Source organism: Aquarana catesbeiana, linkage group LG08, assembly GCF_042186555.1.
Source record: "Aquarana catesbeiana isolate 2022-GZ linkage group LG08, ASM4218655v1, whole genome shotgun sequence".
In the NCBI taxonomy this organism is placed as follows: Eukaryota; Metazoa; Chordata; class Amphibia; order Anura; family Ranidae; genus Aquarana; species Aquarana catesbeiana.
In genome coordinates this window covers 156,174,237-156,246,325 of record NC_133331.1, presented here as the reverse complement: position 1 = coordinate 156,246,325, position 72,089 = coordinate 156,174,237, and positions in this window count along the sequence as shown.

Below are 72,089 nucleotides of genomic sequence, written 5' to 3'. Positions count from 1 at the left end.
GATACTGAAACAAAAGAAAAGCAAATTCTCAGTGCAAAAGGGCTAGTATCATACTAGCACATATGTGGTAACTCAGCAAATACTTATTAAAAGAAAAATCTCAGTGCAAAAGGGCTAGCATCATACTAGCACATATGTGGTAACTCAGCAAATACTTATTGATGACTCCAAGTAAATAAATAAATGGTGAACAGTCCCACCACCTTGTAGTACAAAGTGCTCAAACAATGAGTCATCAGTTCCAGAAAGGCAAAATGAAAAAATTATACAAAATATAACAGTATAATGAAATGTAATAAAGTGCGATCTCATGGGCCCTAAATCCGAATAGAATGAGGAAACAAAATTACCTAAAACATATAAAAAGCTGTAAAATGAGTGACAAATACAGTGTGGGTACAAAAAAAAAAAATGAAGCAAATAAAAATATATAAATCAAAAAAAGTCCATGTTCATGAGGGCTAGTATCATACTAGCACATAAAAAATATTGTAAATACTGAAACAAAAAAAAAAGAAATCTCAGTGCAAAAGGGCTAGTATCATACTAGCACATATGTGGTAACTCAGCAAATTCTTATTAGTGACTCCAAGTAAATAAATAAATGGTGAACAGTCCCACCACCTTGTAATACAAAGTGCTCAAACAACGAGTCATTAGTTCCAAAAAAGGCAAGTCCACAAGCCACAGGAAAGGGAAACAAAGTCTTCAGTGGGGACACCTCTGTGCTAGCAAGCAGCTCACCTTACTGCTGCAAGACAACAGCTTGTAATCCAATAACAGATCGCCAGCAGGCAAGGGTCCCATCCAGTAGTTCAGGCGATTCGGGTGGTGGGTGTGCAGGATGGTATATAAAAAACATAAGCAGACAGTATATAGTATAACTCTGTGGCGGCCAGAGTGGAAAAAGGGACAGGACACAGAAGGGGGATGCACTCACTTTTGTAAAATGAGTGTGGGCGTCAATGCAACAAACGCCGAGTTCGTATACCTCAAAAGGGTGTCTTCACCCTAGCTGGACTAACCACTAGTGTTTTTTTTTTTTTATAATTTTGCTGACTTTTGTATTCTCGTTTTTACTGTATACTGAGCAGGACTGTTCATGGAAGTACATCCAGCCTCCAGAGAAGAGTAGTAAGACTTACTTGGCCTCACAGGACAAGTCCGTATATAGTGACCTGTGCTTCCACAGTAGGAGTATTGATTTGGCCGTGTTGTAATTTCTCCTAAGTGGGCAATGGAGAGCGCAGAAGCCCAATTTGCATGGTTTTAACTTCATGTGAAGAGTTAGGCAAGAAAGATATTGTGACTGGAACTTTTGACAGCACCCAAGTGGGACAAAAACTGGTGGATCATTCTGATCAGCTTTCACGTAACCTTGTAGGGTATGAAGAGTAGATTCAGCTGTGGCGGCTGTGACAACTGAGCCATGGAGTCAAAGAATGTGGTCAGTGTGTTCAACACGGGACTACGTTGTTCCAGTAACTGGTGAGCCCAGGATTGCTGTTCCTCAAGTAGTAGAGAGATCACGAACCTCACTTTTGTTGTTTGAAATGAAATTGTTCTTGGTTGTAATGCAAAATAAAGGCATTCTTGAAGACCCCATATTTACTCCATGTCCCAAAACATTCTAGAGTAGGGACTCAGGGTTACCAGGGAACATTACAATGGTATTTACTTGTGAAACAATGTGACGTCCCTGATTTAGTTGTGGATTGAGCCCCAGAGATCAGGTGCAGGGCATGCTGTAGTGAGAGTCTAAACTCAGTTTTCCAACTGACAATACCCATCCTGGTGATTCTTGACGGCTTGAGTCAATGCAGCGATCTGTTGACATAACATCTTCAAAGGAGCAGCACCTCTTTCGGCCTCAGACATAGCTGAGTGGTACTGTCATGTAATTGGTTGAGACTGAGTTGATGATAGGGCTGCCCTTACACCTCTTGTCCTGTTTGCCCTGAGGATGATGACAAGTTATAACAGGGCACAGAGTGGCATGGGTGCCTGTAGGAGATATGGTTTGGAGTATCCTGGTAGTAGATGCAAATTTAAGTAAGCAAGCTGGCAGCAGGCAGATGTAGGATATTGGATACGTACTCAGACAGGCAGAAGATGGCACAACCTGGCAGCAGGAGTACAAACTAAGAAACCAGGAGCGGAATCAGAGCCAGGCCAGGGTCAATATCAAAAGAGCAAAGGAGGTACCAGAACAGCAGGCAGGAAGCAGGGTTGAGTCACAAGTTGAGTCAGCAACAGGTGTCCAGAAACAAGCAAGTTCAAGCTCCTACATGTAAAAATCATAATTTTTTTGCTAGAAAATTACTCAGAACCCCTAAACATTATATATGTTTTTTAGCAGAGACACTAGGGAATAAAATGGCAGTCATACAACTTTTTATGTCACACGGTGTTTGCGCAGCAATTTTTTGAAAGAAAAATTTTTTTTGGAAAAAAAAAACTATTTCATGGATTAAAAAAACAAAACACTAAAGTTTGCCCAATTTTTTTGTAGATTGTAAAAGATGGTATTAGTAAATAGTTACCTAACATGTCACGCGTTAAAACTGTGCACAGGGGCGTGGTCGAGACCGACATGTGAGAGGACGCACTTCTCACAGCTCCAGCCTGATCCGTCCATTGATCCTTCCCCGGCATCCCTGATCCTGCTCTCTTCCGGACCTACCACCGGCCCTCTGCAGACGGGGGAAGACCCGCCGAGGCCCATTGGAGATGGCGAGACCGGACTCCCAAGATGGCGCCACCGCGGCGGCGGCCATGGCACAGCACATGCCGCAAACGGCCGATAAACCCAGAGAAGGAAGCAGCAGAAAAACACAGAAGCCAACGGGTAAGGAGCAGTATAGAGACATGCTATACTATACCCAAAAACTACAGGGCCCTGTGGCTAATGAAGCGGGGGGGGGTGGCAAATAGAGGGAATATAGGCCAGTTTACACAGGCAAACTGGAGCCTTAAAATGGACTGCACTCCCAGCCATTCCATGGAAGATGCAGCCCATCCTCTTTCTCCCCCCCTCGGAGGATACTTCAGAGACTCTGGAGCAGCCCACGTTAGCTGAAATATTGAAGTCCATTCATATGTTCACAGCTACAGTTAATGACATGAAGGAGAAGTTTGGGGACCTAAGAGAAGAGATGTCATTTCTCAGACAAGACCTTCAAAAGGTTAGAGAAAGAGCGACAGCAGTTGAGAGCAGAGTGTGTGACATAGAGGAAAAGCTACCTCCACTTGCACGAGAAGCTAGAGCAGCACACCACATGGCCCAAGACACATACAACAGAGCAGAGGACACAGAAAATCACTTACGCAGAAACATTGTGCGCATTGTTGGTCTCCCCGAGAAATCTGAGGGCAAAGACCCCACTATATTTGTGGAAAACTGGCTTGTTGAGATTTTTGGCTGGGAAACATTTCCTCCCCCACAGGGAGCCCCTCCCAGATCAATGCTGGCCAAACTACCGCATTACCGCAAGAGAGAAGCAATATTACATTGAGCATGAGAGCGGGCTAATGTTAAGTTTAATGGAGTCAGAGTATCATTTTATCCTGACTTCTCTGCTGAGGTACACAGAAGTAGAGCAAAATTCGGGGATGTGAAGAAACGCCTGAGGGCCCTGCAACTACCATACGCAATGCTCTACCCAGCGAAACTACATGTGGCTGGATCACAATGAACAGGCCTTGCGCCACCATCGTGCGGATGCAGAAGGCGACTGACCCTGATACCACATTAGCGACAAAATGCATGATCATCTGCCTGGCGGTTACACTTTTCATGTTGGTGAGATGTTGTTCTAACCCCTTTTTTGCCTCTTTTGCCTCTTTCACACCCCTACATCCTATCCGGCTCCTCTTCCTTTACCTGTTTGCCAGGGGACGCTACATATCTAAAAATGCTAGAAAAAACTGTGACTTTTCTTTCCACTACCCCGTATAACTCTTGGTTTCATTTGAAATGCACAATCAGTTTGCCTACTATTAGGCTATGTTGCAGCAAAAGGATTTGCCCTGTTGGCAATTCTATTATGGATGACTTTACTTTTTAGTTCTCCACTGGCATTTACCAAAGTAAGAGCTTTAAGCCGGTCATGGAAAAACCAAATCACAACTGCACTAATGTTTGTTGGCACCGTTGTGCCTTGTTGTTGCTTACAACTTGATCTATCCTACAGTCCAGGAAACTTCTCTTTATTGACCACCTGTCACCCTGATGGCACAGGAGTCCTTCATTACCCCATTTACCTTGCCCCTCGTGGACACTTCCAAATAAGGACGCTTAAAAGCCCCACCCAGATACGGATTTTGCCCTCAAAATGAACTCCCCCCTTAAACGTACAATGATATTCTCATGTCTGAAAAAGTTTTATCCTGCTGTCTTGTGTTTACAGGAAATGCATCTGACATCCGAAACTAAAAGTTGCTTGAAATATTCATGGATAGGTTGGGTGTACCACTCCACTCATACCTCGTTTTCTCAGGGTGTGAGTGTGATGGTGCACAGGTCCCTGGATTACCAGGAATATGCTATCAAAATAGACCCCGAAGGAAGATTTGTGTTTATGTTTTGTCATATTGGCATTCTGAAATGTGTTTTGGCTTGTGTCTACATACCTCCCCCATTTGGCGCCCGGGTACTTCGGCTCCTCCTGGAATTTAAGGGGGGAAAGTTGGACTTCCCAATGCTGCTTGTGGGGGACTTCAATAGCCGGCTGGACCCGGATCTGGACAAACATCCGGTCCCGGGAGCACATGTTCCCCATAGGGCAACTCCTCTGGCTAGATTGCTACAGGAGGTGGGTTGGTTGGACATATGGAGACACCGAAAGCCTACAGCTAAACAGTTTTCCTGCTTCTTGAAAACTCATGTGTCATTATCTATCATAGACCTGGCAGTGGGAAACTCAGCAATGCTCCCCTCGGTTTCAGATATTTGCTACAAATCTCAATGTGTATCTGACCATTCTTATATGGTGATAAACCTTATTGTAACTCAGCTATCTACACTCACAAAAGCACCTTGGAGATTTAACACCTTTTGGCTTCAGCTATTTGCTTCCCCCGAGGAACTAGAGGGGAGCGTCCAGAAGTTTTTCACTTACCAGCCAGACTCAGTGTCCGTCCTCACTGAATGGGAGGCATTTAAAAATCATCTTAGAAGACTACTTAGTAATGAGGTTACCAAGGTTAAAAAACATTCTGAAGCCCTTAGGGAGGCATTGGAACTACAGGTCCACTCCCTGGAGGCAAAATATGTGCAGGATCCCACTGACTCCGCTAAGGGAGCTTGGCAGTTGGCTCAATCAGCGTACGACCACCTGCTGGCCTCCTCAACTGACAAAAAGAGGTTCTTTTCCAAGACAGCTTTTTTTGAAGAGGGGGAGACGACAGGCCGCCTCCTAGCTAGAATAGTTAACTCCAAACAGAAGTCTCCAGTTATCGGAACCATAAAGACTGCTGGGGGGCGGATGGTACATTCCCCAGATCTGATACTAAAAACGCTGGCAGACTTTTACAAAACACTATACCGTCCGACCTCAAAGTTTAGTTCTGGGGAATTGTCTAGTTATCTGGATGAGATTGCTTTCCTGACTCTCTTAACCTCTCAGAGAGAGGGTTTGGACTCTCCATTAACTTTGGAAGAGTTACAGGCAGCAGTGGCAGAGTTATCCAATTGTAAAGCTTCAGGGGGGACGGCATCCCCATGGAGATTTACAAGCACTACTCAGAGATATTATTACCCAAGTTGCTAGGTGTTTAGGGATGCAAGGGAGCAAAATGTCCTCCCACCCTCCATGTCTAAGGCCTATATTGTACTAATTTTAAAACCAGGCAAAGACACAGTGGACCCGGCCTCATATAGACCAATTTCGCTACTACAATCAGATATAAAAATACTGGCAAAGGTACTAGCTCTCAGGCTAAACAAGGCAATTACTACAATCATACATCCTGACCAGGCGGGATTTATGCCCAACAAATCCACGGCAATAAACCTTAGGAGACTTTTTCTTAACATACAATCCCATGCTGACAATACGGGTAGGAGGGCTCACTTGATGCTATGAAAGCATTTGACAGTGTGGAATGGCCTTATCTCTGGGAGGTAATGAAGCGCTTCGGCTTTGGTGAAATGTACATCTCTTGGGTGCTGTATCATTGCCCCCATGCGATCATTAGAGAGACATGTAGAATGTTGCTACCTTTTGCTTTAGGCCGGGGCACGCGGCAGGGGTGCCCTTTGTAGCCCCTGCTGTTTGCCCTGGCTATAGAACCATTGGCGATCCGGATCAGAGATCACAAGGATATCACTGGCTTCTGCTATGGAGATAGACAGGGTGATGCTCTATGCTGACGATACAATGATTCTACTGGGCGATATGGACAATGGGCAATCCCTGAGTAAGACGATGGATACGGTGGTACGTTTTGAGTTCTCAGGCTTAAAAATAAACTGGACCAAATCAGCCCTAATGCCAATAGATGATGTACAACTGCAACACGGAGATCAAGTGGGAGATATCCCTATAGCCACTTCCTTTAGATACCTAGGGATACAGGTGACGCCGAAAATCAGGGAATATAGTTAACTAAATATTTCCCCGCTATTGGTCAGATTTCGCTCACGAGTTAAGACTTGGAATGCTCTATGTATGTCGGTTGCGGGCATGGTGAATCTAGTTAAAATGATTCTTATGCCACAACTGCTATACATGTTACACAATTCCCCAGTAGTGATTCCACTAAAGACCTTTAGGATAGTGAATACTATATTTCGTGAGCTAATATGGAAAAACCGACCCCCTAGGATAAAACTAGAACATCTTCAGCGTCCTAAGGATAAAGGTGGTCTTGCATTGCTGAATCCATGGCTGTACTATTTGGCATCGCAACTGCAACACCTGATAGGTACCATGGTCCCAGAGGGAGACCTAACAGACAGAACCCTCAATGCCTCGGAAAACATTATGCTCCACACGGTAGGTGGAACATCCATTCCAACTGCCCTTGAGGCATTAGCTTTCGGAAAACCTGGTAAATTACTGCCCTTTGACACTCTAAAGGAGACATACATGCTGCCAGCACATGTGCACTTTTATTATATGCAACTCAGACATGCATTTATAGCCCAAATTAAAAGCCTCTGAGTGACACGTGGACTCGACACCCCTCCTCTTTCAGCTTAAGACAGCAGAGACCTCTAAAAGATTAATTTCCCGGAGTTATGGCACACTACTACATAAGTACCTTACAAAACACCCCCTGACAGTTAAAAGAAAATGGGAAATGTATGTAGGACCTCTGGACGAGGATCAGTGAGAAGAGGCCCTACAGTCAGTGTCCATATGCTCCCTGAACGCGACACCAAGGTTGATACAACTATACACACTCCTGAGAGTATACTATATGCCTCACAGATTGCATAGCATGGGACTGCTACCCTCACCTTTGTGTACTAGATGTAAAAGGGATCACTGGGACTTGATGCGTATACTATGGCATTGCCCCAAACTGCATGTATATACATTAGGGGGGACAAACACTCTAAATGCAGGGTTCCAGGTATCAGTCCCATTAGGCTCTAAACAATGCATTTTGAACTTGCTTGACGAACTGGAGTGGAATCCCCATATCAGAGAAGCCCTCACCAGGGCCCTTTTTATGGCTCGCAAGATGATATTGTTGCATTGGAAGTCTGAATCTCCCCTACAGTTAAAGAATGGATTACTGCACTAGGCAATGTACTAAGAATGGAAAAAATTATATACCAGCATAGGGGATGCTGAAAAAAAATTGAAAAACTATGGGAGCCATGGCTGGGAACCCCAGGGCATGCTCCGGATGACTTAGTCATGGACAGACTTTTGAGTCTTAATACGGGCTAAATACCTTATACATTCTGAACTACCACTAGATTAACCACTAGGCGTCCGCGCTATAGCCGAAAGACGGCTACAGTGCGGACTCCAATTGCCGGGAGGGCGTCCCTGGATGTCCTCCTGTTTACTTCCCCGTTGCGCGCTCCCGCGGGCGCGCATCGGGGAAGTTTTGTGCTGGCCGTGTCCCTCGGACACAGCCAGTCACAGATCGCCATAAACGGCCAATGACAGCGGCCGTTTACAGTGCGATCGCTCTGCCAATGAGAGAGGATCTCATATGTAAACATATGAGATCCTCTCTCATCGCCGGCTCTCCCTCCTCACACAGAGACAGCGTGTGAGGAGGGAGTGCGAACCGCTGCGGCGGTAAGTAAACAGAAAAAAAAAAACGAAAAAAAAAGTGTCAGCACTGTTATCTGTCCTGTCATCTGCCCCTGCCACCTGTCCTGTCATCTGTCCTGCCATCTGCCCCTGCCATCTGTCCTGTCATCTGTCCTGCCATCTGCCCCTGCCATCTGTCCTGCCATCTGCCCCTGCCATCTGTCCCTGCCATCTGTCCTGCCATCTGCCCCTGCCATCTGCCCCTGCCATCTGTCCTGCCATCTGTCCCTGCCATCTGTCCCTGCCATCTGTCCTGCCATCTGCCCCTGCCATCTGTCCCTGCCATCTGTCCTGCCATCTGCCCCTGCCATCTGTCCCTGCCATCTGTCCTGCCATCTGTCCCTGCTGTCATGTCCCTGCCATCTGTCCCCAGTGCTATCTGTCCCCACTGCCATCTGTCCCCAGTGCCACATATAAGTGCCATCTGTCATGAGTGCCACATAGTGCCATATGTCATCAGTGTCACGTGCCATCTGTCATCAGTATCACGTGTCATCAGTGCTACGTATCAGTGCCATCTGTCATCAGTGTCATCAGTGCCACGTATCAGTGCCATCTGTCATAAGTGTCATCAGTGCCACGTATTAGTGCCATCTGTCATCAGTGCCGCGTATTAGTGCCATTTGTCATCAGTGCCACGTATTAGTGCCATCTTTCATCAGTGCCACGTGTCATCAGTGCCACATATTAGTGCCATCTGTCATCAGTGCCATTTGTCATCAGCGCCACGTGTCATCAGTGCCACATATTAGTGCCATCTGTCATCAGTGCTACGTATTAGTGCCATCTGTCAGTGCCATGTATTAGTGCCATCTGTCATCAGTGCCACATATTAGTGCCATCTGTCATCAGTGCCATGTATTAGTGCCATCTGTCATCAGTGCCACATCAGTGTCAGTGCCACGTATCAGTGCCATCTGTCATCAGTGCCACGTATCAGTGCCATTTGTCATCAGTGTCACGTCAGTGTCACATGTCACTGTCCTGGTTCTCCAGGGCCTTCAAAAGTGTAATAGGTAGTCAACAAATTAGATGTGTAATTTATGCTCCTAGAACACGTGATGTGACTCCCTGCATGTTGGGCCTCTGTATGTGGCCAGGCTGTGAAAAAGTCCCACACATGTGGTATCGTAATACTCAGGAGGAGTAGCAGAATGTATTTTGGGGTGTCATTTGTGGTATATACATGCCATGGGAGAGAAATAACCTATTACAATGACAATTTTGTGGGGAAAAAAAAAAAAAAATCTTAATTTTGCAAAGAATTGTGGGAAAAAATGACAACATCAAAAACCTCCCCATGCATCTAACTAAATACCTTGGAATGTCTACTTTCAAAAAAGGGGTCATTTGGGGAGTATTTGTACTTTCCTGACTTGTTCGGGTCGCAAGAAATGAGATAGGCCGTCAGTACTTCAGGTGTGATCAATTTTTTATGATTTGCACCATAACTTGTAGACTCTCTAACTTTCACAAAGACCAAATAATATCCACTAATTTTGGTTATTTTTACCAAAGATATGTAGCATTATAAATTGTGGCCAAAATTTATGAAGAAAAATTACTAATTTGCAAAAGTTTATCACAGAAACAAAGAAAAATTCGTTTTTTTCAAAATTTTTGGTCTTTTTTCATTTATAGCGCAAAAAATAAAAAACCCAGAGGTGATCAAATACCACCAAAATAAAGCTCTATTTGTATGAAAAAAAGGACAAAAAATTCATTAGGGTACAGTATTGTATGACTGAGTAATTGTCATTCAAAGTGTGAGAGCGCTGAAAGCTGAAAATTGGTCTGGTCACGAGGGGGGTTTAAGTGCCCAGTTGTCAAGTGGTTAAGATGGGTGGGGTGAGCTTCCATAAACATTGGGCAGGGAGCGCTGTGGAACCTGACCAAGAATGCATAATGTTTGGTGATGAGGACTATATATTGAAATGTAAAAGGTACTGTACTTGTTTTATAAGGTTATGTAAACATTTGTTATGTGTGCTTTAACTGAAGTTCTTTGGACTGTATGTATTTATTTCTAAATAAATAACTTATTTTTGGATAAAAAAAACAAAACTGTGCACACTCGTGGAATGGCGCCAAACTTCGGTACTTAAAAATCTCCATAGGCAACGCTTTAAATTTTTTTACAGGTTATCTGTGTAGAGTTACAGAATTGGTCTTTGAATAGAATTGTTGCACTCGTTCTAATGTTCGCAGCGATACCTAACATGTGTGGTTTACATATGTGGGTGCGACATACGTATGCGTTCGCTTCTGCATGCGAGCACGCGGGGATGGGGGCGCTTTAATTAATTTTTTTTTTTAATGTTCATTTTATTTCAATTTTTATTTTTACACTCCATTTTTTTTATCACTTTTATTCCTATTACAAGGAATGTAAACACCCTTTGTAATAGGAATAGGGCATTAGAGGTCCCCTTTATGGAGAGATGTGGCGTCTTTAGGACCCCACATCTCTCCTCTAGGCTGGAAAGCCTGAGATCCAAAAAAAACAAAAAACGACTCAGCTTTCTCTGAAGGTCATAGAGACTGATGGGGACCATCTGGTCCACGGTATTCTCTATGGTGAACTTTCCGCCGCAGGTGGATTCCTTCTCCAGCTCGCCGATTGCACGGCCGAGCCAGTAGAAGCACCAGAGGTTGGCAGGAGGGGGGGACATCCCCTCCCACCGCCTGTAAAACAATCATGTGGCTAAACAGCCGCAATGATTGTTCTTACAGTGCAGGAAATCGCAGATGGAAAAAAATTATACAGTCAGGTCCATAAATATTGGGGCATCGAAACAATTCTAATCTTTTTGGCTCTATACACCACCATAATGGATTTGAAATTAAATGAACAAGATGTGCTTTAACTGCAGACTTTCAGCTTTAATTTGAGGGTATTTACATCCAAATCAGGTGAAAGGTGTAGGAATTACAACAGTTTGTATATGTGCCTCCCACTTTTTAAGGGACCAAAAGTAATGGGACAATTGGCTGCTCAGCTGTTCCATGGCCAGGCCATGTGTTATTCCCTCATTATCCCATTTACAAGGAGCAGATAAAAGGTCCAGAGTTCATTTCAAGTGTGCTATTTGCATTTGGAATCTGTTGCTGTCTACTCTCAATATGAGATCCAAAGAGCTGTCAATATCAGTGAAGAAAGCCAAACTTTAGGCTGGAAAAACAAAACAAACCCATCAGAGAGATAGAAAAAACATTAGGTGTGGCCAAATCAACTGTTTGGAACATCCTGAAAAAGAAATAACGCACCGGTGAGCTCAGTAATACCAAAAGACCCAGAAGACTAGAGAAAACAACTGTGGTGGATGATCGAAGACCCTGGTGAAGAAAACCACCTTCACAACAGTTGGCCAGATCAATAACACTCTCTAGGAGGTAGGTGTATGTGTGTCAAAGTCAACAATCAAGAGAAGACTTCACCAAAGTGAATACAGAGGGTTCACCACAAGATGTAAACCATTGGTGAGCCTCAAAAACAGGAAGGCCAGATTAGAGTTTGCCAAACAACATCTAAAAAAGCCTTCACAGTTCTGGAACAACATCCTATGGACAGATGAGTCCAAGATCAAGTTGTACCAGAGTGATGGGAAGAGAAGAGTATGGAGAAGGAAAGGAACTGCTCATGATCCAAAGCATACCACCTCATCAGTGAAGTATGGTGGTGGTAGTGTCATGGCGTGGGCATGTATGGCTGCCAATGGAACTGGTTCTCTTGTATTTATTGATGATGTGACTGCTGCCAAAAGCAGCAGGATGAATTCTGAAGTGTTTCGGGCAATATTATCTGCTCATATTCCGCAAAATGCTTCAGAGCTCATTGGACAGCGCTTTATAGTGCAGATGGACAATGACCCGAAGCATACTGCGAAAGCAACCAAAGAACTTTTTAAGGGAAAGAAGTGGAATGTTATGCAATGGCCAAGTCAATCACCTGACCTGAATCCGATTGAAAATTTCACTTGCTGAAGACTAAACTGAAGGGAAAATGCCCCAAGAACAAGCAGGAACTGAAGACAGTTGCAGTAGAGGCCTGGCAGAGCATCACCAGGGATGAAACCCAGCGCCTGGTGATGTCTAAGCATTCCAGACTTCAGGCTGTAATTGACTGCAAAGGATTTGCAACCAAGTATTAAAAAGTGAAAGTTTGATGGATGATTGTTAATCTGTCCCATTACTTTTGTACTTTTGATCCCTTAAAAAGTGGGAGGCACATATACAAACTGTTGTAATTCCTACATCGTTCACCTGATTTGGATGTAATTACCCTCAAATTAAAGCTGAAAGTCTGCAGTTAAAGCACATCTTGTTGGTTTTATTTCAAATCCATTGTGGTGGTGTACAGAGCCAAAAAGATTAGAATTGTGTCGATGTCCCAATATGTATGGACCTTACTGTATCTGAATGATCCCACTCAAAGCCCAGGATGTCATATGATGTACTGTGGGCAAGAAGTGGTTAAATAAGCCAGTGGGCACCAAAGTCCATCAAACATGCATGCTCTTGTAGATGTGATCAGGGCTTTATTTCTTTGCACAGTTCTATGGACTGTTCTGCGTGCACATACGTATTCCTTTGAGTGCGCAATCAAGCATTGGCTTGAGAATGGGCTTGAACCAAGTTTTCCTGGCAGCTTTGAAGGATTAGTATATGTATTGTGACAGTATGGTCCTATGTCATGGTGTACGTGGCCCAGGATTTTCAACTAGGCAGATTGAGGGGCTTTAGAGGAGTTGCTTATATAGAAGGAAACTGGATTTTCAGTTTCCTCATTGCTTAGAAAAATCCATTTTGGGACCTGGAGCCTGGAGATTTCCTAGATAACTGGGTGGGATGAAATCTCCAGTCCAGACTTTTGGAAACCACCAGAACATTGATTGGTCAGGTATGCGCTGGGCTATTAGTAGTGACCTGACCATGGTTCTGGGCTCCACGCACCCGAGGACTCCAGGTGTGCAAGGGAGAAGCCAGAGGGGTGCATGTCTGCACTGGAAGAGACAGAGACCCAGGCCTGAGGGTCAGAGCAGCAAGGTGCTGCTAGCTATACAAAGAGTGTTGGTGAGAAAATGGTCTGTGGGAGACAGACAAGGGCCTAAATTGAAAGGCTACAGCGGCAATGTTGCATGTGTAAGCCAGGAGGCTGAATCTACCTTTATTTTATTTATTGATGGTGAAAACACCCTGCAAGGGAAACCCTTTGATTTTGTTTTCTGGAACTTTGAACTTTCTTTAATAAAAGTGGGCCAAAAAGCCCACAAGCCAACAAGACAATTTCTGGCATGGACTCTACTCACTGCTCACTGATGAGCTCTACATTAAAGCTAAACAACCCCCAAACATTACAATATGAATGAACCAGCCTGTAGATTGAGTAGATGTTCTTTGAGGTCTCAGCTGCGGCTGTGGCCTTCACCATAAGGGTTTGGGTCTGGAGAAGGATTGTCTCCCTCACTGGACCATGTCCAGAGGAAGCTGGAAGATGTGCAACTGTCCTGGGGACTTGTGGGTATTGACCCTGAATTGTGATCCCTGGCTTACTGTGTGCTTTTGGGGTGTAAGTGTCAGAAGTAGCTGTGGACTGAGATAGCTCTCATAAGTTCTCAGAATACTGGCAGTTCCCCTGTACTCAGCAGAATCCCAAAGTGAGAGTCCATAGAAGAGTGTTCTCTGTTACTGTAAACAAAGGTACATGTTGGGCTAAAATTCCAATAGACACATTTTAAAGTTTTGTGGAAAACTTTTCCAAAAATTGGAGGGTGTTAAAACTGAAAAGGGAGAACAACTCCATATTAACCCATGGTCTTTGAATATAATCTCCAAACAAGCTCCTACAGATGTGATAATCAGGTGCAACCTTTTGGCCATATAGTGTGCGTGTGTTTTGTTTCATTTATATAGCATGTTAACCATAGCTAAGTTGCGATGCTCAGTCTTGTATCTTTGACTTCAAGGCCCCCTTTTATTATGTAAAAGGCATCACGCACATCGCAGGGCTTGGAAGCTATATGTAGCACCCTCTTGCTGCAGGTTGTTAAGCCAGTCCCCACTCCGAGGCCTACAGTAAACGTTTTCTGTGATAATGGGTGTGAGACCCCCACAACCATCCCGCTGGTTCACTACATTTCACAGGTTCCTCAATAAAGTTGGACTTGAGGCCATGTTGAGTATCACATGTTATATACTTGTGAGTGGTCTCTCATGTCTAGTTCACTGGGAGTCCTGCTGAACACCTGAGGCCTATGAGGCATGGAGGCCAGGTGCATGCACCCAAGGTAACCTTCTTTCCACCATCAAGTAGGTGGATCCCCTTTACTAGGTCACTACCCATTCCTGACCTGAACCTGTTGTATCACCCACACTCCCCAAGTATTGGTTGTATTAGTGATTTCTCTGGAAGAATACCTGACCAGTTCAGCACTTATGAGAGCAGCCCAAAACATTACCTTTCCACTGTGTATAGACGCCTGCTAAGCCAAGATTGGTTTACCCATGCTGATAGTCTTCACCAAACACATCATGGGACACTGTTAGCCTAAAATGTTTACTAGATGCTTTTTGCATAATCTAGTACATAAATATGCAGTCAATGGTTTTCAGAGGCTTTTTTCCCAAAAATTTAGTAAAGTGCAACATATCAGAGTACAACAGAGTTCAACTATAACTTGTCCAATTGTCCAGCCTACTCTCATACGCTAGTAGTTCTCCATTGTACCCTCATCTGAAAGCCTGGTGCAGTCAGTTTTTTCCCTGATCTCAATGAGTGTACCATTCTCTATAATTTGCCTTCTCCAGCTCTCATACTTTCCCATTGCCACTACACCCCTACCATGTCTCCGTTAAATATCCTGTTCCTATCTCACCTGAAAAACAAGGGCTGCACCTCTAAAAGCTAACGGGGGACTCTACCCTGCTATACTGTATACAGGCAAACCAATATATGCAGGCTGTGACTCTGAATCAGCAAAAAAATGGTTAGTGTAAACTGTTATTTACATATCAACCACTGCCTACCTGCTTCCGTCCATCATCATTTGGAAAAATTGTTGTCAGATATACTTTATGTGTTCCATAAAAAATGGGGAGAAGTAGTACATTGCAAACTCTGCTGTTAGGAAAAGTGAGATCTGAATTAAAAGTGTATAGTTAGTTCCGTTTAACATATTTTTCTTAAATATGTTGGAAAGCGATCACTAACTTCTCAGTAAAATGAGTTTCCAGCCAGGTAGATTGAGAACCTTCCACTTCATTAACTCCTATTACATTAATTACCGCCTGCCACCTCCTCAGTGTGAGGATACTCATTTACAACCAGTATGAAACTCATCCGAAGTTGCAGCTTCAATTAATTTTCACCTTAGCCTGGAACTAATTTGAACAGAAAACAAGTTCACTATGGACCACATTAAGCCACAATCATTACTGGTTATTGTTGTATCAGGTGTTTTTTTCCTGAAAGGAACAATAAAGGACAGGTTTAGAGAAAATGTATTTCTTTCTGCGAAGGAAAAAACGAAGATGTAGACCTGCTTTCAGCCTCTAATATGGCCGTCAGGCATGTAATGTAGTGAAGAAAAGATGGCCTGTATTCTATTTGTGATATTTAAATGTGGTGTGTGCTTAATGTAGTGTTCAAAGGAATGTTTAAGCCTCTGATGTGGATGATGTTTAGTACAGTACTCAAGGAAAGGTCTACTGCCGTATTTCACCAAGATTGTTCTGTGAACAGTACAAAAGGAGAAATTGCTGTGGCGTATCTGGGGATATTCAGTGCAATGGATACTGCAATATCAACAGCGATTTATTTAGTGCAGCATTTTCTAAAACTGATAGCTCCAGAATGGGTGAGGGCGTAAAGAACCAACTTTTTCTTTCAGGCTGGAAATCATGAATAATAAAAGAAAAAGCTATTGTTTATTGAAGCATTAAATACAGAAATGTAGGCATTCAGATATATGTGCACCACACCATTCTAATAATATGAGCTTTTTAGCTTAGAGGCAGGCAGTAAAATGATTTCTCAAGGCAGGCTTTCTTGATGCTTACATGTGTTTTACATGCCCTGAGTGAGAACCTATGTGTATGGTTATGTAGACTGATGTCTTGTCTGGGTTATTTGCTTTTTTTTTTAAGGTGCTGCAAGGAACAATGAAGATATGTAAAAGCGAAGTATACCAAAGTGACCATTTGAATTAACTATTGAATTTAGAGCAGTCAGAAAAGTCAAGGTAATTTTTAAATGTTAGCAATGGGTTAATCTGCTTAGCCCATATTAATTTACCCTGCTAAATAAAGCCAATAGTACTTTAATGTATTCTAAGAAATATAGCTTTGGCTGGTAGTAACAAGGAATTTGACAGACAGGAATTTGACAGATGCAAGTGTTTTTTTTTTAATTGGGTATTAAAGTGAACTAGTGCTTTGCTTATGCAGACCAAAGCAACAGGTGAAATGTAATATCCGTCCCAAAAGACTACATATGTTCCTTCCTTATTTATATATCCTAGTTGCAATCTGGGAACACCCAATAAGAGGATAATATGCGACCAGTCTAAACTATGTGGCATGTTCACCAATGCCAGGAGCCTGGCGGACAAGATGGGTGAACTAGAGATACTGTTGTACGAGGAGGATTTGGATTTTGTGGGAATTTCAGAGACCTGGTTCAACAGCTCTCATAATTGGCTGGCAACCATTCAAGGGTATACCCTTTATTGCAGGAATAGAGAGGGTAAAAAAGGGGGGAGGGGTATGCCTATATATCAAGAATAATGTTCAAGTGAATGTGAGAGATGACATCACTAAGGGGGCTTGGGAGGAGGTGGAATCCTTATGGGTAGAGCTCCAAAGGGATGAAGCTAAGGGAAAAATATTACTGGGAGTATGCTATAGGCCCCCTAACCTGAGGGAGGAAGGGGAGATGGATCTCCTATCACAAGTTGGATTAGCAGCAAGGATTGGAAGTGTTATCATAATAGGGATTTTAATTATCCAGACATAGACTGGGCGGAGGGAACCACGCATTCGTCTAAGACTCGCCAGTTGCTAATTGTCTTGCAGGACAATTTCATGGTTCAGATGGTAGACGCACCAACTAGAAAGAAAAAAATTTAAAAAAAAGAGAGAAAGCGTTACTGGATCTACTGATTACTAACAATACAGACCTGATCACGGATGTGGAAATACGGGGCAATTTAGGAAACAGCGATCACAGGTCAATTGGCTTCAGTATAAATCACACAAATAGGAAACATAAGGGTAATACAAAGACACTAAATTTCAAAAGAGCCAACTTCCCTAAGCTACGAACCTTGTTAGAAGGCATGAATTGGGATAAAACCTTAGGAACAAAGAACACAGAGGAGAGATAGGTTTGCTTTAAGAGCATATTAAATAAGGGCATTAGCCAATGCATCCCATTGGATAATAAATTTAAAAGCGCAAACAAAAGTCCTGGATGGCTTAACACCAATGTAAAAATGCATATAAAAGCAAAGGAGAAGGCCTTCAAAAAATAGAAGGCTGAGGGATCATCATCAGCATTCAGACTTTATAAAGAATGCAACAAGAAATGTAAGGGTGCAATTAGGGCGGCTAAGATAGAACACGAAAGACACATAGCGGAGGAGAGAAAAAAAATCCCAAGAAATTCTTTAAGTATGTAAACAGTAAAAAAGGCAGGACAGACCATATTGGCCCCATAATAAATGAGGAAGGATGGGGAGATGGTGAAGGTATTGAATTTATTCTTCTCCTCAGTCTTCACGAGGGAATCGGGGGCTTCAGTAACCAAAACTGCAGTGTTTATCCTTATGACACATCACAGGAAGCACCTCCATGGTTAACAGAGGACAGAATTCAAATTAGACTTGGGAAACGTAACATTAATAAATCACCGGGACCAGATGGCTTGCATCCGAGGGTACTCAGTCAAATAATTGACAGACCATTGTGCCTAATTTTTACTGAGAGTCTACTGACTGTAATGGTAACAGGTGATTAGAGAAAAGCCAATGTAGCACCAATATTTAGAAAGGGCCCAAAATACATCCCTGGGAATTACAGACCAGTTAGCCTAACATCAATAGTATGCAAGCTCTTGGAGGGGATGATAAGGAACTATATACAATATTTTAGTAATGAAAACGGTATTATTAGCAATATTCAGCATGGATTCATGAAGAATCGTTCTTGCCAAACCAATCTATTAACCTTCTATGAGGAGGTGAGTTGCTATCTAGATAAAGGAAGGCCCGTAGACGTGGTGTATCTGGATTTTGCAAAAGCATTTGACACAGTTCCCCATAAACGTTTACTGTACAAAATAAGGTCTGTTGGCATGGACCATAGGGTGAGTACATGGATTGAAAACTGGCTACAAGGGCGAGTTCAGAGGGTGGTGATAAATGGGGAGTACTCAGAATGGTCAGAGGTGGGTAGTGGGGTCCCCCCAGGGTTCTGTGCTGGGACCAATCCTATTTATTTTGTTCATAAACGACCTGGAGGATGGGGTAAATAGTTCAATCTCTGAATTTGCGGATGATACTAAGCTAAGCAGGGTAATAACTTCTCCGCAGGATGTGGAAACCTTGCAAAAAGATCTGAACAAATTAATGGGGTGGGCAACTACTGTACATGGCAAGTGAGGTTTAATGTAGAAAAATTTAAAATAATGCATTTGGGTGGCAAAAATATGAATGCAATCTATACACTGGGGGGAGAACCTCTGGGGGAATCTAGGATGGAAAAGGACCTGGGGATCCTAGTAGATGATAGGCTCAGCAATGGCATGCAATGCCAAGCTGCTGCTAACAAAGCAAACAGAATACTGGCATGCATTAAAAAGGGCATAAAACAATAATTTTCCCGCTCTACAAGACTCTGGTCTGGCTGCACCTGGAGTATGCTGTCCAGTTCTGGGCACCAGTCCTCAGGAAGGATGTACTGGAAATGGAGCGAGTACAAAGAAGGGCAACTAATCTAATAAAGGGTCTGGAGGATATTAGTTATGAGGAAAGGTTGCGAGCACTGAACTTATTCTCTCTGAAGATGAGACGCTTGAGAGGGGATATGATTTCAATTCATAAGTTCCGTACTGGTGACCCCACAAAAGGGATAAAACGGAAGGGAGTTTAACAAGACATGTGGCCACTCATTAAAATGAGAAGAAAAGAGGTTTAACCTTCAAGTAGAGGGTTCTTTACTGTAAGAGCGGCAAGGATGTGGAATTCTCTTCCACAGGCGGTGGTCTCAGCGGGGAGCATCGATAGCTTCAAAAAACTAATTAGATAAGCACCTGAATGACTGCAACATACAGGGATATACAATGTAATACTGACATTTAATCACACACATAGGTTGGACTTGATGGACTTGTGTCTTTTTTTAACCTCACCTACTATGTAACTATGTAACTATGTAAACATTGGTATGAAAGGGTTAGGCAGGCCATAGACGGTGCAAATTTCTTCCCTGCAACCACGGGCGGGTGGACGGGGGAAGCTTTCTCATCTGGTAGAAGACAGTTATTATTGCTAGCAGCTATAGCAGCTGCTAGCAATAATTGCAAGTGAATCGATCAATCAGCTTGGTACATTCAGCCTGCCCACACACGGTTCGAACCCCACAGGTTCCTGCTGAACCAGCTGAGATTCGAACCGTCTATGGCCAGCCTAAGAGACTCGCTTTACTTCCTCCCATGTGATAATTCTGTTGCTTGATGATAGGGATGAGTTTTGGGTTTGCTTCTACTATTGGTTTACATCAAATCCCTGGGATGTATGGAGTTCATAAATAGCCAATCTTTGACCAAGAAGGAAAATAATAATAATAATTCAGTTTATAGCTTTTGCTCTGCTCAGCTAAGTCAAAACAGCCAATAATTTGAAGAAATCGATAATGCAGTCTGCTTTCTTTAAAAGGGTGGGCTCACGACAGCCATATTGTCAGTGTCAGACATTCTATCTAATAGGAGATACTTTTTGTTTGCATGTTTATAAAGTTTTTTTTAATTTTGTCATTGGTGCATGTTCTGCATAACAGTGCCTGGCTTCCCATGCCTTTTGTTGGACAATAGTTTGCTTATTGGCCCTTCACTGGTGTTTAATATGAAATTTGGGAACTTTAACCAGTCTCTGCCCACCCACAAAAGTTTTACTGCAGCCGGGTGGCAGCTACAGGCCAAATCACATATCTGTACGTCGCCCACCACATGCGTACTGGCATGCCCAGGGCCACTGTGATCACGGTAACTGGCTGCTTTGAGCAGCCAGATGTGACATGATCGCTATGCGATCACATGATCTCAGTGTCAACACAACTGTTATACATGGGCTTCATTCATAACAGTTATGCTTAGTATTGTGATGCTGTGATTGGCCCACAGCTATCACATGGCACCTGGGCCAATCACAGCACCCTGTATCATGTGATTAGCTGTAGCCAATCACAGATCACTAGTAATCACAGCTGTTATGAATGAAACCCTTTTATGACAGTTCAAAGCATTGCTGTTACAGTGATAATGACTGTAACAGCAATCAGAGTGTAAAAAATTCTCAATCGCCCTACTAAGGTGATACTGAATTACTCTGATGAAAGTATGTAAAGAAAAAAGGTAAAAAAAAAAAAAAAATGTAAAATGTTGAAAAATGTAATTAAAAATATTTGTTTGTTTATTTATTTTTAACCACTTCAATACTGGGGTATAGTCATATGAGGTCCGCAGATGGGATCTCCCATCCTGGGCGGGCGTCATATGACGTCCTCGGCTTCTCGCCGCTCCTGCGGGCCCCCAGTGGCCCGCAGCGTGGCGATCATGGATGAGCTGTGTCCCTCGGACACAGCCCATGACAGACCCGTGTAAAGAGCCAGTAAAAAATGTGTCCAATCACAGCCGGTCACATGTCGGCGCTCGTGCACGCCCCTAGGGCGCATGCAGAGTGGCGATCGGGAACGAGGCTTGTCACCCTAACACAACCCAACCCCGATAGCAGTAAAGAGCCAATTAAATTGGCTCTTTACCACGTGACCGGCTGTGTGCAATCACAGCCAGTCACAGAATGTCAACAAACTGTGGTAATGAGATGTTACCGGGTTCTCCTCCTCGTGTGTGAGAAGGAGATTGCGGTAACATCTCGTTACCGCTTAGTGTACACCAACCACACTGATTACCCCCCCAATAAAGAGGACCTGTCATCACCCATCAAAGTACCTGTCACCAGCCATCAAAGTACCTGTCATCACCCATCAAAGTACCTGTCACCAGCCATCAAAGTATCTGCCACCACCCATTAAAGTACCCGAGTACCTGTCACAGCCCATCTGGGTACCCGAGTAACTGAGTACCTGTCAGTCCATCTGAGTACCCGAGTTCCTGAGTACCTGTCACAGTCTATCTGAATACCCAAGTATCTGTCACAGTTTGTCTGAGTACCTGAGTACCTGTCACAGTTCATCTGAGTACCCAAGTACCTGAGTACCTGTCAGAGTCCATCTGAGTACCCGAGTACCTGAGTATCTGTCACAGCCCATCTGAGTACCCGAATACCTGAGTACCTGTCACAGTCCATCTGAGTACCCGAGAACCTGAGTACCTGTCACAGTTCATCTGAGTACCTGTCACAGTTCATCTGAGTACCCGAGTACCTGAGTACCTGTCACAGTTCATCTGAGTACCCGAGTACCTGGGTACCTGTCACAGTTCATCTGAGTACCCGAGCACCTGTCACAGTTCATCTGAGTACATGAGTACCTGAGTACCTGTCACAGTCTATCCGAGTACCCGAGTACCTGGGTACCTGTCACAGTTCATCTGAGTACCCGAGTACCTGAGTACCTATCACAGTCCATCTGAGTACCCGAGTACCTGAGTACCTGTCACAGTCCATCTGAGTATCCGAGTACCTAAGTCCCTGTTACAGTTCGTCTGAGTACCTGAGTACCTGTCACAGTCCATCTGAGTACCTGTCACAGCCCATCTGAATACCCGAGTACCTGAGTACCTGTCACAGTTCATCTGAGTACCCAAGTACCTGAGTACCTGTCATAGTCCATCTGGGTATCTGAGTACCTGTCACAGCCCATCTGAGTACCCAAATACCTGAGTACCTGTCACAGCCCATCTGAATACCCGAGTACCTGAGTACCTGTCACAGTTCATCTGAGTACCCAAGTACCTGAGTACCTGTCATAGTCCATCTGGGTATCTGAGTACCTGTCACAGCCCATCTGAGTACCCAAATACCTGAGTACCTGTCACAGTTCATCTGAGTACCCGAGTACCTGTCACAGTCCATCTGAGTACCTGTCACAGTTTATCTGAGTACCCGAGGACATGAGTATCTGTCACAGTTCATCTGAGTACCCGAGTACCTGGGTGCCTGTCACAGTTCATCTGAGTACCCAAGTACCTGTCACAGTTCATCTGAGTACATGAGTACCTGAGTACTTGTCACAGTCTATCCGGGTACCTGGGTACCTGTCACAGTTCATCTGAGTACCCGAGTACCTGTCACAGTTCATCTGAGTACATGTGTACCTGAGCACCTGTCACAGCCCATCTGAGTATCTGCCACAGTTCATCTGAGTACCTGTCACAGTCCATCTGAGTACCTGATACAGCCCATCTGAGTACCTGAGTACCTGTCACAGCCCATCTGAGTACCTGTCACCACCCATCAGAGTGCCCGAGTACCAGCCACCAGCCCATCAGAGTACCCGAGTACCTATCTGTAGCCCATCAGAGTACCCGAGTACCTGTCACCAGGCCATCAGAGTACCCAAGTACCTGTCACCAGGCCATCAGAGTACCAGAGTACCAGTCACCAGCCCATCAGAGTACCCGAGTACCTATCTGTAGCCCATCAGAGTACCCGAGTACCAGTCACCAGCCCATCAGAGTACCCAAGTACCTGTCACCAGGCCATCAGAGTACCAGAGTACCAGTCACCAGCCCATCAGAGTACCCGAGTACCTATCTGTAGCCCATCAGAGTACCCGAGTACCAGTCATCAGCCCATCAGAGTAACCGAGTACCTGTCTCCAGCCCATCAGAGTACCCGAGTACCTATCTGCAACCCATTAGAGTACCCGAGTACCTATCTGCAGCCCATGCCTCATAGACTATACGTTGGGGCGTTTGCTTTCCAAAATGGGGTAATTTTGTGGGTAATTCCATTGTCCTGGTGCTCCAGGATCTTCAAAAGTGTGATAGGTAGGAATGAAATAAGATGTGTAATTTATGCTCTTAGAACGCCTGAAGGTACTACTTCAATGTTGGGCCTGTGTATGTGGCCAGGCTGTGTAAAAGTCTCACACATGGTATCGCCATACTCAGGAGGAGTAGCAGAATGTGTTTTGGGGTATAATTTTTGCTATATATATGCTATGTGTTAGAAGTGTTAGAAATATCTTAAAATTGACAACTTTGTGTAAAAAAAAAGATTTTAATTTTCTTTCCACGTTTTCTGAAGACTTGTGTAAAAAAATGAACTGTTCAAAAGACTCATAATGCTTCATAGAATATACATTGGGGTGTTTGTTTTCCAAAATGGGGTCATTTTGTGGGTAATTCCATTGTCCTGGTGCTCCAGGGCCTTCAAAAGTGTAATAGGTCGTTAGGAAATTAGAGGTTTAATTTATGCTCTTAGAACGCCTGACGGTGCTCCCTGCATGTTGGGCCTCTGTATGTGGTCAGGCTGTGTAAAAGTCTCACACATGTGGTATCACCATACTCAGGAGGAGTAACAGAATGTATTTTGGGGTGTCATTTTTACTATATACATGCTTGAAGTTAGAAATATCTTATAAACTGACCACTTTGTGTAAAAAAAAATAAGTTTTAATTTTCTTTCCACGTTTTCTGAAGACTTGTGTAAAAAAATGAACTGTTCAAAAGACTCATAACGCTTCATAGAATATACATTGGGGTGTTTGTTTTCCAAAATGGGGTCATTTTGTGGGTAATTCCATTGTCCTGGTGCTCCAGGGCCTTCAAAAGTGTAATAGGTCATAAGGAAATTAGAGGTGTAATTTATGCTCCTAGAACCCCTGACGGTGCTCCCAGCATGTTGGACCTCTCTGTGTGGCCAGGCTGTGTAAAAGTCCCACACATGAGGTATCGTCATACTCGGGAGGAGTAGCAGAATGTATTTTGCGGTGTAACTGGAAGTATGTATATGCTGTGTGTGAGAAATAACTTGTTATTATGACAATTTTGTCAGTGCATCAGGTGTGATCAGATGTGATCAATTTTCAATGATTTGCACCATAGCTTGTAGACTCTATAACTTTCACAGAGACTAAATAATGTCCACTAATTTGGGTTATTTTTACCAAAGAGATGTAGCAGTATAAATTTTGGTCCAAATTTATGAACAAAAATGACTTATTTGCAAAATTGTATCATAGAAACTAAAAAAAAACGCTGCAGTGGCACTTTGCGGGTGGTTTAAACCCTTTTCCGGCTGCTAGCGGGGGATTAAAAGCGCCCCGCTAGCAGCCGAATAGCGGCGCTAAAACGACGGTAAATTGCCGCTAAAAATAGCGGCGCTTTACTGCCAAGGCCGCCGACGCTAGACATGTGCACACTGAAATATTTTGTTTCGGAATTTCGTTTTGGTCTGAAAAATACATTTATTTAGTTACTCCCGAAATTCCTTTTTATTTATTTCATTTCGTTAAAAAATGCATTTGTCCGAAAATCCAAAATAATTAGGTTGAATCTGTCATTGAAGGCTTATGGTGTCTGTCGAATGTTCTAAGAAGATTCGACGGAGCAGCTAAACTGTACGATGCCGCAATCGTACATTTCCGGTCGAATGTTCCGCCTACAAGCTATAGTAGAATTCTAATGTTGTATGACACTAGTAATAATTATATTTATTAATTATTATTACTAGTCAACCAACATTAGAATTCTTCTATAGCCTATGGGCGGAGCATTTGACCATAAATGTCCACTCGCGGCGACTGCTTTGTTGAATCTTCATGTCGAATCTTTTCTCTTTATGTCGAATAATCTTGGACTAATAGAGTTAGGTTAGGCACATTCGACCTTTTTTGCTATTGTCTCTATAATGTCGAATCTTTTCTCTCTATGTCGAATCTTTTCTCTCTATGTAGAATAATCTTTAACTAATAAAGCTAAGGTTAGGCACATTCAACCACAGGTTTGATGGACACAGATCGCTATTGTCAGCCTCATGTCGAATCTCCTATCTATATCGAACTGTTGTCGCAACAAAAACAAAAATAAAGCATTTGTTTATGTCGGATCTTTCGGTTTTCGGATTCTGCACGTTCAAACGATAACGAAAATACCCAAAATTCGGACGAAAATGCATTTGGTTGAAAACTAATGCACGTGACTAGCCAACGCCTCGGTGTGAAAGCACCCTAATGGCCTCAAGAAATTAGATAGGTTGTCAGTACATCAGGATTGATCAATTTTCAAATATATATATATCATAGTTTGTAGATGATATAACATTCACACAAACCCATTAATATAAACATATTGGGATTTTTGTTTTACCAAAGACATGTAGCAGAATACATTTTGGCCTAAATGTATGAAGAAATTAGATTTTACTTAATATGATGTATAACAGAAAGTAGAAAGTAACTTTTTTCAACAATTTCAGTCTTTTTTCATTTATATAACAAAAAATAAAAACCCCAGTGGTGATCAAATACCACCAAAAGAAAGCTCTATTTGTGTGAAAAAAATTATATACATTTCATTTGTTTACAGTGTTGCATGACTGAGCAATTTCCAGTTAAGTACTGAATAAAAAAAAATGGTCTGGTCATAAAAGGGGTAAAACCTTCCAGAGGTCAAGTGGTTAATATTTGAGCAATATTCATGAAATTGTTTGCCCAGGTACTTTCGCTCATTCCTATTTAGTAAATAGCAACTCAAAAACCCAGTGCTGTCATGTGCGGGTGGAGAGAGATTCCTCAGCCCTGTGCACTCTCCAAGTTCTGACTTAGAACTTACACAGGACTTCTTCTCACCTGACAGCAAAAGGATAAGTGTAGAAGTAAAACAAAGGGCGAGTGTGTGGAGCTGATGGGGCCACCACCAACGTGTTGTGATTTTGAAGTGGTTTAGGGGGCTATGGCTAAAGCTATCAGCCATAATCCCAGTATTTTTTTTTTCAACCGGCGATTCTCTTTCTCATAAAATGGGATCCGAGTGGCTGATTAGCTGCTGGATCGCTTTTATAAGCAGAGGGAGGGGTCCTCCCCTACCTCCCGCCTCTCACTGGTGTTTCTCGGGCTTACCGTTCTCCCTGGCGAGCCCGGGAAACGATCTGACAGTTCACTTGGCTGGCAAAAGTGGTGAGGAGAGATCAGATCGCCTCTCCTTACCTCTATGATCAAGGAGGACCAGAGTGACATCATGACGTCACTTTTGGTCTAGGGCAGAAGAACAATAATTTTTTTTTTGAAAGCATAAGATCATATGCACGCATTATTTCTATGGTTATATATTGTGATTTGTTTTTTTTAGCTCATTAAAGTGTATTTTTTCCAAAACAATTACGTTAGAAAAAGTGCTGCGTGAAAACCATGTGACACAAACAATTGCTATTTTATTCTCGAAGGCCTCTAGGGGGTCCTAAGTATTTTTCTAGCAAAAAAACACTGGTTTTTGAATATATGAGAGAAGTGTCAGAATTTGCCCAGTGGGCATGTGGTTAAAATGAATTAATGGCTTCAGCCCCGGAAAATTTTACCCCCTTCATTACCAGAGCACTTTTTACAATTTGGCACTGCGTTGCTTTAACTGACAATTGTGAGGTCGTTCGACGCTGTACCCAAACTAAATTTTCATCCTTTTTTTCCCACAAATAGAGATTTCTTTTGGTGGTATTTGATCACCTCTACGGTTTTTATTTTGTGTGCTATAAACAAAAAAAGAGCGACAATTTTGAAAAAAAAAACAATATTTTTTATCTTTTGCTATAATAAATACCCCCAAAAATTGTTTTAAAAAACAAATTTCTTCATCAGTTTAGGCCAATACATATTCTTCTACATATTTTAGGTAAAAAAAAAACGCAATAAGCGTATATTGATTGGTTTGCGCAAAAGTTATAGCATCTACAAACTATGGGAAAGATTTATGGCATTTTTATGGCATTTTTATTATTATTTTTCTTTTACTAGTAATGGAGGTGATCTGCGATTTTTAGCGGTATTGCGACATTGCGATGGACAGATCGGACACTTATGACACTTTTTTGAAACCATTGACATTTAGACAGCGATCAGTGCTATAAATATGCACTGATTACTGTGTAAATGTCACTGGCAGGGAAGCGGTTAACACTAGTGAGCACTCAAGGGGTTAAGTGTGTGTTCCCTCAGTGTGTACTAACTGTGTGGGGATGGGAGTGACTAGGAGAGGAGACATATAATTTTTCCTACTTAGTAGGAACAAACTATATGTTTCCTCTTCCCTGACAGCACAGGGATTTATGTGATTACTGGACATGTGCATTCATTTTCGTCCGAATGCATTTTCGTCCGAATTTCGGGTATTTTCGTTATCGTTTTGTGCAGATTCCGAAAACCGAAAGATCCGACATAAATAAATTATTCTACACAGAGAGAAAAGATTCGACATAGAGAGAAAAGATTCAACATTATAGAGATAATAGCAAATTCTACATAGAGAGAAAAGATTCGACATAGAGAGAAAAGATTCAACATTATAGAGATAATAGCAAATTCTACATAGAGAGAAAAGATTCGACATAGAGAGAAAAGATTCAACATTATAGAGATAATAGCAAATTCTACATAGAGAGAAAAGATTCAACATAGAGAGAAAAGATTCAACATTATAGAGATAATAGCAAAAAAGGTCGAATGTGCCTAACCTAACTCTATTAGTCCAAGATTATTCGACATAGAGAGAAAAGATTCAACATGAAGATTCAACGAAGCAGTCGCCGCAAGTGGACATTTATGGTCAAATGCTCCGCCCATAGGCTATAGAAGAATTCTAATGTTGGTTGACTAGTAATAATAATTAATAAATATAATTATTACTAGTGTCATACCACATTAGAATTCTACTATAGCTTGTAGGCGGAACATTCGACTGGAAATGTACGATTGCGGTGTCGTACAGTTTAGCTGCTCCGTCGAATCTTCTTAGAACATTCGACAAACATCATAAGCCTTCAATGACAGATTCATCCTTAATTATTTCGGATTTTCAGACGAATGCATTTTGTAACGAAACAAAATAAATAAAAACGAATTTCGGGAGTAGCTAAATAAATTTATTTTTCGGACGAAAACGAAATTCTGAAATGAAATATTTCAGTGTGCACATGTCTAGTGTTTACACACAAAAATCCCCGTGCTGGTGCTCGTGCTCGCGATTGCACGTAGCCGGCTGCGATCGTGCCCACTGGCCACATGTATCAGGTCCCCCGCCATGCAGCGGCCACAGGCCCTCTGGTGACCAAAAAGCGGAAGGACGTACCCCTATAGGGTGTCGCCCAGGGGAGCCATTCTGCCACAGTATATCTGCGTGAGCCGGTCGGGAACCGGTTGAAGTGTATTTTTTTTCCCAAAAAAATGCACTTAAAAAACCACTGCACAAATACCCTGTGAGATTAAAAAAAACTGCAACAATCACCATTTTATTCTCTAGGGTCTCTGCTACAAAAATCTATAATGTTTGACGTTCTAGGTAATTTTCTAGCAAAAAAACACAGTTTTTTTACTTGTAAACAAAAAGAAAAGGCCTGGTCTATAAGTGGTTTATTACTGAATACAACTGCATATTTTGGGACAATGTAGATCCTATTGTGGAGAATGTCTTGATCAGAGCCAGATCATCAACAAGGCAACCTAGACAGAAGCCTAGGGCCTGATAGATGTTCAGATGACACAAATACAATCTTCATACTCCTACACTGGGATATAAAAGAGTGGCACCTTGCTGCCACTCAGCAAGGAAAGAAGTACTTAGTAATTAGTATCTGGAGGGGCTTTGCCAGTACAGACAATGCAAATGAGGTGGATTCTTTGTGCCTATTGCAACTTTTATGAATGTCAATCAAATAGATGGGGGGGGGGGGCTGTTATCTTGCTTAGGGCCCCATTCTGCCTTAATCTGTCATTGGTCTTAATTCCCTAAATCAAAGGAGACAGCATAGAATGAACTTGCAATCCTTACTTCTGAAACTACAGCTTTCAATAAAAAGTGATGAGTCACAGGAACACTTGCTGGTGACCTCTTCTCATAAATTCTGGAGCCTGTTAGTATGTGATTGCATCAATTAAAGTGCACATCCTTCCTTAGTGAAATGTCCGGTGAAAAGCCATAATCCCAGTATAGCCCAAATCCAAACACTGGTCCAGCAGCTGAATCAACACTGTATTGGGAAGGTGGGTGCTTTTAAGAAGTTAAATTCATATGCCTGCCCCATATTTATCCAAACATGTTGCTGTCAAACATTCATTACAATGGACAGTGATGATTTTTTTGGCAGAAAACTGCCATTGAAAAAAAAAAAAACCTTTTAGATAAGTGGGGGAATGACTAACATTTTCAGTGTAGGACAATAGTAGTTGGTACTGCATCAAGCCATACAAATAAGCAGCTTTTGATAACCTCAACACCCAGTAATGCACTACTGTACATTGCTGGGTGATGTGTTCCCAATAAAGGATCAGTGCAGTTTCTTGTGCACTGGAAAGCTTTGGCAGCCCCATAAAAATTCAAAAAGATTAATTGGCCACACAGGTGAAGCCAGCCTAAGATAAGTGTGGAGGCTGTCAATTGCTGATCTCCTATAAAAATACTAGTTATCTGGCTATCATTCTGAAACTTTAGCTTCAATAAATGAAGTCAATATTTCAGAACAAGCATGTAGATAAAGAATTCTGACTTTTCCCTGACTTTTCTAATCTGTATACTTGTTCCAGGTTAGTGACTCAGAGTAGCAAACCCAGTAGGTCAGCAACCCAAGCAGACAACTACTATATCCAGATGGAGATCAGCTAGGGCAGCCCTCTTATATCTCTCATGACAGGCTTATGTTACTTGCTTAGTGGCTTTAACTGCAATAATTTGTTCCTGGGTTGCAGACGTGACATTCGGTAAGTACCCTGTGAAGTCCTGTTGTGTACTGCATTCCAGTGTTGGTTCACCATATTTCCTTTCTCTATAAAGAAGGTTCTCTTCAAGTGTACTCCTCAAAACTGACATGTTGCACAGTTCATCAGACTATTCCATCAGTATTTACAGCATTTTTTTAATGCATACGGTTTTATTGTTTCATTGGTACATTAGTTTTTATTTTCCTAGAAATTATCACGGAAGTGGACATGAGTCTATGTAATGCATAGAGCAGTTTTTGATCCCTACTGCCTCCCACAGACATTGTCTAAGCATTCTTCCCCTTAGTTGAACAAAATTGTGTTTTTTTATTAACCCTCCCTTTGTCATTTGCGATTTTGCTTTTACAAATATATTCTTTGAAACTATCTTCATTTCGATTCTTTACTCTTTGCTGATTCTTTACTTTTTTTCTGATTAACACTGGGTCTGAGAATGTGGAGAACAACATACAGTTGCACATTTCTAGTGTTTTGCTGCAAAGGGCATTTTACATTTTGTTGTACTGCAGTCATAAAGGCGTTAAACAAGCCATTTTCTTTAAAATATTTTTCACATTTTATGACAGGGTCAAATTTCCATCACTGGTGCCTGGAAGCACCTTTGATGCCACACTCCTCTTCTTAGATCTCCTGTTTTAGGTCACACAGGCACGGTCAAACCTGCATTTCTATGCTTAAAGGACATTCATGCAGGTCATGATTTGGTGTAATTTACACTGAGCAATTTAACAGCTTTTCAAGAAAATAGAATTTGTGCATCCACAATCTAAATGCATCTAAACCTGTTTTAAACCCAGGACATCGAATGCAATGACAAAAGATATCTGGGAAGCATTACATTCACCTGTGTTTAAAAAAGCTAAAAGCCAGTGTGAATGAGGCCTAACAGAAATGTATCTTTATTTACTTATGCTACAACTGTAGGTATGAGCTCACCAGAGGGTCTTCACCATCTTGATCTTTCTGCAAAAATTGGGACACTGGCACAATATTTGCATAATTGTCAAAAAAGATTGATCAGTAGTTTACTTTGGAGTTTTAAGGATGCAATTGTCTTTAAATGGCTTCTGATGGCTATTTTAGTCAGAAATTCTGACCGTGTGTATGCTCCATCGGACTTTTGCTGGCAGAATTCCATTCTATCTTTCGGTCAGAAAAAGTTCCTATCCGAAAATGCGTTCGTCTGTATGCAATTCGGACATGCAAAAAATCACACATGCTCGGAACAATTCGACGCATGCTCGGAAGCATTGAAACTCATTTTCTCGGCTCGTCATAGTGTTGTACGTCTTGGCGAAAGTTCAGAGAACTTTTGTGTGACCGTGTGTATGCAAGGCAAGCTTGAGCGGAATTCCGACAGAAAAACCATCCAAGTTTTTTTTGACGGAATTTCTGATCATGTGTATGGGGCATTAGGCTCCATACACACTGAAGCTTATAAACAGCTGTTTTTGGGGGTTTGGGCATTTTTTTAACAGCCCATAAACTCCCCTCTATGTTATCCTATGTGTCCATGCACATATGGACGTTTTTGGACATTTATCAGCAGTGGAGTTTATGGGCTGTTTTCTGAACACCCTAAAATCGCGTTCAGGAGTCGTTTTTTTCTGACCACAAAGAGCGCCAAACGCTCAAAAACATGGCTCACCAGCATTTTTTAATGTTTTTGATCCATTGAAAAAAAAAAAATTATTTTTTAAATAAAAATAAAAACATTAAAAAATGCTGATAAACGCTATTGCAAAAACGTTAAAAAAACGCTGAAAGACTCACTGCAAAGCTACTGGCATTTTTATAACATTATTTTAACGTCCAGTGTGCATGGAGCCTAATTCTATTCTGCTTCTGCTCAAAATAAAGTATTTGACACCACCCTCCTCAGTCTCACTGTTCCTGTATGCAGCTATTTTCATGTCCTTCCATGTTTTTATTGTTTAGTTGATACATATGTATTTATTTTGTAAGATACTGTCAGACAAGGCTGACTTGGTTGACCTTGTTCCTTCCATGAATTTTGCTACCTGTTTTTTTTTCTATCTATCTATCTATCTATCTATCTATCTGTCTTGATATATTTGTCATCATTTACCGAATGATGGTTGCACAAAGTTCTTAGCTGCCCAAATTAATTAATGTCCAGTAATTGGTTTGGAGCTAATTGGACCCTTTTACTACCCCAGGACCCCAGGTTACTAGTTTATTATTTTCACTGTGCTGTATAACATCTTATTTGTGTATTAGTTCCATTATGTGCGCATGTGGGGCTAGGTAAGTCACGCTGTAAAAAAGGTGAATTTTGTTGAATATCACTTATATTGTTTGTTAGATTTTCCTCATTATGATAAATGTATAACTGTTCAATACATTTTCTATGACTGTCCTATATATTGTTTTTATATATTTTTGTTTCACAGAATATTAACCACTTTCCGCCCAGCCTATTGTAAAATGATGGCTGGGTGGGAGCTTTCCTATCCTAGGTGGACATCACATATTGTCCTCCCAGGCATTGCGCCACGTGTGCACCCCACCTGGGGCTCACAGTGGTAGGATCTGCGATCACTGTGTCCGCAAGACTCAGCAGAACTGAGCAATTGGTACCGGGATGCTGTGATCATCCAAGCTACCACGTGATCGCTGTGACCAATCCCATTAACTACATCCTCACCAAGTAATAATAGGTATCATGAATGGCAGCTATTCATGATTCATTATTTAACTAATAAGTGAAGGGATAGGGGATTATAGCGGTGCTAAAGTACATAATGTGAAAAGGAGAAGGAAATATAAAATTACAAAATTTTATTGAACAATATAAATACATAAAGAGAGCAATAAAATGGTTAACGACCAACAGACATATATATCGCGTGCGACCCAAATGCAATAAGGTGGGCCGGATGGAGACGGCCAACGAGGTAAAGGCTCGGTTTCCTACATGTTTCGCCAAGGCATTGGCTTCCTCAGGGAACAAGAGCTCTAATTCAATATAAAGAGATCTGAAAAACCGACACCCAGGGGAGGCAAGAGAAATGTCACCCAAGGGGGAAGGGCAGACTGCACCGTATTTGTGCTTGCAGGGGGCATGCAGTAGACACTATTTGTTAAAAGAAAGTTGATTGGTGGAGGGGAGAAGCGCCTGTAGATGGATTCGAAGACACATAAGGGCAATTGGCAAAATTAGCAGTTGATTAATTACTGACCTAATAGACTATATTGTGGGGCCTGTGACTGACTTAGGACCCCAATAGTCACATGATTTGTGTATACAAAAAGGATTTAGAGGTGGTAACAAGTCGATGAGTCCTGGTAAGCCATTTAGCTAAACATATGACTGTTAGGAGATTGGTATTGATAAGCTGCCAGGGGGGTCACAGATTAGGTAGTAGCCACAAGTTGGTAAATCCTGGCTGATGTGTGTAAGAGCACAAACAGGCACGTCCCTCATCCAGCAAATCCTTTTTGTATACACAAATCATGTGACTATTGGGGTCCTAAATCAGTCACAGGCCCCACAATATAGTCTATTAGGTCAGTAATTAATCAACTGCCAATTTTACCAATTGCCCTTATGTGTCTTCGAATCCATCTACAGGCGCTTCTCCCCTCCACCAATCAACTTTCTTTTAACAAATAGTGTCTACTGCGTGCCCCCTGCAAGCACAAATACGGTGCAGTCTGCCCTTCCCCCTTGGGTGACATTTCTCGTGCCTCCCCTGGGTGTCGGTTTTTCAGATCTCTTTATATTGAATTAGAGCTCTTGTTCCCTGAGGAAGCCAATGCCTTGGCGAAACATGTAGGAAACCGAGCCTTTACCTCGTTGACCGTCTCCATCCGGCCCACCTTATTGCATTTGGGTCGCACGCGATATATATGTCTGTTGGTCGTTAACCATTTTATTGCTCTCTTTATGTATTTAATATTGTTCAATAAAATTTTGTAATTTTATATTTCCTTCTCCTTTTCACATTATGTACTTTAGCACCGCTATAATCCCCTATCCCTTCACTTATTAGTTATTCAATTACTTTGGGATGAGGTGCTGTATCCAATTGAACCACCTAGCCATAACCATATTTCTCATGATTCATTATTTACTATTGTGATACTGTGGTTGGTCATGGTGATCACATGGTGTACAGAGCCAATCACAGAAGCCTCTGAACTCTGTGATAGCTGTGACCAATCACAGCATCACAATAGTAAACAAGAGTCATGAATGAAAGCAATTCATGACAGTTAAAATGATTGATGTTACAGTGATTATCATTGTAACAAGTGTAGCGCCACCACCGAAAGAGCTGCTTAAGAATGTTAGGTTATATATGCTGCCTCTCAACCCCAAGAACAGTCTTAGCCCCTCTGGCACACCTGGTAAACAAATGTTATTGATTGCAGACACAGTAGTTAAAGGACACCAAGATATAGTAAATCAAAAGTATTTTACTGAAAGACTTTTGCAGCAAACAAACAGTAATAACTTTAAATAGGTAGTTACCTATGGTACATGGAAAGCAGCTAGAGCACAGGCAACCAATTCACAGGCCCAAAACATGACCTATGTGCTCAGGTATGAAGGGAAATAAAGATGACTCATTACAGGTCAATCTATTTCCCTAAAATCCTGAGATCACAGGTCTAGAACACACATGTACAGTGAAATACACAACAATATGCAGCATTGACTTTACATTTTAAAGGTGAAAGTTCCCCCTTAATGTGTACCATTGTTGTTCACTGAGTCCTTGGTGTGGTAGAAGAAGATATATGGGAGTCCTTATAGTGGAGATGTCTTGCTAAAAAGGCCCAAAGAGACCTCTATGCAATGATACTCAGCAACAGGGGACATTTGGTATATGGTGTCTCCTGTAAAGGCTCAGATGAAGGGTAAAGTAAAGGTGTCTGCATGCAGTGTGCTGGAACAGGCTCTTGAAGGGTGCCAGACTGATGACCCGATGACCCAGCGAAGTCTGGAGATAACCCAGGTGTCCTTGTGGCCTACAAAAAGGCCCCGACCAGTGACCTGCGTTTAAGGATGAAACAGCTGGCTGAAAAGGTCGCTAGTCTGTTCTGTGGCTATCACTTCAGCTCAAGGGGGCAAGCAAAGGGCAAGATTGCTCTCTCCTGCCGCAGGTCTCACTCAGCTCTCTTCCCTGGCCACCTCATTGACTTCTCTGCCTCATGGCTTCCTCCTGGCTGCCTGGGTAACTTCTCCCCTCTGCCTCGACTCCAGCTCCTCCCTGGGCATGCTGGGGACTGTATTTTTCCCCCACATAATCAACCCGAGACCATCTGTCTTTGGGACTACATAGTGTGGGAGTGGGAGGAGTTATCAACTGTCAGGGAGCTTCCCCCCTGACAGCTGAAATAAAGAAAAATTGTCAGCAACACAAAATAACAAAAAATGCCACGGGGTCCCCCTCCAGTCCATACAGGCCAAAATGTTTTTAAAAAAACAGCGTGGGCTCCCCCAAAATCCATACCAGACCCTTATCTGAGCACACAGCCTGGCAGGCCAGGAAAATGGGGGGATGAGCAACCCCCCCCCCCGCTAAACCATACCAGGCCACATGCGCTCAACATTGGGGGTGGGTGCATTGTTGATGAGGACAAGGGCCCCCTTCCGACAACCCTGGGCTGTGGTTGTGGGGGTTTGCAGGCAGGGGGCTTATCGGAACCTGGAAGCCCCCTTTAACAAGGAGGCCCCCAAATCCTGGCTCCCCCTTATGTGAATGAGTATAGGGTACAGTGTACCCAAAAAAGTGTCAAACATAAATAAAAACAGTAGATTTTTGACAATTCCTTTATTAAAAAAATGTAAAAAATAAAAAAAAAATGTCCCCTGATGTGGATCTGAAAAAAAATGCTCCGCCATCAATGAAGGCTGATTAACTACTGCAGGCTCAACCTGGTATGTACTGGGGGGGGAGGGACCCTACGCCGTTTAAAAAAAAAATGTATTGCCGGATGCTGGCAATAGCTTGCAGCCGCGAAGTACATTTAAATACATTTTATTTTCTTTAGAAATGTCATTTTTGCTGCAGCATGTTCTATACATGTAGAGATGTGCCACTTTACAGACAGACTAAGGGGACCCCCCCCCAGGCACTATATTTAAATACATTTTTAATTTTAATCATTTCACTTTAAGCATCATTAAAATCACTGCTCCTTTAAAAATTATTGTTTTTTTTTTTTTAATTGCATTGATACATGTCCCCAAGGGCAGTACCCGGGCCCCCATACCCTTTTTATGGCCAATAACTTGTTTATAAGGCTTCAAAATGGGGACTTTTGATTTTTCAAGTTTGGGTCCCATAGATTTTAATAGGGTTCTGTGTTTGGGTTCAAACTTTTTGCGATGTTTGACTGTTCTGGTGCTAACCAAACTGAGGGGTGTTCGGCCCATCTCTACTAAACACCTTGGACTCTGTACTTTCCAAAAAGGGGTCATTTGGAGGTATTTGTACTAGCCTGGCATTTTAGGGGCACAAGTACATCAAGATTAATTCATTTTCAATTATTATATACCATAGATTGCAGACTCTATAACTTTCACAGACTATATAATATACACTGATTTGAGTTATTTTTACCAAAGAAATGTAGCCAAATACATTTTGGCCTAACGTTATTAAGAAAGATTATTTATTTGCAAAATTTTATAATAGAAACTAACATTTTTGGTATTTCTTCTTTTATATGGCAAAAAAATAGAAAACCCAATTTAATTTGGGTACAGTGTTGCATGACAGAGTAATTGTCATTCAAAGTGTGACAGCGCTGAAAACTTAAAAATGCCCAGGACAGGAAGGGAGTGAAAGTGTCTGGTATTGAGGTGGTTAACTATTACTTAACTGATCTGATCTAAAAGTTTATTTATCATTGTGTTTTAATTGATTATTTAACAATGGGCTTGATTTCCCTAAAGTGGTGTTCCACTTTTGCAGCCACATTTGAAAAACCCCCACTATATGTTTATTAGTTCCCATTCACACAACATTCCTAAAAATAGTTTTTGAAAATATTTAATACCTTTCTAGTTGTATCTTTGGGGTATAATAATACATATAACTCTATAGACAGCTTGTATTGTTCAGTATAAATTGCATTAGCATACAATGTACCAGCCAAGTCTTGAGGTCTTTTATCCTTTGTTAGAACATACAGTTCACACCAGGCCCCCCAGATCAAATAAAGCAAGGGCCCCCTGTCAGGCCCCACCCATGGCCCACCCCTGACCCCACCCATGGTCCACTCCTGACCCCACCCATGGTCCACCCCTAATCCCACCCCTACATTTTGCACAAAGTACAACTTCTGCCTTTTTTTAATAGGACCTGGAAGGGGGGTCTCTCTCTAACAGTGTCCATTAGACAGTCTGTTAGAAAGCACCCCCTCCAGGCCCCATTAGAGTATACAACAGAGTCCAATTGGACCTGGAGGGGGGGTCTCTCTCTAACAGTGCCCATTAGTGAGTCTCTGTTAGAGAGAGATCTTTCTCCAGGACCCCTTAGAGACTACAAAGGAGTCTAATGGGACCTGGAGGGGGGTCTCTCTAACAGAGGCCCTTTTAATGTCCATTATAGAGCTTGTTAGAAAGAGTTCCCCTCAGGTCCCATTAGAGACTACAAAGGTGTATAACAGGACTTGGAGGGGGGCCTTTTTCTAACAGAGTGTACAGTGAATGCCTTCATTCACTCTGGTCCTCACGGTACCCCCTCCTTGTTCCATGACTCTCACCCCTGCCCCAACATCTCACAAAGTAGAAATAAAATTGTCACTGTGTAGTGCTCCTCTTACCTTAACTATGGGTACTGTAGCTGTGGCTAGCTCTCGCGTCCTCTGTGGTTGGTTGGCACCCTGGCCCTGCTGTGGGTGGCTGGCTAATGTGGGTGGCTGTCTGGCTCCTGTGCGTTGTTGGCTGTTACCTTGCTGTGGCTGGCTGGAACCCTGGCCCTGCTGTGGGTGGGTCACCGTGGCTGGCTTCTGTGGGTGGCTGGCTCCCTGGTGTGGGTGGGTCACCGTGGGTGGCTTCTGTGGGTGGCTGGCTCCCTGGTGTGGGTGGGTCACCGTGGGTGGCTGGCTAGCACCCTGGCCCTGCTGTGGGTGGGTCACCGTGAGTTACTGGCTCCTGTGGGCAGGTGGCTGGCTACTGTGGGTGGGTGGCTGGCTGACACCCTGGCCCTGCTGTGGGTGGGTCACTGTGGCTGGCTCCTGTGAGTGGCTGGCTGGCACCCTGGCCTGCTGTGGGTGGTTCACTGTGGCTGGTTGGCTCCTGTGGGTGGCTGTCTGGCACCCTGCTGTGGTTAGCTCCCTGGTGTGGGTGGGTCACCGTGGGTGGCTGGCTGGCACCCTGGCCCTGCTGGCTGTGGGTGGGTCACCATGGGTGGCTGGCTAGCACCCTGGCCCTGATGTGGGTGGGTCACCATGGCTGGCTGGTTGCTGTGGCTGGCTAGCTGGTTCCCTGGTCTGGGTGGGTCACTGTGTGTGGCTGGCACCCTGGCCCTGCTGTGGGTCATGGGTGGGTCACCATGGGTGGCTGGTTGGCACCCAGGCCCTGCTGTGGGTGGGTCACCGTAGGTGGCTGGCTGGCACCCTGACCCTGTTGTGGGACACCGTGGGTGGCTGGCTGGCACCCTGCCCCTGCATGTGTGGCTGGCTCCTGTGGGTGGCTGGCCAACTCCTATGGGTGGCTAACTGGCACCCTGGCCCTGCTGTGGGTCACTGTGGGTAGCATTGTGGCACCCTGGCCCTGCTGTAGGTCACTGTGGGTAGCTTGGTGGCACCCTGGCCCTGTTGTGGGTCACTGTTGGTGGCTTGGAGGCACTCTGGCCCTGCTGTGGGTGGCTTGAGGGCACCCTGGTCCTGCTGTGGGTAGCTTGAAGGCATGCTGGCCCTGCTGTGGATCACTGTGGGTGGCTTGGGGGAACCCTGGCCCTGCTGTGGGTCACTGTGGGTGGCTGGGGGGCATCCTGGCCCTGCTGTGGGTAGCATGGGGGCACCCTGGCCCTGCTGCGGCTGGCTGGTGTGTGTCCTCCTCCTCTCCTCTTCCGTTTCAGGCAGTTTGGTGAGCGAGGGACAGACTTCTGAGGGAGGCGGCGGCCTATCCGGTACTATGACAGGGAGGGTTTTAGCAGGTGCGCAGGCCCAGTGTGCGGAGCATCACGTAATGATGTAGTGTGGGCGTGCCGCGCACCTCCGTGCACTGGGCCTGCTTCAACGTTTCCTAGTTCCTTCCTGGGCTGGTTTCTTTTACCGGAGCCAGGTCAGGCAAGGCCGGAGCCCCCTCCCTACGATCATCCTGTTTGCTGGGGTGGTCGCCACAGGCCAGGGAGTTTCAGCAGGTGGCGCCGGCGGGCCCCCTTCTGCGGTCGGGTCCTCGGTCACCTGTTTCACACATCTAGTTTACAACTGAAAATGAAAATCTGCCAGAACAGTACAGACAGGGTTAATTATAATAAACATAACTCTCCAGCCCCCTCCTCAATATTACATAGTTTTAGAGTTTTCAGAAAAGAGCAGCTAGAAAGGTGGGCATGTAAATGGAAACATGTAACAAATATAAAGAAGGTGTTATCCCAATTTGGCTGCAAATTTGGAAACAATTTAAGTAGTATATACTGGTAACATAATAAAGTCTATTGTAAGCTAGCTTAGTTCTTTAAATAAAGAGATTATGAAGTTGATTTACTAAAGGCAAATAGACTTTGCAAATGCAATTGCACTCATTTTCCACAGTGTGGTGTGCTGATTTCCATCATCAAATCATGTGGAAGCAAAAATGCTGTTGTTTTTGTTTTAATTTTCCTGGCACACAATTGAAGTGGTTTTGTATTCTTTTGCACCTGATTGGGAATACTTTACAAAGTGAAGCTTCACCACATTCACCAAGCTTTGGGGAACATTAGTGCAACTGCACTTGTAGAGTGCACAGTCTATTTGTCTTTAGTAAATCTACCCCAGTGTGTTCACTTTCATATTGTAATCATGTGGACATGCTGGTAGGTTAACTGGCTCCTGTCTAAATTGGCCCTAGTATTTGTATGTATGAATTTGAGTTAGGGACCTTTGATTGTAAGCTCCTTGATGGCAGGGACTGATGTGAATATACAATATATATGTAAAGTGCTGTGTAAATTGATAGCGCTATATAAGTGCTAGTGATGGGCCGAACACCCCCCCTTCCGTTTGGTTCGCACCAGAACTCCCGAACATGGAAAAAGTATGGATCCGAGCCACGAACCCTATTAAAGTCTGTGGGATCCGAACTTGAAAAATCAAAAGTCCCCATTTTAAAGGCTTTTTTGCAAGTTATTGGCAATAAAAAGGGTATGGGGGACTGGGTACTGCCCTGGGGGGACATGTATCATTGCAAAACATTTTTTTAAAAAGATTGTTTTTAAAGGAGCAGGGATTTTAATGATGCTTAAAGTGAAATAAAAAATAGAAACATTATTTTGAATATAGTGCCTGGGGGGGGGGGGGGGGGTCCCCTTAGTTTGCCTGTAAAGTGGCACATCTGTACCATGTATAAAACCTGCTGCAACAAAACTGACATTTATAAAGAAAAAAAAATTAAATAGATTTTCCTGACTGCAAGACATTGCCGGCAATACAATGTTGAATGTTAAAAAAACTGGTGTGGGGTCCCCCCAAAAACCATACTAGACCCTTATCCGAGCATGCAGCCTGGCAGCCCAGGAAAGGGAGAGGACAAGCAAGCGCCCCCCCCGAACCATATCAGGCCACATGCCCTCAACATGGGGAGTGCTTTAGGGCTGGGAGCTCTGCCCCCCCACCCCAAAGCACCTTGTTCCCATGTTGATGGGGACAAGGGCCTCTTCCCCATAATCATAAGCTGTGGTTGTGGAGGCTACGGGCAGGGGGATTTTGCCAGAATCTGGAAGCCCCCTTTTCCAAGGGGGCACCCAGATCCCATCCCCCCCATGTGAATGAGTAGGAGTACATTGTACCCCTACTCATTCACCAAAAAAAGTGTCAAAAAGAAAAAAAACACACACAGTTTTTGACAATTCCTTTCTTAAAAATAAAAAACAATGTCCCCCAATGTAGATCCATCATCAATCATGATGCCCCTCACACAGCCGGACCCAAAAAAATTAAAAAAAAATAAGCTCCACCCGTGACAAAGGCTAACTGTCGACTGCCTGCCATCTCACAGTTCTTAAATAGGTAAGGGACAGAGCCAACTGGCGACGTCACCTAGTAGCACTGCCCCGTGTGGCGTCACTGATCGGTGCTTGCTGGCAAGTACCTGTAATAAATAAAATAAATGTATAAGCAAAAACCCTATTTGTTTTCTCATCTTCTTTCATGTAAGATTACTAGGTGAACATTCATATTGAAAGTGATCGTGCTTTAGTAAATTAACCCCTATTTGTGGAAATCCCTACTGTGTAAATCCAACATGCTGGTTGTACCCAAGTCAATTAATGGATCGACTTGGGTACAATCAGCCTGCCCACGGATGGTTCAAATCTCGGCTGGTCCCTGCTGAACCAAATAAGATTCAATCCATCTATGGCCTGCTTTAGTATGGTGAATTCATTTAGTGAACATGGTGAAGTTGTGTTCACTTTGAAAATACCCAGTCATATGAAATGAGATTTAAAAATTATTGCATATGATTTGCTGATTGAAGTGATTGTATCTTTCCCCAAACAAGGAAATTAAACCCTAACTTTTAGAACTGAAAACGATCTACTTCTTTAATCCACAACAATGAATAGAACATGCTCTGTCCTCTGTTTAAACATCTGCAACTTTGTCCATTTTAAATGAGAGGGTTTAAATGTTCCTGTTATTTTTTAAATTATTTTGAATCATGGATAATTTTAGCAGATATTTGCTGCACGTGAATTACAAAGAGTGCCTATAGCTGCCTTCATACTATTATGAAAAGTCTGAAAATTTAATTTGTGAGGTTTGGTAGCCATTTTGCACAGTCTTTACGTGGAATAGTAGCATGAAGAGCAGTGGCCTTTGGGTGGTCACTGATGATTTAACGCCGACTCTTGATTGGTGGAGTTACCCTGCTTCACCCTGCTTCATTTTCAGGAATGGACCAAGAGAGAACACTGCAAAATACATGCACCACAGGCAGTGAACACATAAAAAAATTGCAAGGAGAAAGAGTTTTGTGGCAGAAGAGGCGTTCAAAACCTTTCTTAAGGTTTTTTTCTGCTTTAACTAATGTCTCCAAGTTAGAAAAATATTGAGATCACCCACCTACATGGACCAGTGTTATTTATAATATATAGTCAAGTGTTATTTTAAATAGTCTTAAATGTTAAATGAATCTGTCTATCATAGTGTCTTTCAGATGTAGGAATAAAAAAAAAAAAATTCTCTGCAGTAAAACTAAAATCACGTTCTGTTTACTGGATTTCAGTATCCTGACATTGTGCTTTTTTTTTCAATCTCATAGGTTTACATGAGGGAAAAAAAAAAACAAATCAAATGAACTGGCAAGTTTTATATAGCTGTAGGATACCTTCAATAGTGAAACCTCTAGTAAATTGGGGTTTGGAAAGGAATACAATGTTTGTATGCTTGGATAAACATTTTCTTCTTTCCCTTCAATTGTTTGTGTTTGCTGCTATTTGTGATTTTGTCATTTAACATTACAAAACTTGTAGTTGTCGCCAAATTACCAATGTGTCGGGAGTTTTAGCACGCCATCTATAAAGAATTGAGTTTATTTGGTTAAACACTTTACTTGTTCATTGTATTGCTATGTAAATTTACTACATTACACAATATTCACAAGGCTTCTTATTAAAAGCCATCTCTTAGACTGTGTTCCTCAACTTATTCGATTTTTGAAACCCTGTGTCCTCGAACCAGCGTGAATTAATGTATAATTCTATAGCCACATTATGGGAGATGTCTTTATCCATCTTGACACAGGAAAGATTCTGCATATCATATCCTGCTGCCCCTTTTCATTAACAATAAAAAAGCCTTTTAAGGCCAAGAATCCATTTCATAAGTCAGAGCTATTCAGGCAGCCTAGTCTCCGAGCCTTCAGAATGCAAGGCATATTTCCTTGGTCACCTTATTGGTTATATATCATTGTGTAGAAATGGAGAATGCTGTCATAATCCCTTGATTATTACTGTTGTGCTACAATATATATGGACAGAATGTCCCCAGGCATAATAGAATTGCCATCCCTCCCATGTCAGCATTAAAATATTCGCTTATCTTGAGTACCGAAGTCAACTAAAAGCCTCTGAGGTGGATTGTGCATCTCATTAGGTTAAGTCCAAATGCCATGTTAAAGCTAGTGACAAGTACTTAACCCCTGCACTTCTCAACAACTAGTTTAAAGAGTTCCCATAATCCTTAGTGCAACACAAGTAGCTCAATCATTGTCCCTTCAAGAAGCTCCAGAAAGTAAACAGAATTGATACATGCAGACAAAGGAGAATAAATGTTCCATCGTGTATTGGAACAAGCTTTATTTTCTTTCCGGTTGGCAAGGGTTGCATCCATAGATAGCTATATAAATCCCAATAGAATGATAAATATTTAGAATACTAATTATTTCAAAACTTAGCTAACTGAGAATAAAAATACTACTCTAATATAAAACTATAGGGTTGCGTTATGAGGGCCATACACGGTTCGAATTTCGAAAGAATTTTCTTTTGAAAATCGTATCTAAGAATTTTCGGACGAATTTCACACCATTAGTGGGCTGCAGCAACGGCTGATTTTCGTGCGGCAACCAAATTTGAGGAATCGGACATGTTGGAAATTTTAAGAAAAACGAATGATGTTCTAATCAATGATGGGAGAATCGTGCGAGAAATGTAATTAGAAAAGAAAATTTACGGAGAGAAAAGAAGATTCCCGGCCACGAAAATTCTTTTCTGTAGCAACATGAGGTGAAATTGAAGGCTTGGTCGGCTGAATTTCGAAAATCAATGGTGGCATCATCGGATCACAAAAAAAACGAACTTTCTGATTTTAAAAAGAAAATTTGTTCGAAATTCGACCGTGTATGGCCTGCTTTACTAAAATTAGGGAGTGCAAAATCTAGTGCAGCTGTGCAAGGTAACCAATTTGCTTCTAGCGTCAGCTTCCTTAATTAAGCTTTGACAAAAGAAACCTGGAAACTGATTGGTTTCAATGCAGAGCTGCTCAAGATTTTGTACTCTTCAGTTTTAGTAAATCAACCCCTATGTCTACCAGGATGACGAGTGCTGGTGAACGCTTATGTTGTACATCTTAACTAGCATGAACAGGGCAAGTAGGTAAACTGTGAATTTATTTTTCTCTAGCCCATTGCAGTATGTGTTTTAGAGGAAAATCGTAAACTATGAATAAACAATTCATGACCTTGTTTGATATATAAAGTGGGGAAAGGTATAAGAACTGTTATTCTTAATGGAAGAAGGAACACAGATAGTAGTTCAAAGGCTTTGGGCTGTTAAAAGAGAAGTATGGGAATTTTTTTTCCCCATAATCATTACCTAGGTGGATGCAGCATCAGTCCGATGCTGCATCTGTCGCCCGCTGCCTCAGCACTGAGAACCAAGCCATCAAACATCGCCGATGTCTCATTTCTCTTGACTCTCCGAGCAGAGAGCTGCTGACTGTCAATCAGCAGCTCTCCTGCTCTGCTCCTCCACGCTCACTGGAGCACTGAGCTGTGTAAGGGCAGTGAGCAACCATCTCAGCCTCTCGGCAGCTTGCTGTGAGGCTGAGATAGTTATCAGTCCAGGCACCTGGCAGATCCAGACTCCCAGAGTCGGGATGATGCGGTGCCTGGACTAATCTGTGTGACGTCAGCAGAGAGCGGACTTCAGATTACTGGCTGAAAACGGGTCACAGAAATGCAAAACGATTTGCACTACTGTGACGCATAACAGAAGCTCAGCCTAACAAGCTCAGGCCGGACTTCTCCTTTAATAATAAAAGCTGTTTGTTTTCTGACTTTAAGTAGCTAGTATCTTTCAAGGAGGAAACAATAGTTACCCAGAACCTGCTGCAAAGATAGAACTGGAACTCATTTTGTGCCAACCACTAGTGATGAGGTTTAGGTGCTGCACCACCATGGGTTTAAGGCAAATCCTGGTTAGAGATTTGGAATACCAGCTAATTTATGTTGAATTTCACCAGGCCAAATTCTTTGCAACTGTAAGGATATTTGATCTTTGGTCAGCTGGCTTGAAAATGCCAATAATGGAGCTTTGTTATGTTCCAACCCTCTCACTACATAAGGGGGAATGAACAGAGCAGCAATAATGTCAGTGTATAGGGAAAGCTGAGAAACTTTATGGGGAAAGATTAGGGTCAGTTAGAAAACAATACTTTAAAGAAAATCTATCATTTTTTTGTTAGAATACTGCACTATCCCATGTTTTTTTCTAACCATAGTTATGAGGTCTGACCTTCCCCCATTCCCTCCTGCCATTGCCAGCAGCTTTGCGCACACAAGCAGAGGCAAGATTAATGTGGTAGGAGGGGAAATTATCAGGCTCTGCATTCCTCTGCTTGTCTGTGGAAAGTGTTCGCAGTCAAGACAAGCTGTCGCAAATCATAAATCAGCCATCTCCTTCTAAGATGTTGTCAGATCAGCTTTGGACATCATAACTATGGTAAGAAAGCACTTAGAAACATGGGACAAAGTGCTGCATGTCCTTTGTCCCATTAGGGGACAGAACTGTAAAAAATGATAATGATAGATCTTCTTTAACCACTTCAGCCCCGGAAGATTTGGCTGCTCAATGACCAGAGCACTTTTTGTGATACGGCACCAGTGTCGCTTTAACTAACAATTGCGCGGTCGTGCAACGCTGTACCCAAACAAAGTTGACATCCTTTTTTCCCACAAATAGAGCTTTCTTTTGGTGGTATTTGATCACCTCTGCGGTTTTTATTTTTAGCGCTATAAACAAAAAAAAGAGCGACAATTTTGAAAAAAACACAATATTTTGCTATAATAAATATCCCCAATTTTTTTTTAAAAAAGCAATTTTTAGGCTGATATGTATTCTTCTACATATTTGTGCTAATAAAAATAGCAATAAGCGTATATTAATTATGGCGGACACATCGGACAGCGGACATTATGGCGGACACATCGGACACTTTTGACACATTTTTGGGATGATTGACAATTATATAGTGATCAGTGCTATAAAAATGCACTGATTACTGTGTAAATGTCACAATTACTGTGTAAATGTCACTGGCAGGGAAGGGGTTAACATTAGGGGGCGATCAAATCAAGGGGTCAACTGTGTTCCCTGACTGTGTGTTCTAACTGTAGGGGGAGAGGATCTGCATCTCCTCACAGAACAGGGATTTGTGTGTTTACAAACACACGCCCCTGTCCTGCCTCTTGTGCCCGCGATTGCTCATGGCCGGTGGTCATCGCGACCTCCGGTCATGAGCATCGGCACCCCCGCAGTGCGGCGGTGAACGCGTGGCTGCTATCCCGCTTAAATGAGCTGACGTATAGCTACGACAGCTCGCGGGATCGTGCCGACCTGCTGCAGTATAATGACATCGGCTGGTCGGCATGGGTTAATGCTTGCTCTTTGGGCAATCAACCACTTTGCTGTCTTTTATATATGTAAAAAAATTTTCTGTTACCTAGTTATGTGTATTGTGCCTGAGGTACGGAGATAGTCCATGTCTTTTTTTCCCCTCTGTTTTCAACTGGTGATCTGTCCAGTAACACACTTTCTGTGTTAGTCCCACACTCTGGATAAAGGCGCACAGAGACATCTTTGGAAAGCACCATTGTCAGTCTCGGGGCGAGGGGAATGCACTAGGAGATTTAGATACACTACAAAAATTGAAGCTGAACTCCACCTAACACTTTATAATTAGTTACAGCTAACAGTTTTCTTCAGTTTGGGATAAAGGTTTAACACAAATAAATAAATGCTGATCATTGTAAGCACCCCCTGTCAGTTGGAAATGGTTTGTCCCATCCCTCTAAGTGCTACACCTGCAGGGTAGTTTGTTCTGTTGAAAAACAACAGACTTACTGACTGGATCAACAGGTGAAAATAAAAGAAAGAAAGCCTGAAAAAGAAAAGTAATGCAGCCACCACGTCCAAGAATTGATACACTGCAATATAATAATTGTTTGCTTTTGGGTTTGATACTGCTTTAATTGTGCTGAGGAAAGTTTTGGTTTATGCACTTACATAGAGAAAATAACATCCAGCAGTGTACAGTATCTGTGATATTACTTGATTGTTTGATGGATCAAGTAATAGTAAACAATGTGATAATAATGCTTAAAGTGGTGTTCCGGACGAAATTATACTCTTTAAATAAAAATACCCCTATAATACACAAGCTTAATGTATTCTATTAAAGTTAGTCTCTAAACTAAGGTCTGTTTTGTTAGTTTATAGCAGTAGTTTGTTATTTTATAAACTTACAGCAGGCCGTGGCCATCTTAAGTGTGGGCATCTGAAGCCAGACTGTATTTCTTCCTGGATCTCATCCTTGCAGATCTCGCACATGCTCAGTGCAGCACAAGCAGTGTAATAGGTTTTAGGTCAGGTTTCCATAGCAACGGCAGTTTCAGAGGAAGTTGCCGCCCCTTCCCAGAAGGCATTGCAAACAGGAAATGATGCGATGGGCCACGGCCAGGGAGGAGGAAGTGAAAAATGAATACAGCAGATATACAGTAGGTGCTGAGAAAAAAAATAAAAAAATATCCAATTTGCTTACAGTGCACAGTTTAGTGACGGATGCTGAAGAGTTGTAAAAGTGGGTGGAACTCCACTTTAAGAGGCCATTTTTAGCATGCAGTAAGTAATATCTCAGCTTGATATATCAGACCCGTTGCCACCAATAATATTTTTTTGTTAAACAGAGGGAAACCATGGGCAATATTGAGTGTTTGAATGCAGCAAAAGTCTTCAGGAGCTGCTGCAGATATTTAAAAGATGATTTAAAAATCCCAATATACTGTAATAATTAAAACTAAACATGAGCTGAGTAGACAGATAGCATACATACTGTATATGAGAGCTGTTTTACTTGCCAAAGGATTTGCATTTTTGTGCATCCAGTCCTAAAACACACACAGCACAACGGAAGGAGACTGAGCAGGCTGATGAGCTTATCTCTCCGTTTTTCTGCTTTCTCTCCCAATCAGTGTATTCCTTGTTAGCACATGAACACAGTAGCACTAGTGATTGGTTGCTTGTGCTGCTTCTCCCTCTTTCTTACTGAGCTGTAATGTGCAGGGGATTTCTTGAGGTTTACTGAATGTAAAAATGTGTTAATGAATGCATTAATGTATGATTTTTATATCATGTGCAAATTATGGCTAACACCTACATTATTTTTTAAGCTTTTGATAAAACCCCTTTTAATTTTTTTTTTGCTGTCTGTGTCCCAACAAAGGATATTCATCCTCTGTTTTTGTCTTGGTGACAGTTATCACCAATATAGTAGTATTGGAAAATCCAACATGTTATACACTAAATTGTCAAAAGTATTGGGGCACCTGCCTTTACACGCACATGAACTTTAATGGTATGCCAGTCTTAGTCCATAGAGTTCGATTTTGATTTAGCCCACCCTTTGCAGCTATAACAGCTTCAACTCTTCTGGGAAGGCTGACCACAAGGTTTAGGAGTATTTTTATGGGAATGTTTGACCATTCTTCCAGAAGCGCATTTGTGAGGTCAGAGACTGATGTGGACAAGAAGGTCTGGCTCGCATTCTCCGCTCAAATTCATCCCAAAGGTGTTCTATTGGGTTGAGGTCAGGACTCTGTGCAGGTCAGTCAAGTTCTTCCAGCCCAAACTCACTCATCCATTGAATTATGGACTTCGCTTTGTAGACTGGTGTGCAGTCATGTTGGAACAGGAAGGGGACATCCCTAAACTGTTCCCACAAAGTTGGGAGCATGAATTTGTCCAAAATGTCTTGGAATGCTGACGCCTTAAGAGTTCCCTTCACTGGAACTAAGGGGCCAAGCCCAACCCCAACCCCGGAAAAACAACCCCACACCATAATCCCCCTCCACCAAATGATTTGGACCAGTGCACAAAGCAAGGTCCATAAAGTCATGGATGAGCGAGCTTGGGGTGGAGATACTTGACTGTTATGCACAGTCCTGACCTCAACCCGATAGAACACCTTTGGGATAAATTAGAGCGTAGACTGCGAGCCAGGCCTTCTTGTCCACATCAGTTGCTGACCTCACAAATGCTCTTCTGGAAGAATGGTCAAACATTCCCATAGACACACTCCTAAACCTTGTGGACAGCCTTCCCAGAAGATTTGAAGCTGTTATAGCTGTAAAGGGTAGGCCAACTCAATATTGAACCCTACGGACGAAGACTGGGATGCCATTAAAGTTCATGTGCCTGTAAAGGCAGGTGTCCCAATACTTTTGGTAATAGAGTGTAGTTGTCACCAGAAAAGAATAAGAGGGGAAAGCCCTCAATGTTGACACTTGTTATAAAAGAAGAGAAGGGACGGAGATTTGAATAACTTTCTATTCTATCCTATACTAATAAAAAGGTTTAGACTTTAGATATATTTTAGGTAGCCTAATACTTTGAAAGACAGCTTGAAATGTGGATTAAACCTGCACAACCAAAAATAGAGGTACGAATATTCAGATGCTGTATTTATTAACTTATTAACAAAAGACCTTTCCATGTATGGGCGGCTTCAGACCCTAAATACATTTTTAAGCCGTTTAGTAAATATAATTCAATTCCCTTTAATGGTGAACTATTTCACCACAGCTATGTTTATTACATATGATGTGCTTGGTGTGAATCAATGACGTTATCTTTTACCTTAATGAAAAAGCTTTTTACTTTTTGCAGATGCAGAGACCAAACCTTAATGGAGGAATAGCAAATGTAAAAAAAAATCTAGTTTGCAAATTAAAAACTCCCAAATATTCAGATCATGCAGCAAAACACGTTTCTTGCAAGTATGTCTAGAAACAAAGAACTGTTTTTTTTTTTTTTTTTTTTTTACACTAGATCAATGCCTCTTTCAGTATTTTAATGCACCCATTGGTGTCCTTAAAAGATAATGATGCAGGTTTGGAGATGTGGCCATTTATTACACACAGATGGGGTGATAATTATTGACAAGATTGTAACTAATAATTAAACTCATTTGTTCCTTTGAACAAGTTGGAGTGAATGATATCTTTTCAGGACTTTTAGTGGACCAATGGTCATGTTTTCAGTCTGGCTGCTGCTCACATTTTTACAGCTGTATAGTCACACATAGGACATATCACTGTGACTATAAAACAGAAATGAGCAGTGACTGATATTCACTGTTGTCGTCAGCAGAAGGCACAGAATCCTCCATTTATTATAATTGTAAACAGTTCCTATGGTGATAGATCCAAAAACTGAATCTTGGTAAGTCATGAAAAAATAGGCAATTTAGTTTAATGTTAACTTTCCACTTACAAGGTATTCTTTTGGTGACTTAGTACAATGGGTATTGCCTATAATGCAAAGAGATTACTTTATAAGGTTGTCATGTCGGTATTGCTTGCACTAATTTTAAAGAAAATTGAGTTGATCTACTAAATGAAGAGAGATTGTTCAATTAGCATAGTGAATGTTCACTTAGCTGGAGTTGTGTTCATTTCAATGATCCAATGATGTGCAAGAAATTTTTTTTCCCTTGCATATGATTGGGTATGCAAAGTGAATGGAGCTTCAACTATGCTGAGTGAACATTTACTTTACAAATTGAATATAAACTTTCAAAGTGAACATTTATTTTGTGGAGTGAACTATCTTTATTAGGCGGGCCATACACAGTGCAAATTTCTTTCCTGCAACCACAGGTGGGGAATCCCTCCTGCCGAGCAATTGTCCACTCCCGGGAGAAGACAGTGATTATTGCTAGCGGCTATAGCAGCACCTAGCGAGTTGATCAAACGATGACCTTGCTACATTCAGCCTGTCCAACAGTTCTCGGACGGTTCCTGCTGAACCATCCAAGATTCAAACCGTGTATGGCCAGCCTTACTTTAGTACATCAATCCAAGTGCCACTGTATATCACTATATCTTCCCAAAGTCTGGTTATCCTTGGCATATTCTTTCTAGCAGTGGTAGGGCTTTCAGTTGCCATGATTTTCTAAAGAAAGTGGACTGACCAGTTTAAAAAACAATGGGGGAGATTTACTAAAATGGTGCACACAGAATCTGGTGCAGCTGTGCTTAGTAACCAATCAGCTTCTAACTCCAGCTTGTTCAATTAAACTTTGACAATAAAACCTTGAAACTGATTGGTTACTATGCATAGCCGCACCAGATTATGTGTCCAGTTTTAGTAAATCTCCCCCAATGTCAACATCTTGGGAATATTATTAGTCAATATAATTCAGTGAAGCTTTTCCAGTAGGCAAATCAGAATACATCATCCCTTCAATGTATATGTTTTATAAGTATACCCTTGTATTAATCCAAAGACATGCTGGTAGGTTCATTGGCTTCTGTCTAAAAGTGACCCTGGTGTATGAATGTGAGTTAGGAACCCTAGATTGTAAGCTCCTTGAGGGTAGGGACTGATGTGAATGTACAATGTATATGTAAAGTGCTGCGTAAATTGACGGCGCTATATACAGGCATACCCCACTTTTAAGTACACAATGGGGTTTATTTACTAAAGCTGGAAAGTGCAAAATCAGGGTCACTTCTGCATAGAAACCAATGAGCTTCTAACCCCAGCTTGTTCAATTATGCTTTGGTAATAAAACCTGGAAGCTCATTGGTTTCTTTGCAGAAGTGACCCGATTTTGCACTTTCCAGCTTTAGTAAATAAACCCCATTGTGTACTTAAAAGTGGGGTATGCCTGTAAGTACCTTAAATAATAATAATAATTAATGTTATCCGATGCATGTGTCGTAGCGCTGGACCTATAGAAGTGAGACTTGGTTCTGATGGATATACAATTGAACGCTTCTTCCTGCACAGGAGCCAATCTCTATTGAAGTTTTAGGTGTCCGTTTATGAAGCAGTGAAATCTATTCACTGCTTCATTCTCCGGCATTCACAGTGAAGATCTTTCTCCTCTGTGTGCCAGTTTATGAAGCGGTGTAAATCGCTTCACCTTCTGAGGAGTGTAGCGATCTACAAACGCTTCCAAAAGTGGTGAACGGCCCCTGATACTAGAATCTCGTGAGACTTTACGAGATTACAGCACCAGAAATTCACCGAAACACCAAGATGTCAGTTTATTAAGCAGTGATAAATTATCACCGCTCAATACACGGACAGACGGTGTGGATTAATGTTAATAAAATAATGAGTCCCCCTACATTATATACATATGTATACACACACACACACACACATTATATATACATGTATATACACACACATTATATATATATACACACACACATTATATATACATGTATATATACATACATTATATATATATATATACATATACACATTATATGTATATATGTATATATATGTATACACATAAATATGACAGGGGGACATGCTTACAGTGTTGGGGGGTCTGAACGAGGCATAAGGAAGTTAAAAATCTTCCTCCTTCCCCCTCAGATCCCCCCAGATTTCCTCTTCACTCCCCGATTCACCACCTCTGAGCTGGTGAACCTGGGAGTGTGAATTCTGACTCAGATCACCAGTGAAGCGGCGAGATCACCGCTTCATAAACTGGCCGTTACTGTGTCATTCATGAGGATTCTCCGTGTGTAGAGATAATCGGCGGGAGAACAAGTTCAAACATGTTCTCCCCCGATTATCACTGTTTCATAAACTGTTTATGGACTGTGATCAGCGGCGATCATTGGGATCACCGCTGATCACTGCTTCATAAACGGACACCATAGTGCATAGTGTAGTATATGTACTGGGCCCTCCTCAATACTCACCCTTGTATTATTGTTGACCTTATATTAATATTTAAATGTAACATGAAAACAATTGTAGTTGCCTTTTTATGTTACTGTTGGGACCACACACACACCCCACTGTATAGTAGTCTTTGTGACAGCCACACCTGCTGATGAGAAATACAATAGACCAAGCAAACCACTAAGTGGCACATTAGCAGTAATAAAAACCTATAGGTCTAGTAATCAATTTCTATTCTTTGGTCCTCTTAATTCTCTCTGAGTTGATTAGAATAACACATGTATTCAGGATACTGGCAGATTTACAATGTAGTTGATTCATTGTTATTAACTCCCACAAAACAGAATAGCTATCAAGCACAATTCTTTGGGAAGGTAAAAACAATATAGCAAAAGGTAAACAATGACAAAACCAGAATATAGAAAGCGATTATAGACCTCCATTTGAACATGCAACATACAGACCAACATGCCTGCTATAGTCATTTGGTCCAGATTCTATCAGAGACATAATGGTTTGGGTCCCATGAGTGCTCCCATTAAGTTTATAAAACAGAGAGGTACAGTTCATGTAGCTTTTATATCCAGAGTAATAGCAGTGATTGGACAAGATTTTCTAACCCGTCTAGTCAATTGCTCCTCCAATTTGTTTTGGCTGGGACTATCTCAACCTGTACTGTATATAAACATGAGAAAATGGTTGGATTAGGTAAGTGTCACCTTATGCTTAAGGGCATACAGTGTCATCTTTGCAGGTGACATGTTCAATTTGAGTATCACTTTTGACAAAGTAAGTAAAAATTAGTCCTTGTGACTTGCCTAGCTGGCGTGCCTGGCCGGTGTGCTTGCCAATCTCTGCATGCATGGGCACAAATATCTCCCTTTTCTATAGATAAAAGGGAACGAGTATTCACCTAATGTGTGCATGATGTGTGGCAGTGCATTCAAAGACAGGCAGATGTAGCTCCATTTGGTAAGATATCTGCTTGTCTACAGCCAACCCAAAGAGGAAATAATACATAAAATCAAAATTGCAATTCAAAGGAGTGAACAGATTACAAATCCATCTTAGACGTGTCTTCTTCGGACAATGATAAACTAAAATTACCATGAAAAGTCTATCTATTAGTCAAATAGTGAAAGGTTATCGTTCCCACCCTTGGGAAGTGTCACAAGAGCAACATATTTCGGAACTGCGTGTCATTTTGATAGCTAAGCACAAACTACAAAGGGCTAATTCCCTGAAGAGATTTTTTTTTATTTTATTGGTCTTTACAGAAGAGACCCAGGGGCAGGCTTTTCAGATTGAAATGGCATCGGGACAAAAGCTCCGCTGGGTAAGTTATTAGTCAGGAGAGCTGGGTATGCTGCATCCAGAGAGCTTATGTGACTTGGTTCAGTATCTGGGAGATGCTACAGATGATTCACGGAATCTGGGTTTGTAATGAGAACAAGGCCCCCCTCCTTCAACCCTGTTTTGCTCAGTTGTTATGTTAAAAGAGCCTTTGCCCTCAAGCGTTGACTGTACTGCTCATTCAGAACAGAGGGGCCTGGGTTACATGGAATTCAGCCTTCCTTCTGTTCTCCATATGGATACATTGTCTCATCATTGCCTGACAAAAGCCCCCCTCTAAGCTGCTTTTTCACCCTGCTGTGCTCAGATAAACTGTTGGTTTCACTTTTTATTAAACCCTCAGCAGTGGCCGGTGGGACTGCAGGCACTGGAAATTGTGAAGGACAGGAGAGGGTAAACAAGTTTGTTTGGAGACTGCTTACAAATCTTACAAAATTCAGCACTTGTCACCTTGCAACTGTCATTTGCATCTTATACTGGTGACATTACACTCTAACAGACTCTAACAGACTCACAGGCTCATTAGGCATCATTTGAAATCGAGAGTATAGCTATTATCTATACAGCTTGTCAAATACTGCCAGAGAAAAATATACTAATAGTCAATACTATTAGAAACAAATACATAATAAAATGTATATATAGATAGATATCTAGATATATATATATATATAGATATATATATATATATCTATATATCTAGATAGATAGATAGATAGATAGATAGATAGATAGATAGATAGATAGATAGATAGATAGATAGATAGATAGATTTCCAGTTGATTATGACTGGGCACAGGACAAAGTGACCACTATATATTTTAAAATACAAATACTGTCAAAATTATATTGGTGTTAAAATAAATAACATAGGTACAGAAAAAAGCACAACTACGTTTTTGAACATCAGTCACCCACATCTTGATGTGATGCACCACACAGGCTTTTGGTGCTGGCAAAAAATGGATGGTAATATACAGAACACTAATATAATAAAACAGTAAAACCTTGGTTTGAGAGTAACTTGGTTTGAGAGCGTTTGGCAAGACAAGGTACATTTTTTAATACACTTTGATTTGATATACAAGCGATGTCTTGATATACAAGTAACGTTGTATCACAGCTGAGTATAAAAGAGAAGAGAGGCACCTCTAAGTGTAGCTATACAGTTACATTTAATGAAGGTACAACATTTGGAAACTCACATGGTTGATGATTAAAACAGGCACATCTAAATATACAGGCATCCGGGGTAAAGATGTCCACATAGACCATCCTCCTCACTGCCATTGACGTTGTCCCTTCCACGCTGCGTTCCACGAGCGGTTCAAGCCTCGCTTTCAGATCGCTCTACTGGTCACAATTGCAGACAGCTTTACCCCGGATGCCTGCATACTTAGATGTGCTTCTTTTAATCATCCACCATGTGAGTTGCTAAATGTTGTACCTTCATTAAATGTAACCATATTACTACACTTAGAGGCGCCTCTCTTCTCTTATTATACTCTCTAACTCCTGCTGGATTTTTCTTTGAATCCCCTTGCGGAGGTTTCCATTTGTGGATGGACACTTTATGGTTAAACAACCTGGTCACATTGCTATGATATTTTTATAACGACTATAAACTGAAGGACTTATGAATAAATGGCTCTGGAACTAATCATTTGCGTTTCCATTATTCCTTATGGGGAAATTCGTTTCGATATACAAGTGCTTTGGATTACGAGCATGTTACTGAAACAAATTATGCTCACAATCCAAGGTTTTACTATATTATAACAGATAGAAGCTAATTTACTAAAAGAGTTGAGAACCTTCAATCAATAAATTGTGTGAAGATTTACTATTATTTTTCAATCATGTGAAAAGCAAGTTCCTGTTTACGTCTTTCATTTGTACATGACTGGTTAGTCAAAGTAAACAGGAATTTGCTTTTCACATGCCCGGAAAATTAAAATGAACATTCACACAAGTTATTGTGTGACAATTCACAACATCTTTAGTAAATCAGGCCAATTAAATAAAGATTCTCAACGCCTTTAGTAAATAAGCCCAATAGTGTTATTCTATAACCAATAATTTCATTCTACCTATTCAACATCTGATTATTGCCATCTGTGTGACCTTAGCTACATACACAGGGAGATTAAAGGCAGATTAGGTATAAAGTCGCTTAATGAAAATATAATAATTGACTTCAGAGTACATCCTATTGCTGAATTTGTCAATTCAGTGCAGTGGGGTAGAAGATGAACTTTTCCAACAAGCAGGGCTTTTTTTCAGGGGGAACTTGGTGGAACTCAGTTCCACCACCTCTGGCTCAGACCCTTTGGTGCCTGCTCACCACAATCACTTGTAAGCACAGAAGCCTGGTTTCTGTGTTTACAAGTGACAGCTCTGCACTCTGTGTGTAATGTAATCCTGGTATTTAATGCCCCTTTAAGACCCTCCTACTGTTTTCGTGAAATTTGACTGAACACACCCACTATTTAATGTGATTTGGAGGGTGTGTGTGGGGGGAGGGGTTTTGTGGGGCCGTGGTTAAGTTCCAGCACCTATTGTTTGAGAAAAAAAGCCCTGCCAACAAGTCAAATACTTAAAGCATATGGCCATGCAGCAATGTAGAGTGCTAGTTAGATCTTATATAGAATCGCGGAGATTTACTAAAACTAGTGCACACAGAATCTGGTGCAGCTGTTCATAGTAACCAATCAGCTTCTAACTTCAGCTTGTTTAAATAAAGTGGAAGTAAACTCCCATTTCTGACTTGTACCTATAGGTAAGCCTATAATAAGGCTTAGCTATAGACAGTGCCATCTTAAGAGCATTATAACCCCCCCGGGCAATACAGTGCACTGGGGGCCTTTCTACACAATCGTGCACGATTGCCCATCAAACACAGCTTTACTGTGCCCGTGAATGCAGCCTCACTGTGCCCATCAAATGCAGCCTCACTGTGTCCATGAATGCAGCCTTACTGTGCCCACCATTGCAGCCTCACTGTGCCCGTGAATGCAGCCTCACCGTGCCCACCATTGCAGGCTCACTCTGCCCATGAATGCAGCCTTACTGTGCTCATCATTGCAGCCTCACTGTGCCCACCATTGCAGCCTCACTGTGCCCATGAATGCAGCCTCACTGTGCCCACCATTGAAGCCTCACTGTGCCCGTGAATGCAGCCTCACTGTGCCCACCATTGTAGACTCACTGCGCCCATGAATGCAGCCTCACTGTGCCCATGAATGCAACCTCACTGTACCCACCATTGCAGCCTCACTGTGCCCATTGTTGCAGCCTCACTGTGCCCATGAATGCAGCCTCACCGTGCCCACCATTGCAGCCTCACTGTGCCCATGAATGCAGCCTCACTGTGCCCACCATTGCAGCCTCACTGTGCCCACCATTGCAGCCTCACTGTGCACATGAATGCAGCCTCACTGTGCCCACCATTGCAGCCTCACTCTGCCCATGAATGCAGCCTCACTGTGCTCACCATTGCAGCCTCACTGTGCCCACCATTGCAGCCTCACTGTGCCTGTGAATGCAGCCTCACTGTGCCCGTGAAGGCAGCCTCACTGTGCCCACCATTGCAGCCTCACTGTGCCCATGAATGCAGCCTCACTGTGCTCATGAATGCAGCCTCACTGTGCCCACCATTGCAGCCTCACTGTGCCCACCCTTGCAGCCTCACTGTGCCCATGAATGCAGCCTCACTGTGCCCACCATTGCAGCCTCGCTGTGCCCATGAATGCAGCCTCACTGTGCCCACCATTGCAGCTTCACTGTGCCCACCATTGCACCCTCACTGTGCCCACCATTACAGCCTCACTGTGCCCATGGATGCATTCTCACTGTGCCCACAATTGCACCGTCACTGTGCCCATGAATGCAGCATCACTGTTGTCATTTAATACAGACTCACCATCTGGGGTCGCTGGGCAGGTGGGGTCCCCCAGGCAAGTGGGGCCCCCGGGCAACTGCCCAGCGTGCCCATGCGAAAAGAAGGCCCTGGCTATAGATGCTGTAAATATCTCTAGTCTAGGAGATATTTCCTGTAAATGCAGCCGATGATGTCACTGGCACATGCGCTCTAAATGAACGGCCACGTGAGCCGTTCCTTCAGAGTTCTTTGCCGTAAACAGCAGCTTCCCTGCGCATGCGTGAGAGTGATATCATTGCGGCTCCGGCCAGTCACACAGCCAGAGTCCGCGGACCCAGAAGAAAGACCGGGTGAAGATAGAAGCGGCTTTGTTTTCAGGTAAGATTCACATGATGTGCTAGTATGCGATGCATACTAGCAAATTATGACATTACCTTACAGATCAGAAAAAATAAATAAATCACCCAGCGGTTTACTATGGCTTTAAGCTTTGACAATAAAACCTAAAAGCTGATTGGTTACTATGCACATTTGCACCAGATTCTGTGTACACCAGTTTTAGTAAATCCCCCCATATGTCTCTAGAGATTGTCTGCTATCATCATTTCTACTCAATGGATAGGTTGTTGCACCAAAACTGTCTGTGTCTTAAGACGTTTAAATAGCGTTAAATTAAGTTTAATTTGACTTGACTTGCAAATGCTGGATAACTTTACTATTTAGACATTTTTCTTTCCTGACATTTAAATTCTGTGTAAAAGTAAGCAACACATAACAAAAGGTAAAACCTATAAAAATCTGGAAAAAGTCAGCTGTGTGTTGGAAAATAATATTTTCTGTTATACTACCTTTACCACTTGCCGACCAGCCGCTGCAGTTATACTGTGGTAGGTTGGCTCGGCTGCACAAATCGCCTTAGGTATACATCGGTCCCTTTAATGGCTATGGCAGATGCGCGCGTGTGCCACCGGAGTCGTGCGCACGTGCCCACTGCGTGTCGCCAGAGCCGATGCACGTGGCCGGCGGCCGCAATGTCCAATGGCCACCTGTGATCACTCCACAGAGAGCCAGAGTGGGGATCTGTCAACAAACATCCCCGTTATGACAGGGGAGTAGAGAGAGATCGTCTGAAACACCTCCCTAGAGTCCCTAGGGAACATTTAACACCTTGACAGCCCCCCCCCCGCCAATGTCATTTATACAGTGTTTAGTGGCTATCTTTAGCTGTGATCACTGTAATAATGTCACTAGTCCCAAAAAAGTGTCAAAAGTGTCTGATCTGTCTGCCGCAGTCATGTTGCAATGTTGCAATGTTGTCGCTAAAAAACCCTGATCACCGCCATTACTGGTAAAGAATAAATTTATAATAAAAATGGCATAAATCTATCCCCTATTTTGCGGACGCTATAACTTTTGCACAAACCAGTTATTATACGCTTATTGCTTTTTACCAAAAATATAGAGAAAAATACACATTGGCCGAAACTGATGAAGAAATTTGTTTTTTTTTTCAGTTTTATATTTATTATAGAAAAAAGTAAAAAATATTGTTTTTTTTTTTTTTTTTTAATTCGGCCTTCTTTTGTTTATAGCGCAAAAAATAAAAAATGCAGAGCTGATCAAATACCACCAAAAGAAAGCTCTATTTGTGGGGAATAAAAAACCATACATTTTGTTTGTGTACAGTATCGCACGACCGCGCAATTTCAGTTAAAGTGACGCAGTGCCGTATCGCAAAAAATGGCCTAGTCATTAAGGGGGTAAATACTTCCAGGGCTGAAGTGGTTAAATATCACTATTGTTAAAGGATTTTTTCTATAAACTAGTCTAAAAATTATGTAAGTTGGATACTGGGTCCTTATGCCCCCCTATGGACATCTTCAGTTAAATATTTTAATGTAATAATTAATAAGTATAGAAACATTTTAGTTTGCTCCTTTTTACAGTAAATGTATTAAAATAATTAGCAAAAAGTACAGTAAAAACGAATTAATGATCAAATTTTGCTGTCAGCTGCGGAAGGAATTAAAAATACTCTGTACTCTAATTGGAAAGATATTTGAGCGCAGTTTCACCAAGTTCTAATCTTCTAATGCCTTGTGGACATTTTCAGACTTTTAAAAATGAAACGTGAAAATAAAAAGTCAGAGCCAGATGATTTTATATTACACAGAGAACATTTGTCTCATGTCAAAAGTAAAATGAGAGGTTTCAAAAAGAAAGATGGAATAGCTTGTGTACTTTGAAAACTGTCCCATCTCTTGCATGCAAAGTGTCAGCTCTGTAAGGATAATTAATGTCCCAATTAGGGAGGTTGGGGTTCTTTTGTTATTTATTGGATGAAATTGATTCCCTGTGAAGCAACCCCATTATGAAGTCGTCCTGAAATATGCGCAACAGCTTTAAATTGGGTAGTCTGTTTCCTAATTTTCTCCAACAGATTTCACCACTGGCGGAGCCATTGTGGGTTAAATTGTGTTTATCTAAAGTCATTTCAATGACATTAAACTTCTTGCCAAGCAGATAAGAGGATTTACACCAGAGGGCAAAAGTTGTTTAGTGGGTTTTCTTATTGGATTATTGATTTTATTTAGAGGCAAAAGAGATACTTGAACTACTGAGTACTCAGTGCAAAATACATATTCATTTGCATATTATATAGGGCTCACACTTTTATTTTCCAGCCTGAATTTATATTCAGAGCATTAGAAACAAAATAAACACAGATGTGTTGTTCCATGCATAAGTACATACATTTAGGAGAATGTAAGACATTAAGAGTATGGCATTTTTATCAGTAAATACATTTTTGTTGTAATAAATTAGGCACTATGTTTTTGAGCATGATAACTCTAAATTCATTGAATGAAAATATGCTTTTTGTATGGAAATATTCATTTTCTCAATCCCAAAAGCTTAAAGTTGTTCTAAAGACTATTTTTTTTTACCTTAAAGCGTAAATAGAGAAAAGGCACTTTCAAGCCACATCCGTTAATATATGAGAAAAGGAGGGGCAATACTAACAGTACTACCAAAAATTGACTTTATGGGCCAGGAAACAATGGACAAAGGAGTATTGCAAAAAAAAACTATCATATTTATTGAAAAATAATTTTTTTTTTTACAAAATATACATACATTGGTTTTTATCTTGTTCTATGTATATTTTGTAAAAAAATTTTTTTCAATAAACATGATAGTTCTTTTTGCAATACTCCTTTCTCCATTGTTTCCTGGCCCATAAAGTCCGGTTTTGGTAGTACTGTTAGTATTGCCCCTCCTTTTCTCATTTACCTTAAAGTGGCTGTAGAGGCAGAAGGTTTTTTTTTTTATATCTTAATGCATTCTATGCATTAAAATAAAAAAAAAAAACCTTCTGTGTGCAGCAGCCCCCCCCCCCCCCCCCATACTTACCTGAGCCCTATCTCGATCAAGCAATGTTGCACGAGACCCTCTGCTGTCCGGGACTCTCCCTCCTTGGCTCCATTGGCTCCCGCTGCTGTCAATCAAAGTCAGTAAACTAATGAGGAGAGAGAGGGGGATGGGGTTGAACCGTGGATCCATGTCTGCATGGACACACAGAGCAGCGGCTTGGCTCGGGTGCCCCCATAGCAAGCTGCTCGCTGTGGGGGCACTCGGCAGGAGGTAGGGGCCAGGAGCACAGGCAAGGGACTCGAGAAGAGGAAGATCTGGAATTTTAAACAAAAAAAAAGAGACTATAACCACTTCAGCCCCGGAAGATTTGGCTGCTCAATGATCAGGCCATTTTTTGAGATATGGCACTGCATCTCTTTAACTGACAATTGCGCGGTCGTGAGACGTTGTACCCAAACAAATTTGACGTCCTTTTTTTCACCTCAAATAGAGCTTTCTTTTGGTGGTATTTTATCATCTCTGCGTTATTTTTTTTTTTTTTGCGCTATAAACAAAAAAAAAAGAGCGACAATTTTGAAAAAAACACAATATTTTGTCATAATAAATATCCCCATTTTATTTTTTAAAAAAAGCAATTTTTTTCCTCAGTTTAGGCCGATATGTATTCTTCTACATATTTTTGGTAATAAAAATCACAATAAGCGTATATTGATTGGTTATATTGAAGTTATAGCGTCTACAAAATAGGGGATATATTTATGGCATTTTTATTATTATTATTTTTTTTTTTACTAGTAATGGCAGCGATCTGCGATTTTTATCAGGACTGTGATATTGCGGAGGACAAATTGGATACTTTTGACACATTTTTGGGACCATTGACATTTATACAGCGATCAGTGCTATAAAAAATGCACTGATTGCTGTATAAATGTCACTGGCAGGGAAGGGGTTAACACTGGGGGGCAATCAAGGGTTTAACTTTGTTCTCTAGGTGTGTTCTAGCTGTAGGGGAGGTGGGACTGTTTAGGAGACGAGAGAGAACGGTGTTTATACTGTGTATGAACACACAATCTGTCTCTACCCCCCTGAAAGAAAAGGGGTTTGTGTGTTTACACACACAGATCCCGGTTCTCGCGCTGTCACGAGTGATCACGGGCACGCTGCGGGCGTGCACCACCGGCCCCTAGTGACCAAAAGGCGAAGCGACGTAAGGTAACATCCCCTTGGTAGGGATGGTAGCACACTGAGAAGAGGAGGAGCCAGGAGCACCGGTGGGGAACCTAAGAAGAGGAGAATTGAGGCTGCTGTGTGCAAAACCATTGCACAGAGCAGGTAAGTATAAACCTGTTTGTTATGTAAAAAAAATAGTCTTTACAATCACTTTAAAAGGAATGTTCCAATGTACCATTTACTTCAATTTCCAATGTCACAACTTTCCAATCCACTAAACATATCGCTAGAACATAGCTGAACCTTTAGTAAAACGAAAACCTAAGAAGGAACTAAAATGTGTGTGTGGGGGGGAGGGGAACGACTATTTGCCATAATGTGCAAGTTTTCAAAGCTTACTTGCTCATTATGTTAGTCTTACCTCTCAGTTTGCCCTCTTCCAGTGCTGCCATGTTCTCCACCGCTTCTTCTGCTTGTAACTTTTTCGCCACTGATGTAACTTGAATGCGGTGGAGTTACATTATACCAGCACAGGGCTCTCACTATCTACATTTTACAGATGCTGTTCATTTCTAACCCCCTTTTTGAGAATAATATAAGAGATGGAGAGACAAATGAGAGAAAACAAAAACCCTAATGGTGGGCATATGGCATGATCCAGTCTTAGCTCATAATCAAAAAATTTGACAAGCATCATAAAATTGCAATATATTCCCTTCAACTGTGACTACGTGGAGAAAAGATTTATTTGGTGTCTTACTTCCTTTTACAGAAGCTACCTGAAATGGAACCACTGGTAAAATGAAAAATGACATTCCATTGGATATGATGCATTTTGTCCCTAGTGTTAGTAGTTTTTGAGTTCCGTTTGTTTTTTCCCCGGTTTTATCATCTTTTGACCCTGCCAGTAGGTCTGTTATGTTCTCCATTTTATGTATCAAGCCAGCAAAAATGGCACTTCCAGGGATTGGGACAAACCGTTTAACACTGACTGGGGTGTTTAAAATAGTCAGCTTTTATTCATATGGTTTAAAACTTTTTTCTAAAAATAAAAAAAAAACATTTGTGTTGTGACCGCTTGAAAAGTGTTAAAGCGGAGTTTCACACTAATTTCACTTTAAATCATTCTTGCAGCATAAGCATTGTGAAATGGGCAAAAAAATTTTTTGTTGTCAATGGTTACCTGGATATTCAATTTTTAGATGCAGTTTCCTGTCCTTGCCACCCGCGGATATGCCCGTATTATCTGGCGGTTGCACTGTCTCCTGGGAGCTATTTGTCATTATTCCCAGGAGTCAGTGTGGATGGCCTCCGCTCGTTATTGCGATAGTTTCTCTTCCTTGTCATCACAATGGGGCGGGCACATCCAACGTCGCCCCCCGTTGTGATGGTAACATCAGAAGTGTACAGCGCTGCGAGCCGTACATACTGCGCATGCACGAGAACGGATCGTGCATGCTGGTCGCTCAGCTGCACCGTAGCCGGGAAGATAGTGCTTGTGGGCTTCACACGCCCACAAGCAATATGGAACATGCCAGGGATAATAAAATATAACAAATCGTATGATCTAAATTGGCAATCGAGCGGACATCGATCTCTAAACAGTGAGTCATATAAACAATAGTTTTGAACAAAATATATTTGTCCAAAAAAAAAAATTGACATAGTTGGAACTCCGCTTTGAGAAGAAAGTAGAAAAGTGATGGATCCATCTGGATCTACTGGCAGGATCAACAGATAATAAAAAGATGTTACAGAGGACTCAAAAAATGAAATACTGATCTATGTTAATGTGATTGACAGACTGCATTATATATTTCATTTTATTTCTCAAAATTTCTTTTTAGGTGTCCAAAATAAAATACAATTTTCAGCATGCTGAAAACAATTTGGATAGGCAGGTTCCTTTATTTTTATGCCTCTCGAACATTTTTTTGATTGGACACTACCTGTGTGTTATTGTAAGCAGCTTATAAATCTTTTTTCAGTCATCTAAAAAAATACTTTAAACAGTACAAAGCTAGCAAATTTTTCATGAAGGATTGTCATTTTATCAGATCTCTACATGTGATCCTTACATGTGATCCTCTATCACAAGGTGATAGAGACCATCTTCTGTGATGTGGGTATGCAATCAGTCCTCAGATAATTTTCTGTAACATGGATTGAGTAGTAGTAGGCACACTGATTTTGAATCCTATTTCAATTAGATCGGAATACTGTCAAATGCAGAAACACTGCACTACAAATACTATGGCAATATTATTAGGTAATATAGAAGATTAAAAAACTTTTAAAAATTGGCATCGTCGATAACCTTTTAGTCAATTTTTCACCATGCTGGTCAAAAAAAATGCATCCATATTGCCTGTTTTTTTTTTTATTTCCAAGGTGAGTACAGTGCCACCTACTGGATATAGTAGCCAATTTGATCAAATAAAGCAGCTTACGTTTATAAAAGCTTTTTGATAAAAATGCCTATTATTGGTGGTCAAAATGCTCAACATAAGCTTTATAATCAGAAAGCCATTTTTCAGCACTCCTTTCAGCATTTCAGTACTTTCTACTGCGATTTCATTCTCAGGGATAAGTCAATTTTGTTACAGTTTTTACCTGATTTTACAAAGACATTTTTACCTGCATACTGAACCTAGTGCAGTCTAGCATTTTCAATAGATGTACACTAGGTTAGTTCTGTATTATTTTACTAAAGTGTTGCTACTTTTTATAAAAAATCTTTTTCAAGATTTTATAATACATGCTATGCCCTTTAACTGCTAAAGATTCCAGCCTAGTGCACGAGGCCGGCTGAGATCCCTATAGTGAAAGGCCAGATGACATATGGCCACCCATTGATGCCAGTTCATAAATCTTCAGCACTGGGCAGGAACTTCCAGACAGGGTGTTCCTAAAATCACCAATATCTGATGTTTACTGGCACAGGGCACGTCCAGATTTCCTGAGCTCCAGGAAAAGTTCTTGTTAAACTGTGAAGACCAGTAAATTTGCTAACCCCTGTGATTTGGTATAGTGGTTCTTTTGTCTCTTAAGTAGTTAATCAAGGTACATAAAAATCAAATAAAAAAAAACATGTTTTAAAACTAGCTTTATTGTAATAATGTCATTACTCTCTCCACCATTATCCAGTTTATTACAAGAGGTAAACGTTCAATCCACAAAATGTCCAATCTCCTTTTGTCTTTCTTTTATTCAATAACCTCATCTACAATAGTATTTGCTTCTCAATGAAAAATCATTATAGTAACTGGCCCATGGGATCCAGGGTGAGTTCAAGAGATCCAATATATGATTTCAAAGAAGGTTTTTTTTTACAGTTTGCTTTGATTTTTATAATTTTGGACCTTTACAGGTAGGTGGAGAAATTTTCCAGATCTTTATAAATAGGCTACATACTGAACAGAAGTTAATTTATTAATTTTACTGAAAAAATAATGCTTTAAAAATGTACAGGGATGCCTAAGATACAATAAATACAAAGCAGATACAGTTTGTTAGAAAAGAATAGCATCCTAAAACAACCTGGACTCTCGTTAGGTCTAAGTGACCTAATTAAAAATAATCAGAGCCATTATAGGACCCTGCATATGGGCAATGTATTGCAAATATATTCCAGCAAATCATGACTGATCGGTGTTGGAAAGGGTTTATAGGAATCTACTTCACAACAACTGCCAGCTCTCTATCTGGCTCCTTCCCATGCAATGTCACTCACATTTAATCTTAATAAAAAGTTAATTCAGTTTCAATAAAATCAAATGCGATAAAGACTCCTAAATAGGGTCATTTTAGTCAGTCCTTGAAATCTTGGCTCTTAGAAGCCCATACAGTGGAAGCCGTTTTAGACTTGCTGAGCACATGGAAATTTTTATTATTATGATTATGATTACTATTATTATTATTCGTTTCTGAATCAGAAGAACATGCAGTGTGCCAGAAATCTGCTGCTTTCAGTTTGGAGTGTGTTAGTATCTGCTATGTCTTACTACAGGTGTGAATTACACAACCCTTACCCGTTTAACATCTTCAAATCTTGCACAGAAAGACAGACATTGCTGTCATTTTAGTGAAGTTTTAACAAGTTCACTACAATTTAGTAACATTACTAAGGCATGATGCATATAGTACCTCTTTCCTTAGTGATAACATGAGGTCCAGCTAAATAGTGGCTCTTCTCATGGAATATCAGTTTCCCAATAGGACCACTGCCTAACCACTATAACATTTCTGCTTCTGCAGCAAGGGTTAGATCTGGTATAAAAATTACTAACATAGGAATTTAATGGAGCTTTATTATTTAGAACTGCAGCTGGCTATTTTAGGACCTTCTTATCTATATTGTCCTATGTAGTCAATATGAAAATGTACAGCGAGATTGTGCAAATAACCCAAGTATGAACTGATGTAGTATACACAAAGTAGTAAAGAGAAGACAATATTGTCAGCAGTCTGCAAAAACTTTGTCAATTCTCATTTATTGCATTTGGCACAAAAGACTGAAAAGCTCCTTTGTATTGAATTGTGGTAGATAGAATAAGGCCCCGAAATGGTGTGTGGTCAGTAGAGGCACCCATTCAATAAAAAGGTGCTTCCAAGTGTATTCTGCAGGAAGGTTGGCATCTATTGCTCATGAAAACAGGTTAAAACACCATCTGCTCGTTTTGTGGTTCTTTAGTGGTCGTTTCATCAGGAAATGTGTACAGTACACTTTAATGCGTGGGATCTGTGTTCCTTTAGCCCAGTATACTCTGGGCTGAAGAAATGCACATTCACTAAGTCACAGAAGACTGTGGATACCATTATTAATACTGCAGTGTTTACTCCACACCATGGTCTCCATTTTTAATGCAATATCTAACATGCAGGGCAATGTGTGGTGCTTAACCCTGCATAGAGAACTCTTTGACAGACTAATCATATGACTTTGAAAGGTCACATGACTAGGCTTTCCTCTTCATTTTTATCATTCATCTTAACTCCTTCTATCCATGAAGGGTGTGCAAACACCTCGAGGATGAGGTGGCTTCCCAATCAGGTTATAACTATGACTGGCTGTCACAACAGTCAGCCTATTACTATGGTTCCCAAAGGAGACTGGGAGATGTGGGCAACAGCTCTCTTGGCATAATGGAGGGGTGCAGTGAGCACAGTCTTAGCACAAAACCTCATAGCCCCATGTACAGACATGGGAGATGGCCTGCCGTTAAGGCCCACTCACCCTACCACCACTCATATGTGTTACGCTTTCATAATGGGGTTAATGGTGCTCTGCTTGCTTCAGAGTCCCAAAACTAGTGGAGCTTAATGCAAATGAGTAAAGCACATGACTGTGTTATTTTTTACTTTTTCTAAAGCAGCAGTATGGTAACTAGGTCTCTCAATATTAGTGGCAGCCATAGAACATGTTTGCACCTTCAAATATGTTTACTTAATCCAGGATAGGTGTTTGTGGTAAAGAGAAATTGTAGTATGCACTGTCAAAATACGCAGCCCTTTTTTGTGCTGGAACGCACCAGTACTGCATACCAACACCTCCCTGCACTGGTCCTGTTCTCAGGTCAGCATTATGACAGCTGGCAGAGGTAGTCTTCTACTACTTGCTTCTCTGCCATGCTCTGTATTAGATGATGTCATCATCCAGAGCCACAGAGAAGAAGAGTAATGGATGATTTCCTCTACAGTCTGCTGTGTTTACAAGTGGCAGCAGGCTTCTCGGAGTATCTCAGATGCAAAACTTTCCATGCACTATCAAACATCATAGGATGCGGTAGGGGATTTACACAGCTGCACCAGTACCATGACAGCAGTTTCTCCTGTAGCCCTTGTCCCCCAAGACAGCAGCCAATGCTAAGGAGTTCTCTGAATTCTTAATGCTGAATAACTGACAGTTATTCTGTACTACCCTCCTCTTCTTCATCATCGCTACATTACATAAACCTGGGCTTTCTGTAGTGATTGCTAGCTGGTTTTCCATAGCAGTCCCTCACTTTGCACTCTTGAGCCATGCATCCTGTCTATACAGTATGTACTGCAGAACCCTGCACTCCATGCAATACACACTTCTGAGCCCTGCATCCTGTGCAATATGCACCCCTGAGCCCTGCACTCCATGTGATATGAATCCTGAACCTTGTGGGATTTGCACTTCTGAACCCTGCACCCTGTCCATTATGCACTCCTCAGCCCTGCACTATAATACTTTTGCTGTATATTTCATACTATTGACCATTGCACGCTATATGCTGGGCTATATATGACATGATCCTGACTAACACATTTTACATAACATACTTTGAACCAAAGTATTTATTATCTCAAAAGTTGCTAAGTAGTAACTGACTTTTTTGTAAAGCTCTTCTTTATAGTGGACTGAAAGGTATACATCATGGCAGATTTTCATTTTCTAAAAAACAGTTATGTTGAGCGTTGTATGTATCTGTTAGACTTTTGCTTGTGGCACAGTAATTAAAGCATATTGTGTGGTTATAAGGACTGCGGCATACAGTATGTGTGCCATGTATACAGTGAATTTACATGGCAGGTTTTCTTTAACTATGCCCCTTTAAGACCTTCCCACACCAACCGTTTGATGTGGCACAAACTTTCCTACTTTACCAGTATTCTCTGGCAAAAGAACCCCTCTGAAATACTGATGTAAAAAGGTGACAAGCTCCCTCCAGAGGCATTCATGATCAGAAGGTATAAGGGACACCTTCTTGGTGTACAGAAATCTGAATCATTGAGGCTAGGTTAAGTAAGTAGATTCTTTCTGGTCCCCAATCTCTAAAGGTAACTTAGCCAACAGGGGTTAGGGGAGGATTAACACAAGACAATCTTCTTCTGGGCAAGCTGATTGCAGAAACATACTGCACAGAATCCAGAAGTGTTTGTGAAGTCTCTGCTTTGTGCAGACATAAATTATAGCAGCACTCACTATCTAAATCCAGTATAGGTTTAGGCACCATACAGCTACCTGACTTGTAGGAAACATTGTAAAAGTGTTCCACTAGGGAGTGTTACACCTTCCCAATGGGAAGGGTAAAGTAGACTGTACAATTATCTAGGACTAGGATCGACCCAACGGTGAGCTGTCCTTTGTATAGCACCAGGTCATACATCCCTTCATCAATCACCTTGAGGCTACTCATTGTTAAAGCAGAAAACTGATCAAAAACTACAATAATTAAAAATTGAATATCCCATTAACAGACAACATTAAAAAAAAACATATTTTACAGCAATACTCACCATTCAGTCTAAAGCTATCGCCTACAGTCCTTCTTTTTCTTTACTAGATGTCCTCAGTCTTTTGAGTTGAATGATGGCCAGCATAAAACCCCTTTCACACTGAAGGTGTTTTTCAGGCGTTTTAGCACTAAAAAGCACCTGAAAAACGCTTCCCATGCCACCCCAGTGTGAAAGCTCGAGTGCTTTCACATTGGGGTGCACTTGTGAAACGTTCTGAAAAGTTCTGCAAGCAGCATCTTTGGGACAGTTTGGGAGCGGTGTATTCACCGCCCTGCCCATTGAAATGAAACATCTGCAAAGTGCTTCGGCAGTGCCGCAACACGGGAGCTTTTAACCCTTTATGTGGCCACTAGCAGGGGTTAACAGTGCCCCCGCTAGCAGCTGAAAAGCGCCGCTAAAACAACAGTAAAGCACCACTAAAACGAGCAGTGCTTTACAGCTAATGCCGGGTGCTTTCAGTGTGAAAGTAGCCTAAATAAACCCACTTTCTCTGAACCCAGGCTATCATGGACCTGCTCCTAAACTAGACAGAGAGTCAGCACAGTGATGAGCTCATCTCTCTGTCACTCTACATTCTCCTCCTATTAGCATGCACCTTGTCAGCACATAAGCTAATTGACTCATTGCAATTTTTCTTCTTTTTACACTCTGGGCTCCGCTGTACAGGGACTGGAAGAAGCTGATATCAGTTCAAATTCAGCTACTTAAAGTGATTCTAAAGTCTTGTTTTTTTTTTTACTTAAAAATTAAAAAATGTTTTATTTACCTGCTCTGTGCAGTGGTTTTGCACAGAGCAGCCCAGATACTTCACTTCTCGGGTCTCTCTTTGGTGCTCCTTGCCCCTCCCTCCAGTTGAGTGCCCCCACAGCAAGCAGCTTGCTATGGGGGCACCCTAGCCAAGCTACAGCTCCCTGTGTCTATTCAGACACAGAGCCGAGGCTTGGCCCTGCCCCCTTTCTCTACTAATTGGCTGGCTGACTGACTTTGATTGACAGCAGGGGGAGCCAATGGCGCCACGCTGCTGTGTCAGCCAATGAGGAGGGGAGTCCCGGGCAGCTGAGACACTCCTGCAACATCGCTGGATCTAGATGGACATCAAGTAAGTATGAGGGGGGCTTCTGAACACAGAAGGCTTTTTATTTTCATGTAGAATGCATGAAGATAAAAAACCTTCTGCCTTTACAACCCCTTTAAACCTGGTACACACTATGAGTTTTTTTTCATTCAATCCAGCGGGTTGAACGAAAAAAGACTGTCAGCTCCAGTCGGAGCCACTGTACTAACACTGCGAAGTTAGTATAGCGATCTACCCTGCTAAGCTGTTGTGTTCTGGCAAGGGGACGGCCCCTCTTTCAGAACATTCCGATCAGTGCTCTCCACCATTGGCTGAGAGCGCTGATCAGGAGTCGGTTGGCTACTGGTTTTCCAGAACACCGACTTATATATAAGTATAGAGAGCTACATTACTTTTTGTGCCTTTTATTGCCGCCTGAAGTTCAGCACTAAGTTATATTAAGTACATTCGACATTCAGTTTATGCAGCGTTTTGTGGTTTTGTGGTTTTGTGACCCATCATTAGCTACACATTTATCATCACATTTAGGCTTTGTTATAGATAAATAGATTGATTTTAGACCCAATCGGCTTATCAGCTTGTGCTACTCTTCGCGCTTCTTTGGTAACCCAACATGTGCTCAGGCA